Source organism: Buceros rhinoceros, unplaced genomic scaffold (assembly GCF_000710305.1).
Source record: "Buceros rhinoceros silvestris isolate BGI_N320 unplaced genomic scaffold, ASM71030v1 scaffold6362, whole genome shotgun sequence".
Taxonomy (NCBI): Eukaryota; Metazoa; Chordata; class Aves; order Bucerotiformes; family Bucerotidae; genus Buceros; species Buceros rhinoceros.
Window position 1 is genome coordinate 1 of NW_010398217.1, and position 64,331 is coordinate 64,331.

Below are 64,331 nucleotides of genomic sequence, written 5' to 3' on the forward strand. Positions count from 1 at the left end.
CCGGGAGGTGACGACACAGCCCCTCGGCGCGGGGCGCTCACGGGGCCTGCGGGACGCCCCACGGAGCAGCCCGTGGCGGCGAAAACGTGTGCCATGAGGAGCGTGGAAAAGAAAGGGAGGAAAGCCCAAACGCCGTCGTAATTCGGAGAGGCAGGGGGCTTTACACATGCCGTCTCAGGTCGCTTGCTGACGGGGGGTGGGGGAGCTCGGCCTGTGTCCTCGCAGGTCGGGTCGTGACATCGGAGCCCTTGCACACGCAGATGAGGCCGGGTAACAAGAAAGAGGCATTCCGGAGCACGCAAAGGGGTGAAATGAGTTGGACGTTTTCTGTGTGACTGAAATAATACCTAACGTGGGTTAAAAAAAAAAAATCAATCAAACAAAAACCCTGTAAAATTTTGTAGCTGTCAGTGTGTCCTTGCAAGATGAAAAAACTGCAGAAAGTACACAATCTTTTTGGTACAATTTTCAAAAGACATGTTACATTTCTCCCATTTTCTAAATAGAGGCAAAAAACGTATTAGATACTTGATCTGTCATGATACCACATTGTTGATAATATTCATAGCTTTTACAAATCAAAAAATATAACCTCTAATACTGGTCCCTTGTTCGCTTATTGTTTCAGAATGTTTTATTCTGGTTTCGGGTGGTATTTTTGAATGGTGTTTGTTTTTATTGGTGCTAGTAAATAAGGACAAGCAAACAAAACCAAATGGCAGATTGTCATTTGAATAATCTGTGGTGATGCACGGGGAAAACAACAATTCTCGTTCCAAATCCTGTGATATCTATCCACTAAAGGTGACGTATGCAGCAGTAGTAGTAGCATAATTTTCCTCCTCTACCCTACTGTAGCTGGGAATGCTGGTTAAGAAGCCTTGTCTTCCCATGAAAATAACTGAGCACTGTGTGAATGGAAATACAAAACAAAGATGTCATCAGCCTTGAGTCAGTTTTCGAATCAGAAACATACATGGAATTGCTGGACTTAGTTGTCCGATCCAGCTCTCTTCCTATAGTGCTGTTTAGCAAGCTGTGTGGAAGGAGATGTGCACTCAAGTCTCTCAGCTACAGGTTAAAGTCTAGGAACAGGGCTTGAGTAACATGATCTGTTTTTTTGTCTAGTTTTTCAAATAAACAGCTGCATAGATTAGAATTAAGTACTTTTTAATGTTGATAATTCTGTGTTCTCTTGCTTGTGTGGTATGATGATGCTTTTTCACTAAGACTGTTGGTTGTGACAGGTTTTGTTTTTTTAAAAAAGCTTATGGGATGTATCTAACAATCTGAGGTTTGCAAGTTGAAGCTAAGGCTTATGATCCACAGTACGCTGACACTAAAAGAGTGTTTTTGCTACCTAAAATATAGATGGTATTATTATTGAGCCCCTTATTATGGGTGTTCTTAATCATATGATCAGATAATATCTTTCCTTCCTGCAGAACTAGTGCTGCAGTGATTGCAGAAGTTGGTTACACAGGAAAAGAGAATTGAAGTGATTGAGCACCTGTAAACCTGGTGGCTTTTCAATTTTCAGGAGCTCAGATCTTCAACAAAAATGGTACTGATGTTCTTAATTTTAGTAGTTTCTTTAATATGTTTTATAAGAACACGATTGAGGTAGGCTTCACACGTTTTATTTCAGTGTGCAGCCAAATATGTAAGGGTTTTCCTGTAATACAGGGGGTGCCAAAGGACACTTCCACTTTCTACTCTTATTATTGGTTCTTATTCTGCACTTTTCGTGGTTCCTCAAAACCAATGCCTGTTTGCCATCTGCAACAAAGCAGGTATTAGTGGCAGGATTAAAATGTGCTGAAAGAAGTCCATATATAATAAAGGAAGAGAGGAAAGAATTATCCTTCCCGGCCCTCCCCCCCCACCCCCCAAAAAATCACAGAATTGCAGAATGTTTGAGATTGGAAGGGCTCTCTGGAGGTTGTCTTGTCCAGCTCCCCCTAATCATCATTGATTTAGTAATACTTGCCATGAAGATTGCTGCAGCACCTGTTGCTCATGTGTTAGCAATTTGCAGCTTTCTTACTATCTAGATATTGCATATGCAAATTTAAAAGCATTTTGTCATTCAGCAGTTTGTGAGTTTAGAGTGGAGTTGTGAAGGAGCCTTATCGTTCTACATTTGTTAGCCAGGGAAAAATTTTACATAGATATGAGTCTTTAAGGTCTGAGAACAACAAGAAGAGGAAAACCCAACTGCGTTTTGCAACTCTTTTGGTATATAAATGACTTCTTATGTTTGCAAAAGATTTTTGTTACTGGTGTATCCTCTGTCTTCAACATGCATTGCTCTTCTCCAAGGCTGTAGAATAAAATTAGAAGGAGGGAATGGGGAAGGAAGATAAATCTTTTATGTTGTTCTTCAGATTACGTGGTGCCTGGTGTAGGATATGAAATGGAATGCTATCTGCTGAGAGATGAGTTTATCATTTGGAGCCTTGAATTTTTGTCAGTTCCATATTGTGGTGTTGTTTTTTGTGACTGCGGATGGTGGAATGTGTTTATTTCATAATATACATGCCCTAAAGTAAAACAAGTTTCTGGATAATAGCATTATCCTTTACAAAGACAGGAATGAGACACTGTGCCTAGGAGTCTGCCACACAGTGTTGGGATCATTTGCTCTTACTGTCAAGGTCTTCCCCAGTGAACTGAAACTTGTGTTGCATCTTCATATGTGCTGTTATGTGTTTTTACAGGTGAGAGGTTTCTTGTTGAACGGCACCTTTTATGGCAAGATTTTTCTGTGCACTGCTCTGCTATGATAATAGCAGGTATCCTTCAGTGTTACTTCGTTTTCCTCAGTTAGACTTGTAGACAAGTGTATAAAACAATGGTTGCGCTATGCAAGTTCCCAATAGTGTTCCTGTCACACTCTCTGTGGTTATAAGGGGATCACCTCCATGACAAGGGTTTGAATCTTGAGGTTTTTTGATGCAATATATTAACAGAGTTTAGATATTACTGACACAGACTTGTATAAGGAGTTTTTCAGGTGTTTTTTGGTTTTGGCTTTTAGTATGATTGACTGAAATGCCTTTAATAATTAATGAGCGGTCTGACTGAGTCTTCTGTCTAAGTATCTGCAATACCCATCCAACAGGTTTGTTTATTAAAATACACCCAAGAAGCATGAAGGAAAGCTTACAAAGTCTATGTTGAGTTTAGTAGCCCCACTGAATATGACGTTCTTCATCTCGCTTCAATATATTAACAGAGTTTAGATATTACTGACACAGACTTGTATAAGGAGTTTTTCAGGTGTTTTTTGGTTTTGGCTTTTAGTATGATTGACTGAAATGCCTTTAATAATTAATGAGCGGTCTGACTGAGTCTTCTGTCTAAGTATCTGCAATACCCATCCAACAGGTTTGTTTATTAAAATACACCCAAGAAGCATGAAGGAAAGCTTACAAAGTCTATGTTGAGTTTAGTAGCCCCACTGAATATGACGTTCTTCATCTCGCTTAGATATTAACTCGTAAGTTTTCCAATGATAACACGTAGTTTAGCTTAAAAATTTTGTTCTTGGTTTGAATCTTATTTGCTGTTTTCACCAAGAAAACGGTAAGAGATTTAGAAGTGTTTGGTATGGCAGAAACCCAAATTGTTTTCAGTTTGTGTCGTTAGTTAATGTTTTAATGTTCTGTTTGAACTTAGACCTTCTTTTCTTTTGCTCACCTGAAGCAATAGATGTAAAAATACAAAGATTTCAATAAAAGAAAATTGCAGTATATTTTATGACAATTTTTTTTCACCTCATAGTTGGGAAATGATTCTAAAACACATACGAAGATCAGCTTTACAGAGAATAGCATACTAATTGTATGGATATCAGGAATCAGCTGATCCTGCCATAAACAGGGCTATCCTACATCAACTGGTACAACTGCTCGTAGCGAAAGAAGTAGAATTTTTTTGGTTGTTTTTGGTTTTGTCTATTCCACTTTTATGTCACTTTAGTTTTGTCAAAGTTACCCAGTTCTTTTAGCCAGCCAAAGAACACAATATGTGTAGTTTTCCTAGAATAAGTATAAACCAGCTTGTCTCTTTGCTTGTACTGAAGATTTTACAGTGCATTCGATGTGACTGACTTTATTGGCCTGTGTAGTATGTGAGAAAATTGCAAACCACAGTGTAGACATAACAATCTACATTGTTCTAAATGGATCTGTGATGAATCTGAAGGCTTACAGGAAATGTTAGCATAATGTCTGTCTTAAAGAAAATGCTGCACCTAGTGAAAGAAGGGGTCTGAAAAAGGACAAGTAGTAAAGCAGAACTGCTTGAGACAGCAGAAGAGAATGAGGAGAGAGCAATTTAGAGTTTCATTATAGTCCTGTATTTCTCAAATTTCCTCATGTTTGAAATTTAATACTTTTTGTATTGAAATGAAGTCTTGAACAGTTTCGTCTGTGTGAATGTGTTGGTAGTGTTCTGATGAGCACAACAGAACCAGTAAATGCCTTTTTCAACAAAAATAAAAAACTTTCTTCTGTTTTTGTTAGTAGCTTCATGTGTCATATTGCGTTTTAAGCTTCTGTAACAGAACATCTTCCAAAAAGCCAAACTGAAGTTGCTGTGGTGCTTTATGATATATAAAGGTATTTTGGAGATAAACCAGCAATAATATATTTACTGGTAAAATTCTAAAGCATTACATTTATTAAGATTTAATATTAAATTTTGCGTAACATCTTAGAAAGATCTCTTAAGCTTTTCAGTAGCATTTGGGTTAAACTCACAGAATTTGACTTCTAGTTTTTGGTTTGTTTTACATTATTTTTATGAAGTTAGTATAAATCTGGATACTGATTCTGCAGACGTTTTATTTGTACAGATAAAGTTCTGCTGAAGCTTTGTTGAAGTCAGACAACTCTATGTATACATTATAAAAATTAATGCATTTGCTGAATCAACAGGAATTAATCAGCATTTTACTTGTATAGTATGTGATAATTTTCTTTAAAATATTCTCAGAATAGTTTTACTGGGAAATAAGTTTCAGAATGAAAATGGTGTTTAAGATTTTTTCACGTTCAAGTAGTTGGTATGCTAGTTTGAGGGATTTTCAGAAAAAAAGGTATTTAAATAAGCCTGTGAGGAATAAAATTGTGTCTTATGTTGAGATGATTATGGAGAGTGTAAGAATCAAAACAAAGGACATAGTTATGCTTTTGTGTTTGGTTTTTTTTTCTTTAATTTGGTATTTTTCCTGCCGAAGCCTTGGTGGGTTTTCTTTATATCAAAGGAGTATAAATGTGGGATTTCTTCAAGAAAATGGGCATATTCTGGGCAATCCAGAATCTTCTTTTGAGTTAGCAAAACTATAATTCTAAAGTTCGCTTAAAGTCTGCTTTTAAAAGTTTGCTTTAGTAGCTAACAGAACCTCGGTTCTCAGGTAGCAAAAGTGCAGTTTTTATAAAGCTCTTTGTTTGAAATTACTTATCAGAGCTCTGCAGCTCAGCTATCAAAACTTTAATTAGCAAGGATCCTTGTTTAAAAAACTGCTGAGAACTAAGAATTCTGAGCCAAGGTCAAATGACTTATTAATTTTGTGCAGGTGTTTTGAACAAGTTTTCTAAGTGAGGTAATTAAAGGGAGGGCTTTGCCTTAACCTAATACATAATTAATGACAAGTAACGAATCGTGCTGCCTAAAAATGACGTAACCGATTACTAATGAATTAACTTTTTTAACCAGTGACAAATCATAATGTTTAGATATGATGTAATGGTGTTTACTAATGAATTAGCTATGGTATAAAAATAGAGGTATCTGGGAATAAATTGGACACCAGTTGATATCATACTGGTTCGTGTGGCTGTATTGTGTCTAAGCCCCCTGCGTAGTTTTTAACATATAGAAGTCTGTACTACATAACTTCTGGAGTGATAGATACTGGTGAAAGTGTATTTTATTTTCTGTTTTCTTCTACAAGCAGATTGGGCAAAGACGATTAGGTAATTTCTGATGAGACATTAATGGCATTATAAAGGCTTACATGAAGTGATTTCTTGCAAATCATGAGAATAATTGATAACAAGTAGTTACACAATGTATCTAGGTCTTGGCTGCTTTTGGGGAAAACCCAAGGTTCTCAGTCTGGTAGCTCCTGCAGAAGTTCTTATGTTCACCTCTGTGGAGCTGGTGCTAACTTGGGTTCAGATCTCTTCATCCTGTCCTCTCTTCATGAGAAGAAACCGGTGAGGAAAGTAAGAAAAGAACCCCAGCTTAGGCAGTGGTTTTTAATGCTTCCAGGCTCCCTGCATGAATGTATGAGCCTTGCTGTGTGCAGAATGTTTGCAGCACAGATTCAGTGGCAGCTCTGCCATGCAGCTTTGCCATGCAGCTTACCATATAGCTCGAAAATACCAGAGCTTTTATTTTCGCTGCTAAAGAAGTAGCCAACTTCTAGTTAGCTGATTCCAAGGAAGCAACCTTGGGATCCAGGTACCCAGAAATCTGGAAGTTATGTGGTTGCTTACTTCTGGAACAATTTTCGCGTTGTAGTTGCTCCCATCGCTGGGGATCTGAGAAAAATAATAATAATTCGTAAGTAGGTACCTGTAATTCACTTTAGTGACAAATCTCTTACATGTTGTTCAAATATCCTAATCAACTGCGTACCAAGGGCACTGTCCAAATGCTTGGATTTTATTGCACCTTGATCATATGCAGGCTGAGGCATGTTTTCAAAGTGAAAACAATTAACAAAAAAATACCTTTTTTTTTAAAATTACCACATGGTTTGCCAAATTAAAAGTTCTAATTTTTAATTTTTGAAAAGCTTAATGTACTAAAATTTCATAGCCTGCAAAATCAGAATGTCAGACATACTCAGGTCTTTGTAGTAACCTTCCCAAATACAAAAACAAATCCAAGAAGTCCTTTCCTTTATGTCTGTAGAGTCATGTTTCTTTACTGTGAATTTTGAATAAGTGAAGTTGACATGCTCTAATAGTCACAAATAATATAGGCTGGGAAATCTCAGACTAGGCAGAACAAAACTGAAAAGCTGTCTTCCGTTTCAAAATAAAATAAAAACCTCTTTTGCAGCATCTCTGGGTAATCTTCCTTCACACATTCCAAATAAACTTACGGGATATCTCTGAAACCACTGTATTATATAGATCTTTTGTGCATGATTAAAATTTTCTCATTTAAACGTGGGTACAGAATTGTAGTATCGGACAGCAAGGGATATTCTTGTGGGAATCTAGCATTTTATACAGGTCTGTTTCCTTTTTAGTTCTATAGTGTCATGATGTGTAACAAACTGTTGAAACTGCAGTTACCTCTAGCTAAAACTCTCTTACATTATTGTATCACTCCTTTTTCCTTTTGAACTTGATCCCTTGTGTGTCCCCTGTGTCCCATTCCCTGCAGCGATCCCAGCTGGCTCTGGTGGAGATTGGTTTGCTGTGAATATCCTTACTCCAAAATGAGTACCAGAAGCTTCTCAGAAGCCGTGGCAACTGACCACTTGCTTTCACCAGGAATAGGGGCCTTTTGTCTGAACTGAATACCTTGCCCTCAGGTAACTTCCCCTCTCCCACCTTTGTAGAGTAAGTGTAAGAGGTGGTATGCATTTATATAGATTTGGGAGAGAAATGAGCTCTATAAAATGTTAATTGGGTCTCCTGTCCTGTTTGTTTTTGTAACTTACAGTTCTGCAAAGAACAAGTGTTTGCTATGCAGCTGTGTGGGTTTGGTGATTTTTTCTTTTTTTTAAGTGCTAAACTAAATTTGCAAAACTGGTTTGTGAAGTAAATCATCAATCCCATTATAAGCATACCTTTAAGTGTATTTTCCAAATGTATTTTTCTAGGTGTTTCTCAATATCTTCAGGCTATTTGACATTTGCTGTTTATCATTTACATCTACTTAATTCCTTTTTGTAACTTGATGTTTATTACCTCTGTATGGATAGCTGTTTGAAGGATTGGTCAGCTTTTTACCTAGCTTACATAAGAGAATAGTTGTGGGATTTTTTTTTTTAATTTAAATACTTCTTGTAGTTAATGTCTTACTGAAAAATTTTGTTTCATTGTGAGATCTGATCAGTTAGTGTTAAAAAGATATCTGCTAATGTCACATAACTGATGTGCTTCCGAAAGGCAGAAGTTGTCAAGTTTTTACACTGCACTGTTATTTCTTGATTTTAAATTTATAAAATTACTTTGCATCAAGTGGCTTTTCTTCGCATTAGGTACTAAATGTTGTATTTTGAGTGGAATTCTCAAAATGTGTGGGGTTATTTTTTGGTGCTTGCAGTGTGGAAGTTGAGTATATCTTGCCACATGGTTTAGTATATTAAGGATTTTATGTTATCTTGTGCTCAACATGTGCATTAAGGTCTGTTGTGTACAGGATTGTAATGCTTGAAACAAGTTTTTGAGGTTTGATGATACTGACTGTTTCTACGCTTGTGTAAGTGATACGTGAAAAGTCTCTTGGAATAGAAAAGCTAATGTTGGTCTGTGTGAGGATTCGTTATAAATGAAAGAAAAATTGCTTGAGCAATATTCTGCTTAGAAGATAATTATCATTCATGTGGTGTAAGCTCCTCATTTATGCACGGTGCTTGGCTATGTCTGAGCAGATCTGCTGCATGACACATAATTAGATTGTAGCCATTGATGACAGCAGCTGTTTCAGTTCTGCCTGTACTCAAAGAACAACAATACAGTCTTTCCAAATAGAGAGAAAATAATTTCCTGTATGTATTATTAGAATTAACTAGGGGAAACTTTGTACAGTGTCAAGAGAGTTAGTGGGGAAAGTATTTGTGAAAGGATGGAACAGGTCTTAGAGTGAGCGGATGAGTGTACTAAGCTGTCTTTAGGAAGTCAGATGGGGTAGAATCCGTGCTGAAGTCCTTCTGTGTTATGGTGAAATGGAAGCAATTATTTGGAAAGCATCAGCAAAGCAGATGTACTGTTCAGAGCTCCGCTCCTTAGGATGGGAGAGGTAAGAGGGGTGGTGTGACACTGCACCAGACGTGTTACACAAGTATGGGCTGGTTGTTGAGTCAGGATCCTAATTAGTGATTTCCCGGGAAAGGAAGATACATCTTTAGACTGTGGTAAGCCAGAAGGCCTGATGAGTGTTTGGTGGTTCAGGTCCTGTATAGGAGCCTGAAAAGTCCCATCTGAACCTGCAGGGTTTTAGATAGTGTTTTGGACTTGTCTAGTGTGCTCTATCTCGTGGCCATCTGTGAGCAGTAGGTCCAGGCTGGGTGTGTAAACAGAGGAGATGCCCTGTCCTGCTCCAGAGGATTAGCTGCCATCTAAATAGATCTAAGCGTCTTGGTACTTCGGATTTAGCTAATGATGGGCTGTCACCCCATGGAAAAGTATACCAGTGCTCCTAAACTCAATATTTGCAGGTCATGTTTTGTTCCTGAGATACTGGTATTTCTTATGGCTACAGGCAAGAAAATATGAGAGGAAGTTCTTATGTTGCCTGTAGCATGCTATTTGCTGTGACTTTTTTTCCCCTTATTATTTAAAGGTGGGAGGAATTTAGCTCTTTTTTTCCATCCAGATCAAACCGGTTATCAAAAATCAGCTTTGATTTGTGGTGTTACAGTGGATGAGAGGAACTTGCTCATAACAGTGTGCTCTGGTGATCCCAATGCTTTGTTTCTGTGGCAGATTTGACAAAGTCAGTTGTTTTTCTTTCATTTAAGCATGAAGTCTTAAAATTTGAAGTGATACAATGAGCATAATGATAGCAGACCTCCTTCTCTCTGTTACTTAGTCATGGGAGGCCAACACCATCCTCAGAAACTCAGCTGAGAAAAGACTGGTTTTCTTGCTTCAGTATAGAGTTTTAGTGATCTAATAGCATGGTTCAGCCAGATGAAACAGGAAAAAATCCAGTTACCACGTTGTTACATTTCTGCCCTTTTATTATTGATACAGTTGCCAGTGCTTGGAACTCCATGCTGCCCTTTGCCAGAGCTTGGTTGTTTTGTACCATGCATCTTTTTAGAGAGTTCCAGTTCATAATGAGGATATAAGCAAAACATGTGGCACATATTATGATTTAATAGTCTGTCATGATTAGAGCATACATGTAGGATGAAGTCGCTGAAGCAATTTTATTTAAAGAGCAGGAGAGGCGTAAGATAGAACCAGGTGGAAGAGATTGTGTATTCAGTAGATGTGGAGAACAGCTGAGAATCCCAGACTTCTGTTATTTCTGTGTTAAATCCAGAGATTGGAGTTTCTGTGAATGAACTTGACAAGGCATCTGGTATTCTGTCCAAACTTTTGTTGAACACTGCTCTAAGCTTCATGTGGTTTGTGGCCATCATTATACAAACCATGAGGATGAATGCTTGTGCTTTCAGAGAAATGTTTTCCCTTGTCTTTTCTACTGGGTTGGTTTTTTTTTTTTGGTTGTTTTTTGTTTCTAGTTTCATTTCTTGGCTACCTTCTCTGAAAGCATGGTGAAATGCTCCATTCAGAGCTCCAAGCCTGCATTGTCACAAACAAAGCTTTAGAAATAAAGTATTTTGGGCAAGGAAATAAGTGCATCTTCTGTGTAGATTTTTAGTTGTTTTAGTGAGAAGAGAGCTGAAAGAATTATTGTGGTCCTGACAAAATAGAATGATTGCAACTTATTGCTTTACATATGATTCTTACTACTGTGCTGTTACTGTGTAGTCTTTTATGATCTTCTCTAAACTCTCAGTCTGTACTCTGTAAATTAAACCATCTATCTAACTGCATGGTAATATTTAGTGCATGTGCGTGTGTGTATATATATACGTGCCCAAGGGAGCTATGTTAGGCTGCTTGTGCTATTGCTAACTTTATATTTGTGGGTTCTTGCTTTTAAGGGGTGAAATATTTCATTATATTAATCTACCATATAGAGTTGAATATTAAAACTGAAATGAAATTCATGCTATCAGATATAGTAATTCAAACCTCAAACTGTATGTTTTGAGAAAGCAAGGGCTTGAAACTTAATCTGTGAAAACAGTTCTGCTGAGAATATCTTGTGATATTAGCAAACCAAGTATGTATTTCCTCAATAACAGTTATGTCTTACTGCCACAGCAAAACAGTGTAATAGAAGGCTTTGGTTAACTCAACCATGTATTTTATTTCCGTTCCTCTTGCCTTTACCTTTTTTCTTTGCAATATTTCCCTTCCCCCATGACACAGCAATGTGCCTTCACAACCCAGAAAGCAAACCATATCCTGGGCTGCATCAGAAGTGTGACCAGCAAGCAGGTTGAGGGAGCTGATTCTCTCCCTCTATTCTGCTCTCATGAGACCCACCAGGAGTACTGTGTTCAACTCTGGGGTCCCCAACACATGAGGGATGTGGACCTGTTTGAGTCAATCCAGAAGACAGCCATGAAGATGATCAGAGGGCTGGAGCACCTTCCTGGTGAGGACAGGCTGACAGAGCTAGGGTTGTTCAGCTTGGAGAAGGCTTTGGGGAGACCTTGTATCAGCCCTTCCGATATCTAAAGAGGGCCTACAAGAAAGCTGGAGGGGCACTTTTTACAAGGGCGTGTAGTGATAGGAGAAGGGGTAATGAATTTAAACTGGAATAGGATAGCTTTAGGTCAGATATTAGGAAGAAATTCTTCACTGTGAAGGTCGTGGGACACCGGAACAGGTTGCCCAGAGGGATTGTGGATGTCTCTCTCCTCCCTGGAAGTGTTCAAGTTCAGCTTGGATGGGACTTTGAGCAGCCTGGTCTAGTGGAAGGTGTCCTTGCCCATGGCAAGGGGTTTGGAACTAGATGATCTTTAAGGTTCCTTCCAACCCAAACCGTTCTATGATTCCCTTTTTCTTTTCTCTTTTTTGCTTTATTCACTTCTTGTCTTGGGTACTAACACTTGGTCTGTTCCCTAGAAAAGGAACATAAATCATGAGTTCATGGGATGTTGTGCAGGGAAATGGCCCTGTTGAGGCTTCTGCTCCCAGTTTGACCCAGTTTTTAAGGAGTAATTAACACGTTCTATGGAATGAACAGCTGGGTGAAAAACAAATGGGGAGCTGTTTGCTTGAGAAGTCAGCAAGAAGAATGTGTGCATACCATTAAGTTGGTAACATTTTTAGTTCTGAGTAGTTATATGAAAAGCTCATAGAGAATTTTTAAATGGTTTTCCTTGATCAAAGATTTCTAACCCCAAAACATCATGACACCAAAGATTTCTAATTGCTACATATTTGAAAATTACATGGCTCTACCCTGACTTTATAGGAAGTACCTCTCTGCTTTACATAAAAATTGTATCATAAATATGTTGGCCTAATAAGTTCTCAATGTTCAAGCAAGTAAGTATTTTAGGTTACGGTACTTACAAAGAGACACAGTAGTTCTTTAGCTGTAGAGATAACTTGCCAGCCTCCAAAGCTGTGCTGTCTACTTGGATTTTGGCTGGCAATAAATATTAGAAAACTGTTCTAACACCAGAATATTTATAATATTAACATTTAATTTAATAATAAAACTAAAAGTTATGAGTATTAAAATTTTAAATGGCAGATTTTATTTGGGTAACAATTTTGTCGATGATTATACCAATTCATGGCAAGTTCATTAGAACTTGCACCAGACACATATCAGCGTGTCTGTGGTACATCTTCTCCTCGAGTCTCTGTTGACTGCATGCAAAGCACAGCAGAAAGAAAAGTCAAAGCACTCCGGCTCAGTGGGCCATGTCCTGGTTTGATGTACCGTGTCCTAGAACAGTACCATTTAGAGAGTTGTGGTTGCCCTAAGGCTTTTTTATGTTTTTAATTCAAAATGCTGTTCTTTTTGTCCTTTGGCTTTTCTTTTATGCATGAAGATCTGGATTCTTGTAAGTTCTGACTAATGGGTATGATGCCATTGTGTTTTGCAGGGCTAGCTGCCCAAATAGTTCAACTTCTGATTTTTTTTTTTTTTTAAGTTAGAGGCAATTGTATAAAACTAAAAGGTTTTCTTCTTATATCAAGTAGTATGATATCAAGGGTTAGGGCTGGGCTGGCCCCTAGACAGATGACAGATGCGGTGCTTGCTGCCCAAATATTTCAACTTCTATTTTTTTTTTTTTTTAAGTTAGAGGCAATTGTATAAAACTAAAAGGTTTTCTTCTTATATCAAGTAGTATGATATCAAGGGTTAGGGCTGGGCTGGCCCCTAGACAGATGACAGATGCTCTCTGTTAACCCCTTTCCTTTCCCAAGGGGGAAGAGAAAGCTAATAAGGGAGACAATAAAGGAGAGAGTCCAGGGAAGTCCCGGACTGGGCTCAGTGGCAGATGGGAGCTGGATTCTGGAACTGGATTCAGGAATGCACGGATTGGGATTAAAGGCAGGACGGACAACGTCCTCCTCAGACACCAGCCACTGAAGAGGAGGAACAGGAGAGAGTGAGACTCTCATGACCCCTCAGCTTTATACCAAATACGACGTCTATGGGATGGAACAACTTGTTGGTCAGTTTAGGTCACCTGTCCTGTCCGCTCCTCCCCACAGGTGCAGCCTCTAACTTACTGCCCCCCACTGTGGCACACAGGATTTAGCAGTGACCTTGGTCTGCACAGGAGCGAGTACAAGCAAGAGCCTTTCTGCAGACCAGTCCCTGGCAGTGACTGTAAACATCCAGCGCTGTCACTTCTCGAAGCAGACGCTGTCTGCAAAAACATGCCGTTAGCTTCAGAAGGTGCAGCTGCTTAGAAGAGGCTGAGCTGGCAAGTAAAATCTCTGAACAGAATGAGTTCTGTCCTAACTCACCCCAGGACATATGAAATGGTTCTGAACAGACAAACAAAAGTGTATTCTGTGGAACAACTGGGTTTGGAGGGAGCAGGAAACTGGCACCGAAATACAAAGCACTGGCATCCTCAGTGGAAAATTTGCTCTGGACAAAACAGATAGACAAAGCAGAGGTGGTGGTTGTATATTATGGAATTACTATTGATTTGAGAGAAACACCACAATCTCAGCATTCACTTGTCAGTCACATTCCACCTATGGAAGTAGAACAAATAGATCCTGCTAGAGGTATCAACACCTGAAATATCTTCTCACAGCTCACCTGTTTCTTTCTGTGACTCTTGAAATTAAGGGTGTAGTCTTATAAGTGGAGATCCTCTGTTGTTGGTCTGTACTGAATGAAGCAGCACTAGGAGCATTTTTCCTTTTGCTGACTGCAGGAGACATAAAATAAAAGCAACACTCTCAGAAGAACTAAAAAAATGTATGTAAAAATGAGGGCTGGGGAATGATGCTCCTTGTTCAGGTTGCTTTCCCTGTTCTGCTTCTCAGGGGAGACTGGCTCCTACTTTGTCTCTTTGAATGGTGTTGGAAGTAACTCAAGATTGGCTCTACTGTCTCTCTTCTCCTTCTTGATGGTATTTTGGTGTCTTTCTCACCGTGAAGTTTGGAAGCCCGTCCTTGTAGATCCTCTGGGTTTCACTGTGATGCATCTGCAGCTGAGACCAAGATGATGGTTAGATCTGTCTCCAAGCTGAGTGGCATTTCTGGTGTGCCATATCAACAGGGAACCCTGAGGGGTCTTCTTCCACAGAGTCTCAGGAGACTCTGCATGTGTGTAATGGCAGAATGTTTTGGCATTCACTGTATAAATGTGACTTTAACACTAATCTGTGATTCTTATGTTGACCCTCATCTGGTGAAGAGTGGGTGATGCTATGATGTGACCGAAAACATTCAATGGCTGCTTTTTTTTTTTTCCTAGGAATTTGAATTAGCTGAGTCAGATGATTTCTGAGGTAGGAGGCTTTATATTGTGCAGTTACTGATGGGATATTTTACTGAAGCAGGTTATTCAGCTCTTCTCATTACTTTTTCTAGTTAAAAGAAACAAAGAAGTGTTACCAAAACTGAAGTAATTATAAGTCCCCTATTCCCCTCATAATGTTTCTAACTGGAGCACTTAGAAGTACATTAGTTGTCATGGGAAATATATTTGTCAATAGCCTTAGCTTAATATATTTTTAGTAGTGAAATTATTGAAGTATATTACTAATGAATCAAAGCTTGTACCTTATGTATAATTTATGCCTTGTAAGCAATACAGAAACAATAGGCTGGGTGAATGCATTTCCAAAGCTTACCGTCACAAGAACGCAGAAAAACAGTTGGACTGAGTAAATGCCTGCCATGTCTCAAGCCAGGCTTGGAAACTTAAGAGGAAGATATTGCTAGCCTTGTCATCTTCCATCATCTCCCCTGAGTAGCTGACTTAATAAGGACCTTGTATTTCTGTTAGACATTGATCTCTTGAATGGGAAGGAAATGTTGGAGTTACACTTCTTGGGGCATTGCTACAGGGTGATGTTCTATGGTTGTGGACAGACAAATCCTTTTGTTTTCTGCCTGCAGAGTATCACCATGGGGAGATTTTGGTGGGAGGAGTTGGAAAGCGTAATGCAAACAGTAGTGTTTTCTGTAGACCCAGTTCATGAGCAGAAACAATTCTGCATGGCAGAATGCAAGTCTGGTTAAGTATAGCCTGTTCTTCAGCTTGTGGCAGATACGATGCTACAGCTGTGGATTTGTCAGTAGAGTACCCATGACTCTTGTCGTGTTATCTCACAAGGGTGTGTTTGTCACAGTCACATAGATTGTTCTGTTGTATCGGTAAATCATAGCGCCTTTGAAGTATAATGAAGTTTATTGCATAGGTACTCTTGTGAATAGTTACATTTTTCAGCCCTTGTGTATCAGATTAACCTTGCAAGTTTTCATCCAGTGTTTTGTATACACCATTCTGCTCTGTGTGTAAATATGTGTACATATATTTATGTTATTAAATTTTATGATTAAACCTCATGAATATTGTAAATAAAACTCTTCAAGATTTTAACTGTAAATATATATAGAAAGGTACTATTTATAAGGAGTAGCTTTTTGTTACTCATCCTGAATGAACTCTAAGCCACTCCTGCTTGCTCTAAGAATGACAGTATAAGTTGCAGAGGGTTTGGATTGTTGTTTTTCTCCTTTTGAAAAACTGAAGAAAAGTGAAATAGATTCACTTCTACCTTATATAGTTTAATATAAGTAGTTAAATACTTTGAATCAAGTATTTGTTCCTCTGTGTGATTGACAAGTTAGATACCACATATTTAATTTTGTTTATGTGTTTGTAAATGGAGTTGATGAGATGAAAGAATGTAGAGGGACGAAGCAGTGCCATGGTACTATTTCTTTTCAGGGTGAAATTGTATCTAGGAACCAAAGATTATTTCCTCACCCCCAGACCACTGCTTTAAGTTAAATTGTCATCTATCTAGCTCGGATTGCTTTATGTGCATTTACTTAAGGTGCGTGTTTGTTTTTAGGTTCACTAAAAATCTATCACCTGACAAGATCAACCTGAGCACTTTAAAGGGAGAAGGTCAGCTGACCAATTTAGAGCTGGATCAAGAGGTGCTTCAGAACATGCTGGATCTTCCAACGTGGCTTGCTATAAACAAGGTCTTTTGCAATAAAGCATCCATTAGGGTGAGTATTTTATTGTGCTGGAATGGTAATTAGCCAAATCTTTCTTTTTTTCCTTCTCTCTCCATAAACTTTCAACTTTTTCTCTAAAAACATTACCAAGTACTCACCGTAATATTCTATTAAAACAGAGATATTATTGGTAGTAATTTCTTACTAATTTTTGTTGCTCATGTGATAACATGAAATACATATGGAAATGATGAAAATAAGCAGTGGTTTTTAATTTTTTTTCTTTCTGAGTAGAACATATTCCTGTGTATTCTGAAATGGGGCTAGAGATAAAAGCTAGTATATGCCCATTTACTAGTAATTCGTCTACTGTAATTATTTATTAATCTCTCTTTTTTACACGTTTTCATATCTTTCTTTTTATTGCTTTCCCTCTTTTTCCTTTCCTATTTAAAAAAATATCTTTTGAGGGATTCTGGTCTTTTGGGGAAATGTGGGAATACTAAATCTGTTAGATTTGGGTGTGGTGGTTGCTAAGAATTGAAGCAATGTATATAATCTCCCCTAGATTATAATAATATGAGAGTAAAAGATGACACTGGCGCTTTTTTTTTTCTTTTTTGGCAGAAGTTAAGATCTGGTCAAACTTTGGCAACTTTTCAGTCTTTTTTTTTTTTCCCCTGATGGGAGATTGTCCGAATTTTTCTGAATGGAGTGAACTTGATGCTTTGCTGCAAGCGTCCAATTACTTATAGACCAGCAGAGCAAATGTGGATTTTCTTTCCTTTTAAAGGAAGGAATGTGGAAGACAGTGTTTCTTTTTCTCATGCTTGACAACTCCCTAATAAAGGAACAGATTCTATTTTGTCCCTCTGTTTTCTGCTCAGTTATAAGTAGATTTCAAAGTTCTGTTTTCAACACCTAAAATAAACGTGTGTGTGCATAAATTTATGATACAGTATTTTCAAATAAACTTGGTATTTTGAAAGTGGTATTTTGAGCTCAGGAGTTAAATAATTTATATACATAAACCACATTCTAAACATGCTTTATTTTACTGTATTTTTAATATTTGCTTTGCTTTAAAATAATATTTTTCTGTGCAGATACCCTGGACAAAATTGAAAACACATCCCATCTCTTTGGTGAGTTCTGAGATCAGCTCCTAAATATACTCTCTGTAACAGAATTTATCTCAAATATTTAGATAGTTTTCTTGACTGGACTCTAGAAATAATCGAAATATTAACGGGCCTCTACGAAGGTCCTTTAGGTAACAGCAGATCAAGACAAAGTGCCTTAATGTTTGGGGTTTTTTTTTGGTAGGTTTATTTTCTTAATCCTTGGTTTTGGGCATCATTACTATAATGGTTGTCTGTTAGTTACTTTCTATCAAGTTCTGCAGTTGTTACTTCTTAATTTGGATTCACCTAAAGGGTAATTATTTGTCCAGATAATCCTTTCAAAAGCTCCTGCCTGTCTTTTGGAGCTATCTTTTCTAAGGACTCTTCTATTTTACACCTGTACTCTACCCAATGATCAGTTACAGCAGGTTTGATAAACATAACATTTATAGGGTTTCCGTAACAGCCTAGGATTCAGCTTGGATATAAATAGGTTGTAAATGTGTGAATAGGACTCAACAACAATTATAAGTAATGCTAATTCTTGTGTTTGTTGCTCTTGCTAATTCTTGCTGTTTATTTTTAAGTATGCTAAGAAATGTGGTGGCACCAGCTTTGCTTGATGATGGCAAAACTTTCTTAATTGTGTTAACTTCGGAATGAATATTCCTTTAATTGTCATGCTTCCCAGTCTTGCAGGGAATTCCTGAATGTGTTTGTAATTCCTTAGTTCTGAATCAGACTTGTTGTTTTAAATACTTGATGCATTTGCTAGTGACCCAGTTGTAATGTACTAATGTCTGCACTGCTGCTTCCTGACACTCAGAGCTTAAAGTGTGGTAATGCTGAGGTGGGATGATGCAACCTCTTAACTGTAAGATGCAACTGCCAAATGAGGAAATCAGTTTAAGCTGTGCTATTCTTAAAGATTACATACCTTGACCTATGGCAGCAAGACTGGATTGTTTGCTTTGCTCCTATTGAACTTACATTAGCAATCTTTAAGATAACTTCCAAGGTCACCTTTTTTACATAAAACTTTGTGATAAGTGCATAACATTGATAACAAAAGTTCAGTCTTTTATTCTAGGCTGTACAACAGCTTTTTTGGCTTCTGAAGGAAGGTGAATTCAATGAGCAACTTCAGCCCTTTATTACATCACTGCTTCCACTAACTTGGTGGGAATATTTTTGCTACTGAGAGCTGGATTAAATTGGAATAGTGTCCTCTGCATAGCTTAGGAAGTAACTTAAACCCACTTGTCTAGCCAAAATACTTTCATTGAGCTGAGTTGCCCTATGTGAAAACCCACCTACAGAGTGGCAAATATTGTTATCTTTGCTTTATAATCAATTTCTGTTTTTATATTATAAACGATGTAATTTAGAGGAGTGCTCTGAGGACCCAAGGATGCTATACAGCAGTTTTTCCTCTATCACAGTACAGTAGTTGCCAGTGAGAAAAGAACAGACAGAGATCTATATCCAGGTGTACTTTGTTAACTGCAATTTATATTATGCAAACTCCTTAACTCACTGCCGTGCTGTTCTTTGCACTAGTCACATAGTGAAAGAAATTGTTCCGAAGGACTTAAGAAATCTTAAAAGAGTGGTCAAACGTCCAAAAATATTAGGATTACCAAGAGAAATCTGGGCCTCTCCCCACCATCCTCAAAATAAGGAATTGGTTTTCCTTCTTGTTTTTTTCCCCTGTTGTTGTTTTGCAAGGCCAGTTATTCATTGAGAAAGCCGAGAAAACAATTTTTAAATGTCCATATTTAGTGTTAACAGCTAACGCTTCCCTTTAAACATCAAAATGTAGTGAAGCATAAATAAATCCAGAGTAGAGAGTTGATGGATTTCTAGGTAGTAGTCGGGCCATTTCATGGATAAGAGTAGCACAGAAAAATGTTTGGTGGAGCAAGTGAATTATGAAGACAGGCACAATTAACACAATATGACAATGAAGTCCAGTGGGTAGGGCAAGTTGAATCCTGAAAAATGTAAAATTGAGGACAAAATTTTTTAGCATGGTTTGTCTGACCTAAGAGAGGGTAAAGGGAGGAATTCAGAAGGGGTGACGTAAAGTCAGAACTAGACAAGGAAGTAGTATTAGCTGTTGTATTTTGAATGAGTTTCCAATGGGACAAGATTTCGGAACTGTGAGCCTTAAATCAAAAGCCTTCCCAGGCTGTGTGATAAAAATAGGTCACAAACATTGTAATGTAAGTTAGGATATTCTTGAATTTATTAAGTTTGCTGGGAATAAGGTTTTACATTTGGGTTGTTACCATTCTGTTCAGCCCCTTGTTAGTATGTATTATTTATGATGTGTCATTCTGCTATTTAAATATAGCCTTCAGTTAAAATAGGATTTAGGTGAATAATTCCCTTAATTCCCAGCTTCTTGTGTAAGGGTCCCACCTCAAGTACAAGGAAACAATAAAAGCATTAAATTTTACTGTAATATGATGCGTTGCAAATTATATTAGAATATATCTTTTTAGAAATTACTTATTTTACTAGACCTACTGAAGAGTCATACATGCACAGAGTGTATACACGCTCATGTATATATCATATATATTCAGATTTTGGTCTAAAGATGCAGTACAAAACTTAATCTACTATCAAGTTTCGTGGAAAAATTTTAGTGAACTAGTTTCAAATATTTTCCATTAAAATTTTCGGAACTTACTGAACCATTTAGAAAACTTAAGAGATATTAAATATTGCACTGAAAGAATGACTATATAGGATGAAATTCCAGATGAGTATGCATTAAATAATGGCCTTTTCAAAATGCAAATTTTGAAAATATGTGTCGTGGATACATAATACTCAGGGATCAAGAATTCTGTAATCCAATATTTGACTGGGAAGATGTGTTAGAACTCACAAAACTTAAAAATGTATATGAACAAATTTTAAAATATTCTGTTTGGTACATTACAAAATTGATATAGTAAGAAATGTTTTATGTATATTTCAGAAAAAGTTCTCAGGTTATTTTTTTTGTTGCTTTTTTGTTCTTCATATGTCATCTATTTACTTTGTTACCTCATGACTCAAATTTTTGTTTTGTTTTGTTTTTCAAGTCCTTGGATAAAGTTGTTATGGAAATGAGCACATGTGAAGAACCACGTGCCCCTAATGGACCCTCTCCTATAGCAACTGCATCTGGACAGAGGTCAGTGATGACATTTGATAATTGATCTAAAAAAGTTTTAATTACTCATTTTAAATTACTATGAAACAGTTTGATCCCCTGCAAATTTCCAGAAGTATATAGGGTTGCAGTTTGCCATTTCCATCTCTGAATTTTTATTGTTTGTTGGTGGAGTTATGTATTTATAAGTGATAATGGAACTATCCAGACCCGAGCCTGGAAAGAACATCTGAACTATGTATGGAGCTTCCTAGACATGTTTCATGTGTGTGCATCTACTGAATAAAAAGATTACGAAGTTTAATTGATACTAAGTTTTTTGAAAATTAAAGATATCTTGCCTTCAACCTATAGAGTGTTGGGCTGGGCTTTTAAAGATTTTTATTTTTCCTTTGAGCTAAAAAACAGCACTAAGGCCTATTTGTTAGTGTGGTGTGTTTAAGTTCTGTTTCCTTTGTTTTATTGGCCAAATCTCGCTGAAAGATTGCATGCACACTGTACAGCACAAAAGTCAAGTAATTTGATGGAACAATAGAGCAATACATCAGAGATTTCTGCCTCCCAATCCCAATCATTTCCTTTTTATGGACCCAAAGCATTTTTTAGTGAGCATAGGGATTCATATACAGAAAAATGAATTTGATGATACGATTGTCTTTCTTACTTTAACTTCTCTGTAATATGTAGAAGTAATCCATGGGCCTCTGTGTCTCCTAGCCTGAAAAGCATTGCCATAGAGATTCTGTGGAGGATGAGAGTTATGAAAAGGAATGACAAACCACATGTACTGTACTTTTAAAACACGCAGTCAGAATCCAAAGGCAAAAAATATTAGATTATAAAAGAATAGTTAAAACACAATTTTCCATTCACTAATCTAAAACATTCAGAACGCATAAGATTTTTATTAAAAAATTAATTGCGATTGCTTTATCTTTTTTAATACTGGAATGAGTGTTGATTTGGTGTAGAAATGTAACCACCATTTAGGCTGCCTTTCTTTTACAGAAGGAAGCAAATCAAATACTTTGTACTATTTTCCGTATAGGAGAGATACTAGTTTTAATGGGTGGAATAACTTAGAGATAAATACTAACCAGACTGGAATTATGAAATAATTCATTTGACATGAAATATCCCTTAGGTATACGTAACAAAGAGTAAGATTTTTATGTAATGCTGAAGACTGTTATTCTTATGTATTTTATATATATACATATGAAAAATTTTATAGGTATGTGTATGTATATATGTTTATATATGGGTATAAAGTATTTACCATGGAAAAATTGCATTAATTATTATACCTAATTGAGATTGAACTTGGTCCAAAATAAGTTCCTTAAGGACTAGTTTGAGATTAGGATTGCAGGATAGAAATTATTGTAAACTAGATCAAGATATTTAACAAAAATTTATAAATGGAGAATACATTAGGAACTTACTTTATGGTCTGTTTCATGTTGTATTTCAGCTGATTAATAAGTTTTAGTTTTGTGCCCTTTCATTAGATGTGTATTTAATATGTTGGCATTTCACTTTTTAGTGAATATGGCTTTGCTGAAAAAGTGGTAGAAGGCATTTCGGTTTCTGTGAACTCCATTATAATAAGGATTGGCGCAAAAGCCTTTAATGCTTCATTCGAACTTTCCCAGCTGAGAATATATAGTGTAAATGCAAACTGGGAACATGCTGACCTCAGATTTACCAGGATACAAGAAACTCAGCGTGGAGAGGTAAATACTATCTTTTGCTAACTTGTTTTTCCCTTGTTTCTGTGGTAAAGGAGGAGGAAGTTGAATTGCAACCTTATGGAGTCTAGGAAACATGCAGTTACTGAAAATGAAGACAGTCTGTGTGCAGTCATTTCAGCTGATCTCTAGGAACACAAGGGTGTGAAAATGGTGGATATGAGTCAGATCAAATGCCATGCCTCTAGCAGTGGCTGAAATGGATGCTTAGGGAAGAGTGAAGACCAGGGCAAGCATATGTACTGTTCCCCTCTTACATTTTCCTTGCAACCATTTAACAATACAAACTAGACCAGAATTGAAGAATACTGAAGGAAAAATGAGTGGTGAAATAAATGTGGAAGGATTTATTACTTTTAAAGCTTTAACTGGATATTTATTTGCTTGTGAAAGTTTGCCTGGTAAGGATCTTTTTTTTTTCTTTAAGCAATTTTAAATGAACTTTAGTAACATTCCTATGCAAGAATTAAATATATTTCTTGGAATAACTAAATCATACATATACAAAAAAGTAATAGGAGTAAAGTGCGTACTTTTCTACTGTCTGGGAGAACCTAGCTTGACAGTCCTAGATTGGTGAACACTTTTCTTTTGCTTTCTCCCACGTAACCGAAGTAAAATGTACACTGAGTGCAAGGTTGATTCTAAGTATTGTATGTTGTATTGAGGAAAATCTTATTTTAGCATGCATCTGGCCTTGCATAAATAGGTGTTTCAAATTTTGCCCATGTTTGCCAATTTAGAGAGGATTGTTCCAGAACAAACAGTTTATTCAGAGTTAAGGAGTCAGGTTAGTTGCTTTTTGTGTAGGTAAAGAAACCCCAGGAGAACTTAGTTAAAAATACCACAAAAATATTAAGTTGAAACCAATTTTTTTGACAGTTTGTCTTTCCTGCAGTGTATCTGTATGCTAATGCTCATTCGTGTGTTAATGAAGTCTAAAGAGGAAGAATTAACATTTGACTAGGTGGGATTATTGTATTGTCATATTTTTTGGTTTTGTGCTTTTTAGGAAGAATTTGATTCTGAGTAGTCACCCCATACCCAACAGAACTTTCTTTAGGGAGCATTCCTTGTAATGCAATGAATTCTGGAAACACAAATTTCTAGAAACTATAGTAAATGATTCGATAGCAGTAAATCACATGAAAAGGTGAAAAAAGCAAAACCAACACTGCACTATAAAGATATCGTGTGCTAAACTATATTTTAAGGGAGTAAGCTTTTGGATTTGCACTGTAGCTACACTCTTAACTTCATAAGGAATCTCCTTAAAATTTTTTCAGAAGCTTCCATTCATGCTGCATCCTCCTATGTGAGAAGGGTATGGGCTCCGCAAATAGCATTTGCAAATATTTCCGCAAATAGCATTTTTCAGGCTACTTTGCACTGTGCCTTTCCATCTTGCTCATTTCATTGTGTGTGCCTCCTGCCCAAATGCACTGGGTATGCTTTACATAAGTCTCTGCTTGTATTCACAGGACATAGGCTGTACAGTTGTCAAATGGACAAGAGGAGAATGGCAGCTGAAAAATTAGACACACACCAAACAAAATCTTCCCTCTTCCACTTTTCCCATGACTGATCTTTTTTTCTTCAGAGAGTAACATGCAAAGGAGTTTTAGGGAAACTAGAATTAATGTTTTTTTCCTCTTGATGTCCTATTCATTTAATGTTTTCCATGATGGTGCTAGACAATAACTCATTTTTCCATATTTGATTTTCCGTATCCAGCTTTACTTGCTCTTGTTCTAACATTTTCTTGCTGTGTTTTCTAGAAATCCACACAATGGCTTCAAAGCATACAAAGTGCTCAGTGTCTAGGTTTCTCTCTTCCATTGAAATTGAACAGTTCAAAAACCTCTCCCATCCTGTAGCTTTTGTTCCCTCCCTGGTCTTTTCCTATATACCAGGATTTAGCATTTTGAAGCTAGATTACACAGGGATTTTTTGTTGGTTTTTTTTTTCTCTGCCAAAAGCAACCTTGTATGCAATAATTGTGAACTTTATTTTCTTCTCAATGTTTTAAATGCTACTTGTTATGTCTGCCTGCTTAAAACTAGCTTAACATTTTTGTGATATTCTGGAGGTACAGAGAAGATCAGGGCTTTATTTCCTGACACCTGTAAGTGGAACACAAGTGACTTGTGTTTGTTCTGTTCATATGGCTCTGCAGGAAGGATACGTGTGGAAGTGTGTGTGTATATATATGTACAGATGTATACATGCACATGCTTAGGTGCAGGTAAACTGTCATATTGCATGAATGTCTTTTTTTTCTTTCTGTTTAAAGGTTTTGACTTTTAAGGAAATCAACTGGCAGATGATCAGAATAGAAGCAGATGCAATCCAGAGTTCTAAGCATGAAATCATGAGTGCTCCAGTTAGACTGATTACTAACCAATCAAAAATTAGAGTCACGCTGAAAAGAAGGGTAAACTTTAAAAGTTTGAAATCTTTTATTATTTTATGAATCCGTTTTTAACTCTTGCTCTTAATGCAGACATGCACATAGTAAAGGTTTTAAATTTAGGCTATATAAAATGTAGAATTCCCTGAACTAAATTTTAAACGACATATAACCAGTAAGACTGTAGAGTTTAAAGAAATATTACAGGCAGGAATTTGAAGATTAAGACCTTGCACAGGTCCTACTAATAAAATCATCTGATCTGCAGAGCTTTGTTTATGATGATGCATGTTGTTTTACCTCTGTAGATTCAGGCAATATTTGCATTACTTACATTTGGAGAAACACATCAGTTTAATATCCAATGCATGCCAAAAAAATTAAAAGTGAGGCACAAATATAATATAGCTTAAGTATTTTTTAGGTGATGAGAGGAATACATTTTAAAATAACAGAATTATCTGTTATTTATATGGAAGATACCTGCTTTTTGGGAAGTGCGGGTTTGCGTTAAACTTTTTTTTTTCCCGTGTATTTGATATAAGAAATCTAAGTATTTAATGCACCCATTTAACTTGTTTAAATTCTTGTTCTACAGTTAAAGGATTGTAATGTAGTGGCATCAAAACTGGTTCTGATTCTGGATGATTTGCTATGGGTTTTGACCGATTCCCAGTTAAAAGCCATGGTGCAATATGCCAAATCTCTTAGTGAAGCCATAGAGAAATCAACAGAACAGAGGAAGAGTTTGGCTTCTGAAACAGCACAGGTATAATTGTTTGTCTCACTATATCATTATCAGGTGTTCTAAAATGCAACACAGTGTGGTTAATTGTGTTAACGTATTCTAGGTTATGTTCAATTACACGTTTTCATTCAGCTGTCTGTCTTAAATTACATTGGGAATGAAGCACTTCGTTTTACAGGATTTCGTATATTGATGTTAATTGCAGGGAATAAGAAAGTTGTGTTTCTTTATCCATGTACAGAGTATTTAGACTTCTGTATTTACTTAACAATTGATTAACTGTTTGGTAAATTTAGTCTCTAAATGTTTTCTGGTTATCAGTTAAAAGTAATAAACTAAGGCACACTGAGGTAACCTTGATGTATGGATAGATAAGCTTACTAAAATGATTTAAAGTGCTTGTCCAGTTTGTTTTCATGGCACTGAAAAATTAGCTTTTAGTAAGAGCTTTCCTTCATGCAGCTATCTTGTTGGAATATATAATGAAAAATAATTCTACTTTTAGCATATCTGTGCTGGCTTAGATGTGATATTGATGCTGCATGTAAGATAGTCTTCAGTAAATCTTGGTTGTCTTCCAGCACATACAGGAGCAGACTAGACCAACTGGGCTTTGTCAGTGTTGACACAGGGACAGGAACCTCTTCTTCTATGTGAAGAAGCAGCACATACACTGACAAAAGATAGTCCTATAAAAATAAAACATAATTTATTACTAAGACTGATTGAGTAAAGTCATTTGTGTAGAATCTCTTACAATAAAACTAGTGTATGGTAATGGAGAGTTCAGTTCTTGTGGTGGTCCTGATGACTTCTGATGTGATTTGATGGTTTAACTACAGCAATCTAACAGTTTGCAGTTACTGAGCAGGAAGGTGCTGATTCTTCCATTTCCTGTACTTGCATCTCGCCGATTCCCTGGTACTGGCAGTGGCTTGTGTTTGACCCTATTGTGATGTAGTTTGGGGAAACTAAACCAGCAGAAATGAGCCCAACAAAAAGCTGGCAGTTTTTTGCTTGTTTAGTTCCCTGAACAACTTGCAACAAAAATTAGGAAAATACCAGTGCTGCAAGTGACAGGTGTGTAAAGCAGCATGGTGGAAGGGGAGAATGGGGGATTGCACTGGCATTGCCTCTTTGACACCTAGCCATTAGCTCAACTTAGCTTTATTCTAAAACAGCACACTTAAATCTCGGTAATGATCCAAGGTGAATGAGCATGGTGCAGATCTTTCCTCATTTCAAAGAGATGTTTTGAGTAAGTGAAAGGATATGTGTCTTAAAAAGAAGGATAAACTTTATGACTACGTATTTTTTCAGAGCTCTGCCCCTGCCCCCAGCTCTCAGCAGGTGAAAGCGCATCAGACAACAGCAGCACCTGATCAAAATGATGCAATAGTAAAATTATTTAATGATTTTGATGTTAAGGAAACTTCTCATCACTTAGTAATTTCGCATTTGGATCTACATATATGTGATGATATCCATGCTAAAGAAAAAGGTAACTTCTTTTTTTTAAAGTAACATGACTGTGAACCATATCATCTTTAGAAGATATTTTGAGGAATACAGTGATGTTAATCAACAGTTTTTCTTTTAGAGGACTATTCAGAATTGTCTTCAGTGTCTGTAGACACGTTTAAAATTAGGTAAATGCCTCTATCAGGACAATATTTCCTTATTAAATGTAATTATTTTAGAATAAATGCAATAAAACCTGCTAAGAGTGCTAGTAGCTTTGGTGTGTTTCCTGTCTTCTGGAAACTGATTCTGCCCAGTCTAATTGTTACTGCTGTTTTTTCTTTTATAAGTTAACTGGATTATGAAGAGTGCAGTGGCAACATTACTGTGGCTTGAAGGGGTCACTATACAGTCTGCTTCTGTGGTACTCATACAAAACAGACTAATAACAGAGCAAGGAATAAAAGACAAGATTTATGTAACTAATTTAGAGAGTTTAGTGTGCACATAGAAAGAATGGAACAAGTGTACTTGGTATTACAATTTTGTGTGTAATACTTCAGGTTTGGGGTTTTTTTTAAACGAAAAGCTATTTCATATAGCCAGAAAATCAGAATGAGAAAAAAAGATGACAAATGACACTTCTTTAATGCCTTTTAAAAGTGATCAGAAGAGAATGACATATCACTGTATATCCAAGGAGCTGGCTACTCAGTGAAAAATTTATAGAGGGATACAAGGTCTGCAAAAAGAGTATGAAAAATTTAGGTCTTAGTGAATGTATTTTCTTGAGTAGGAAAGACACTCGCAGACCATAAGGTTCCCTGCCTAGGGATGTATTTCCTTACATGCAGTGTATCTACTGCAGTTGGGATTCTCAGTAAGATGACTTTATTCGTCCTTTATTTTTCGGCTGTGAAGTGTAAATTTAATAGTGGAAAAATCAGGACAAAGGACTTTCAGAAGACCTCTTCACTGCAAGAATATTTGTTGAATAAATGAAATTGTATTTATGATAGTCTTGAAAGTAGATGTTGACTTCAAATGATTGATCATAATCCTACTTCACACTGATCCTATATTTATTGTGAAAACTTTTGTTTCAGAAAAACTAGTCATATGTGTTTAAAGAGTTGTTCTAAATGCTATTAAAAACTAAAGACAACATGCAATTTGTTAGTAGTGACCCAGTACTGAGCATGGAGTTCTACAAGCTGATCTTTAGAAACCTGTGAAGACTACTTGAATGAAAATTTTGAGACAAGATAATGAGGTTGTAATGACAGCCAGTAGAGGGGAAAAGAAAGAACTGATAGATGTTAAAAGAAATGCAGCAGCATGAGAACTAATGTGCTAAAAACAGTGTCTGCAGAGCTGAGCTTTGTTTTATTTTACAGACTCAAATAGACGAGTTACAGGAGGAGCCATGCAGCTTTCCTTCAGCTATTTAACAGTGGACTATTATCCATTTCACAAAGCAGGTATGGAAGTGAGCATTTTGTGAATTACCTGTGAAGGTAACTATCTTGCTTCAATACTAAAACAACTGTTTGTGTCTGTGTATATGTATTCAGCTTGGATAATCATGTTCTAAGCATTTGAAATACACACCTTTTTATTTCCTTCTGTATACAAAAACAGACGACAAAAGCAGCAACCTGGAAAACAGTTTAATTTCTGTGAATGAGCTATTTTAGGCCAAACACTTGTCACTGTTGTTTGACCAAAAATGGTGTTTACAAACTTCTGACCTGAAAAGAATTGTGTGTTGACAGAGGAAGGCAGTATGGCAGATTGAGAATTCACTAACTGGATATTCAAAGAGTTCAATCTTCTAGATTCTCTCCATATAGAAATCTATCATTTTATGTCCTTTTCCAAGCAATGTTTTGGCTTTTGTTTTATTTTGCTAAACAAGAATCCTAATGCATAGTGGTTCAGTTATAGAGCCTTTTGTTAAAGAATTGTTATTAAACAGGTGTTAGCAATCTCCAGTGAAGCATTTCTTACAAGTCATGTGTAGGAAATCTGTTTTTCAGAAATCTAAGTAATTTAGAAGAGACAAAATAAATTTGCGGTTGAATTTGAGATCAAAGGCAATCCATTACAGTGGAGGGGCTTTTAGTTGGGGTGGGAAGCATTGGCTGAGCTTTGTTTTGCTTTTTACCAGACCATTTACAGACCAGTCATTTTGGAGTGATTATCCACATACTTGAAAGATGTGAATTGCCTCACATTTTTCTTGTTACTCATGGTTGCAGATGGAATCCTATAATGTCAATCTATTTCATTTGTAAGTAGCAAGTACAGTTTTTGCGTTTAAAATGTAATTTAGTGTAGGTCAAATAAACATACGCAGCCACAGAAAAGAATATGCTTAAGAAAACCAGGTTTCTTTCTTTGCTATAAATTGTCCTAACATGGTTTGAAATTTCTGATATTGGTTTCCTGCCCTATAAAAGTGGGAAATCAAGTTACAGAGGTTTAACATGTGCCTGCCTAGTCACCCAGCTATGTTTTTAATTTACTGTCACTTCTGATTCCTACTATGCTTAAGCAAGAGTCTGATCTGTCTGGTTTCTGTGGGCTCTTCTCAGAGACTATGCAGAGAACCAGGGTAATAGATTTGTTTCTTTTGGAAGGATTCTTAGCCAGATAGAACCATGCACTGTAGGCTCTCAGACAGGCATATTAGAACCTCACTGAGAAAGAATGCTTTTAGGTAATGGTGTCCTGCAATATTGCATACTGAAGGACAACACAGTATTGGTACTCTGTAACAGTGGGCAAGGAGGAAACAGCTATATACTTCTGTGACTGTTACCGGACCATTTTCTAGTTTTGTTTGTCTCTGGCCTATGGAATATTTAGAAATTACTCTTTTGGGTATAGTCTTCTTGGAAATTGCCATTTATCCTTCAGGAAAAAGCCCTCAGTAATTGACTGTTTTGAAGATTGGGTTCTTGTTGAGGTGGGTTTTTTTTTTTTCATTTGTTTGTTTGGTTTTGTAACAGACCCCACCCAGAAAGACTAAAGGGAGTCTGAGGCATAACTGATATAGGGAAATTTCTAACCCATTGAAAAATCAAGCTTTCCAGCACAGTAGTACTTACCAAAAATGAAGCAGGTTTTGTGTCCGTTGACAGTGATAACCCTAGCATAAGCCAGATTTACTGGATATTGTAAAACTGTCTGTACAGCAATCCGTCGCTTCACTAGTACTCCCAGACCTGCTTTAACAGAAGCTTTCATCCAGATCCGTTATCTGTGCAGCTGATGTGTTGCTGGATGATGATCAGAGAATGCTGCTGCTTTGCCTCCCGCAGGGCATTTTGCAGTGCAGAAAATTCTTGATCAGGCTGATATATTGAGACAATATGAGAAATGGGAAAGCATTTTCTTCCTGGGCAACCAGCAATAAATTCAGATGGTAGCAACTTCAGTGCCAGCTCCACTAAAATGTTTTCTTGTTACAATCTGGACCGCCTTTCACTTGTCACAGATTAATGTGGCAATGACATCTTCTTATATAGGATTGTAGAATAGTTGAAGATGGAATGTACTTCTGGAGATTGTCTAGTACAACCCCTCTGATTAAAATGGTATCAATTAAAGTTAGCTTCCCGGGATTATGTCCAGCTAGGCCTAAACAGCTTCAAGGGTAGAGACTCTTTACAGCCTCTCTGAGTGTTTAACCACCCTCACAGTGGAAAAGCTTTTTTTTTTTTTTGCACGTGGACGTGGAATTTCTTGTATTTCACTTTGTGCTTATTTTCTCTTGTCCTCTCACTGGGCACCAGCCTTCTCATCGTAGAAGGCTGTAAAGTTCATCAGGTGTGATTTCTCCACTGTAAATCCATGCATGTGTACTCCCAATCTCCTTCCTGTCCTTCATGTATTTTGAAATGGTTTCCAGGATTATTTCCTTTGCCTTTTATTACCTTCTTTGAGGAGAGGCTGACTGGCCTGTTCTTTTCATCCTAATTCTTGAAGATAAGAGTGACATTTGCTTTCTTCCAGTCCTCAGGAACTTTTTCTGATCACTGTGCAACGACAACCTTTCAAACATAATTCAGCGTGGCCTCCCCATGACAGTGGTCATCTCTCTCAGCACTTGTTTGCCATTACATCAGTATCTTATGGACTGGCGCATGACTGATTGTACAAATGTTTCCTAAGTTAATGCTTCTCTGCTGTGGTGAAAGCTTCCTTGCTTCAGACTTTCCCAAAGGTCTTAAGAACCTGGGAATTCTGAAGGCAAGTGTTACCAGTGATAGAAGATTGAGGCAAAGGCAGCACTGAGTACTTCAGCCTTCTCCATGACGTTTGTCACTAGGTCCTCTGTCCCATTCAGTGGCAAGCCCAAGCTTTCCCTATTCTTCCTTTTGCTGGTGATATACCTGAAGAAGCCTTTCTTGTCCTTAATGCTCCTCATTAGATTCAACTCCAAATAGGTTTTGACATTTCTAACCATCCTCCATATTCATTTGGGATAACCTCGTGCTGTTTCCACATCTTGTGCACTTCCTTTTCATCTTTGAATTTAGTCAGCAGCTCCTGATTCACCCACACAGACCTCCTACCACATTTACTACATTTCCTGCTTTTCAGAGTGGACCATTCTTTGGCTTGGAGGTGATTCTTGAACATCAGCCAACTCTCTTGGACCCCTCTTTTGGCCAGGGTTATATCCCAGAGATTCTTTCAAGCAGGTCAGAGGTTGCTTTCCTGAAGTTCTGGGTTGTCACTCAGCATTTTGCCTTGTTCCTTCGCATTGGAATCCTGCACTCGAACATGTCATAGTCACTGCAGCCAAGGCTGCCCCTGACCTTCGCATTCTTCCTTTTTCATAAAATTCAGGTCCAGCAAAGCATGTGCTTTCTTTGGCTCCTTGATTACCTGTGTTAGGAGGTGGTCATTGATGCACTTTCAGAAATCTCATGGATTGCTTGTGTCTTGCTGTGTTGTCCCTCCAGTAGATGTAGGGTGGCTACAGTTCCTAATGAGGACTAGAATCTGTTGACATGATACTTCCTCCAGTTGTATGAAGAGGGCGTCATCGTCTTCTTAATCAGATAGTCCATACTGGAGATCCATTACAACATCATCCTTGTTGGTCTGCCCTCTAATCCCAACCTGTAAGTGCTCAGATGGCTGATCATCCATCCCAAGGCAGAGCAACATGTGTTCCCATTGATCTCACTGAAGGGGCGACTCACCCTTCCTGGCCTATGTTACCAAAAAAGACTATGTCCATACTTTGCATCTGTAGCAATCCCCGCTATATTCTTGCGGGGAGCCTTCGAGCTCTCGGCTGGAGCGGGACGAATCACTCATATGCCAATATGGTGTGTAGTGAGACCCGTTTATTGTTTACAATACATCCCAATTTATAGACTCTTGTCCACTCGACTAGCTACATGGTGATTGGATAGTGTCTCTGTTACACAGACAGCACACATCTCTTAAAGCACTGTAATTGGATAAAAGGGGTTAGTCCCCACGTGGTTAGTGTTTTGGTTAGAGTTAATCAAACAAGGCTAGTTAGAGATTTAATTTCCCACACGATAATACTGCAGCTGGGTTTCGGCTGCTAAGTTTCCCAGAGAGAGCAGCATATTTTTCATAGTTCTAATTTCTGCCAGAAAGATACAGCAACAGCATCATTTCAGTTGTGTGTGCTATCTCACTATGTCTCTGTGATCCCAATGAGATTGTAGCCCTGCAACTGCGTGCAGATTTCTAATTCCTCCTGCTCTCACGTGTTCCTCATGCTGCGTGTGTTAGTGTGCAAGCACTTCATAGAGGCACCTGCTCATCCTGACTTACCAGAATGGCTATGACAGCTTTCCCTATAATGCTGCTGTCCTGTAGGTACTTCAGAATTTATGTGTGTGTGCTTGGAGTGACCCCACTTTTGCCCTGTTTTGGAGAATCCCAGCTTTGTGGACTGGAATGTCATGTATCTTTGTCCTCTTGATCTCTTCCTGTTTTCTTCCCTGATCCTTACTCTTCTTCCTTAGCTAGAAAGACGTGAGTAACCATCAAAAGTCTGTGAGACAGGATGGTGGAGAAAGATGTCATCTCTTGTGGCAGGATCCTTCCTTAAAGATTTTTCCATGCCAAAATCTTTGCATTTAGACTTTAAATCACAATTTTTTCCCAAAGCGTTTTCCTATTTTAATAGCAACCATATCTACTCAACCTCAGTATAAGTATCTCGAATCTCTTTAAATCCCAAGTAAGGTAAGTCTTCACATGTTGGTATTTCAAGAGTGATGTACCACGTGATAGAAGTTATTAGTATTGCATCCTTTTTATCGAACAGGTTTGTGGACTGTCTTTACAGGGACTGTTTGAAGAGATCTCGATTTCTTTCAGAGATTTAAATGCTTGACCAACAGAAACATATTAGAAATAAAAGAATTTCCACAGAGCCTGATTTTTAAGGCTGTGTGTGCTACAGCACTGATTGGATTTACCTTATTTGTGTGTCATGAAGATGCTAGAGAGACAGTATAAAAAGAATACATTTCTGGAAAGGGACCAGAAACTTCTTAGGACACAGTTCTGGCAGGAAATCTAACCTTGAAAAAAAGTTAGCATGAGAACATTGTTCTGTTACTTGTTCTCACTTTATTTTCTTTCAATGAAACTTTTTTTTTGCATGTTCTCACATATGACAACACGTCATCAAATTTCTCTGAACGGGAAATATGCAGTGATGTTCTGAGCATTCTATAGTGGTATTAAAAGGCAGGTGGCAATATTGTATTGTTTTCTGAGTGATTTTGTGAAGCAATGAGACTTGTTTTTATGTAATATATAACTTCTGTTTTAATGTCTGTTCTAACTTTTGTTATTCTGTAATTAACAGCATGCATTGAGATTATATTTTGAAGAATTGTGAAATCAAGGCCGGGTTGGATGGGGCTGGTCTAGTGGAAGGGATCCCTGCCCGTGGCAGAGGGGTTGAAGCTCGATGATCTTTAAGGTCCCTTCCAACCCAGATAATTATATGATTATGTGAAATAGTGGAACTTGTTATTCAGTTAGAAACAAACTTTCAAATGAATTAGTATCTCACCCGTTCCTCTTACTTGCAGGAGACAGCTGTGATCACTGGATGCATTATAGTGATGCCACTAAAACCAGAAGTGGATGGGCCAAAGAATTGTTAAATGAATTTAAAAGCAATGTGGAACTGCTTAAGCAGGCTGTGAAGGACCAGGTCATAGATTCTCCTCCCAAATCACCCCCTGCTTTATCTCCTCAAAACCTACAAACAGGTACTTTGTTTGCATCACTAATGCTCTAATTCCATGAAATGTTAAAACTATTCTAAAAAAGACTGTTCTTTTCAATGATTCCATCACTATTCTTTCCTACAGGCAAGGAACAGATACCGAAAGGAACATCTAGGGCTTCCTCTGTATCTTCCCAACAACCAAAGGGCAAACTGATGTCTAGTCCTATTGTGGTTAGACTTGCAGATTTCAATATATATCAGGTACATTTCTTCAAGTTAGTAAAACCGGGGCTACTTTGCCCTTGACTGTTGTATGACTATGGTTTTTAAGGGACAATTCCAAAGCCCATTGAAATTAATAGAGGTCTTTGCATTCATTATTGGATTAGACCTTTATGGGCCTGCTTCTGCTTTTTTAAAATTGGTGGATGTTTTATTACTGAATTTATATTAGATGATACCCTATCACAATTACGTTTTGGATCCTATTATTCCCAAAATACTGATAGTTGGAGTTTTGTCTTTTCATTGTACTAGGTCAGGTACCTAATATTGTAATATGTCGTTTTGTATTTCATGCTTTTCTTATTCTCTTTTTCAAAGTACGTGGATTTTTTTAAGTTCAATTAAGAGTTTTCTAAGTTTTCCTCCAGCCTCTCTCTCCCCCCATGATATTTTGAGTAGATACTTCAATCATTCTTTTTCTTCCCCCACCCCCTCCATTTGTTTGAGCGAGTAGTTTTAGCTGCTGATTGTGGTCCAGATTCACTCTTTGGTGCAGGTAGGAGGCAATGGGAATAAAGAAGGAGCATCTCCCTAAGGCAGAATGGTAGTGATATAGGAGGATCTACTCTAAATTTTAGGTCCTAAATTTAAAAATGCTTAGTCATTGTGACCTCTATTTGCTAATTGTTCCAATTTTCAATATTTTTATTGCCATATCGCTTCTGGTAGAGTGGGAGGTTGCAGCTTGCTGCCAGGAGCCTTCATCTGCATTTGAAGTGATTTTATAATATTATTTTGTACTGTTTGTGATTTCATTTGCTTTCTGCTATTCAGATGCTTGTGTCCTACTCCTCCTCCCTAAAGAAATAAATTTTCAAATTTTTTAATTGTCATTATTATATACAATTTACAGAGTTATTTTCCCAAATAGATCTATAATTGCTTGAATTTTTGTATATGGTAATACAGAGATATTGGCAGCTTGAAAACTGCTACACAAAGTGAAGCAGGCTTATAAAGGTTATATACTCAGTATTTCCAGTGAAACTAATACAAGTAGACATCATCATATATTCAATATTAATACATTGACTAATTTCAAGCTAGCAGTCTCACCTACTAAGTGTTGGATGAGCTTTATTTTGACAACATACTTTTTAAACTAGGATACATTCCAAGAAATTTAAGGTCAGATGTATGTCAAACAGTGATCTTTTTCTTGTTTCTTAATGTACGTTGGAAGGAAACAAAAATGGAGGATTATTGTTCTGTAGTGTCTTGATCCTCCTGTGAAGTAGACCTTTGGGCATAGCCAGGCATTTGGGCATAGCAGTCATACAGATCTCTGCCAGGTGCGGGATGAACACCTTGGTTAGCAGTATACAGTCGAGAATTGGCCCATGTACTGGAATCTGTCCTTATGACAGTACAAGGACTTCTACCAATTGTCTAAATAAACTTAGCTAGCTTATCTATCCCTTATTATCTAGATATGGGATCCTTTCGGACAAACAGTATGCAATTATACCACGTCCTAGCACAGCTGCTTGTACAGGAGCCGTAATGTTTGCCATAAAGATACCAGATAATTCCAGGCTTCTACTGAACGCCTTTGAAGGTGACCTGCTGCTTTCTGCCTTGCATGAAGGAAGGTGGATCTGGTACCATTGATACTATATAGGTTTCTTGTGAAACTATGTAGATTGCTTCTCCTACAAGGTAACAAGGTGTTTCTTATTGTGAGCACTTTGTGTAGTTGAGCATCTACATCTGAGGGCAGTGGAGTGTTACCCTACTAGGGACAGTGCTTTGCAACTACAAATGTTTAATGATTCATAAAAATCAGAGGTATTAATGAAATTAATCTTTTATCTCTTACAGGTGTCAACAGCAGACCAGTGTCGTTCTTCCCCTAAAGCTCTGATCTCTTGCAATAAAAAGTCACTGTATCTTCCACCAGAAATGCCAGCTATTCATATTGAATTCACTGAATATTACTACCCAGATGGAAAGGACTTTCCTAGTAAGACTTTTTTTTTTGTACCAAACCATAAATTTTGTGTGTTACTTTCACCTTTGTGAAGCTTAATAATACTGACTCTGGGATGGCAATTCAGAATAGGCTTCTTAAAAAGGAAAGAACACAACAGTGCTCCATTTCCACTGTACTTGCTCCTGCAGGCTTCTATAAATACTGTTTTGTATAAATATGGTTTTTAAGTCTGAGAACACTCACAGCATTTTACTTGACGTATAAATTATTCATTCTCCAACATACTTGTCTTGTTTCTGCAGCTCCACTGTCTGGCTACATAAGAGAACTCAATGGTACATGCTACTGCACTAGGATCTAAGATGCAACAACAATCTGCTAGAGTTATTTTTATTAATGTGTTATGGAGCTGACCCTGTTTCATATACAGAAATGTCAGAGAATTTCTTGAGAATGAGGCTTGAGGATAGCAAATCTCCTTGGTCCTGCCCTTCCTCTGCAACACAGACATTCTCCCCTTCTCCTCAGATGTCATTCTATTCTCATATTAGCTTTTATGTTAAAAAAAATCAGTTACTTGCTTAGTATGAGCCTAAGAAGCATCATTTTAGGTACCCCCTAACAGTTTATTCTTCCTTGGGACTAAAGGAGTGGGTTTCCCTTCTTTCTGTGATGTAAAATACTAGTGAAGATGTAAGTCTGCACTCATTTTAAAAAAAGAAACAAACACTAACCAACTCCAAAACATTTTTCTTATTCTCATTATTTTGTTTTGTTTTCTCTTTTAGTTCCATGTCCAAATTTGTATGGCCAGTTGAATGCTTTACAGCTCACCCTGGATGAGAGAAGTATTCTTTGGCTAAATCAGTTTGTGTTGGATTTGAAACAGAGTCTTATTCAGTTCATGGCCATGTACAAGTTAAATGACAATTCAAAATCAGATGAACATGTCGATGTTAGAATTGATGGACTAATGTTAAAGGTATGCTGTCACGGAGGAGGGGTTTTCTGGTTCTTTGGAAGAGAATACTTTTATTCTGAAAAGCTGTTAGCAAAGCAGCTTAAGGAATAAATGGAAAAATAACTGAACAAACAACCCGACAATAAGCAATGCTGTTCTGGAAAACTGCACAGAATATGATGGTTTGAAGACAGCCATCTGTCTTTCATGCTACTTCATCTATGTCCTAGGGGTATTTTGATTTTGTATTGAAGACCTGGATGGGAGCATAACAAATTACTGTTCAATGAAGCTGACAGAGCAGAGGAAAAAAATTGAGCACGGAAGTAAAAATAATTAGCAAAAAATACATATTTGCACTCTGTATTAATGCAAGGGCCCTCCCTTGTTTTTCTGGCTGTAGTATATCAAAACTCATCTTGTTAGTGAATGCCTGGAGTAAAGAAAGCAGTTCACCTGAAGGTTTATTTCCTTCTACAAAATCCATTCTCATTCATTTCTGTTTTACACTGGCCCTTGGCTGTAGTTCAGGGATACAAGTTCTCAATATGTTTATTCCAGAGGAGTGGCGCTTGTTAATGCAGCTGAACAACAGATTTTTGCTTTCCTTGTCTCCTCCTTCTTTGGAGGAGGAGAATTACTGAGCAGACAAATTCTAAAGCCTCCACCCCGACTTTCATTGGGCATTGATTTCCAAGGTTCAGAGATGAACAAAGCAAAGAGTCTTCTCGATGGTGCCCACAAGGAGCAATTTCAAGCTTTCTAAAAAGTCAGGTATGAAAGATGATTATCTTCCTAAGGCTCCTTGTGCATATTTAATGGAACTTTAAAAGGACTTGGTTTGTACTGAATGAAAACAATTACTGAGAACTAATAATTGGGCAACCACCAACACAGACTGATCTAATATGGAATTACTATATTTGAATAGCCCACTAAACTAAGAGAATATAAAATAGAAGTATTCTTCAATCTCTCAAACCTTGATTTATGTTAATTATTTCATCCCTTATTTAAATGCATTGTTTTTATTGTAGTTTCTTATTGGTGTGTTTGATGTTCACATAGCACGTAGTTAATTATTATATAGTTACATATTTGGTTATTTTGGTTTGAGTCCTTTTATTTACCTGAAGAAGCTTCATCACTCTCATATTTTAAATGTCTTCTAGGATGATTTTTATACTATGATCTTTCTAGATTCAGCATGGAAATATTGTGATAGAATGTAGTGTCACTGGTACTAGCAAAGCTAGTGTGACCAAGGTCCATGTTAACATCAGAAACAGGATCTGGCATAAAAATATATATTTTCTTTAAAACTTGCATTAAAGATATGCAAGTTAAATTAAATCCAGAATACGGAACTGTTTTGTTGTTTTTTAGAAGTTGGAGTATATTTTTATTTTTATTGTGAAAAACATTTATTGTGATTATCAGATACTGGTCACAAAATACTTCTGCAATGTTAAGAATATTAGCTGTGTTAGCACATTTAATGGTGTCCTTGTATCTTAACATAGAAATAAAATACTGTAGTATTCAGTGCAATGAAAAACCCTATTTCACAAATCAGAGAATTATAATTTGGAGTTCAAATTTGTAAATACTGAACACTGGAAGAAACTTTCTGCCAACATGTTTCTGAGTTAAAGAAATCAGATGCTTCAGCTTAATATAGCTGATTTAAATCCTTCAGTTAAGAAAGGCCTGAGATCCTTGCGATTTTGTGCGAACACTGAATTTTGGATGCCACAGCATCCTTCTTAAAAATGAGAGGAAACACAAATCTGTGAGCCTGACTTACCCTTATTCCATGTTAGTAGTCATAAAATTAAAATTATGTTTCTTTGTTTTAGCTGTCATGGCTACTTTTTTTTAAATTCTATACCTCCTTAATTTACTTATTTCTAACTAGAAAAAATTACATTTCTCTCTTGCAGTTCATCATCCCATCTGAAAACAAACCTGAAATTCATAAAGATCAACCTCATGCGCTTTCCATTCAAAGTTCAGAGATGATTGCTACAAATACAAGATATTCGCCAAACTGCAGACACTCTGATCTAGAAGCTTTGTTTCAGAACTTCAAAGACTGTGAATTTTTCAGTAGAACTTTCACCACTTTCCCTAAGTCCCAGAAGAATTTTAATCTTTTGCATCCAATCTTCCAGAGACACGCTCATGAACAAGATACAAAAATGCATGATGTTTATAAAGGTTATGTCATCCCAAAATTGAATAAATATGCATTAAAGACATCTGCAGCTACTGATGTTTGGGCCATGCATTTTTCCCAGTTTTGGATGGATTATGAAGGAACCAAAAGTGGGAAAGGCCGACCAATAAGCTTTGTGGACTCATTCCCACTTTCACTTTGGATTTGCCAGCCAATAAGATTTGCGAAGTCACAAAAAGAGCTTTTATTGAATAATCACACAGCTTTGAACATTCCAAAAAGTGAATCTAGTGATCTTGCTAATAGACTGCAACGTAAAAAACTTCTGAAGGAATATTATAGCAGTGAGACAGAGCCCTTGACCAATGGCATTCAAATGTCATGTGACACTTCAAGAGTGGTTTCTGAAGGCTCATCCTCTGATGCAGATGTACATGTTCTTGTCCACGTTCAAAAACATGTAAGCATGCAGATCAGTCATTACCAGTATCTTTTTTTGCTGCTTCTCCATGAATCTCTTGTGTTGCTCCTGGAAAACTTGAGGAATGATGTAGAAGCAGTAACAGGAAAACCTGCAAAGCAAACAGATGTCTGCATTGGGATCCTACTGAAAAGTGCAGAAATAGCCTTACTACTCCATCCAGTGACTCAGGGAAACCCTTGCAAGTCTCCAGTTGTGGAAGAAGGAAGTCCCATGGCATCAGAACTCTCCCCTTTGGGAAATGGGGAAGCTGTTACTTTAGAGAGTAAATTAGTTGGCGGTAAGATAGTGCAAACTGGTATTACTAATTTTGATTATGTAAATGACTGCAAGCCTCTGAATGCTGAAGTTAATAAAGGAGTTTTAATTGATCCTCTTTTGTTTAAATCGGACAGTAATATGGATTTGCAGAAAGGAATGTCATTTTCAGATGATGCATCAGATAAAGGTTTGGGAGATACAAGTGAAGGAGGAAGCAGCGGACTTTTTAGTAGAAGTGATTCAGAGGAGGTCTATGGGCCTCTAAGTGAGAAAAGTAGCTTGCATCCCAGGGATTCAACATCTATTTTAAATAAGAGAGAAGATTCTACTGAATTTTTCATTGATAAGGAGGATGACAAAAACATATTCTCAAATAAGTCAAATGAACAGGAAGGCACAACCGAAGGCTGTCCTAACCAAATCACTGACTTGGAAACAGAAACTGCCTTAGAATCTGAAGAGCTTGAAATCAACAAAGTGGCTTCATTTAGAATGTCTGCATCCCAATCTTCATCAAGGTATAGAAGATTTAATACTAATTTAATTTTCCTACTATTTGAAAATATTTATTGGTCTTGTTGGCCGCATACTTGTAGTCATGGTCAACAGAAGTGAATATCTAGTAGATGAAAATTTTAAAAGTATCTAAAGATATAAGATAGGCAGTATCCAGCATTCAAAGCTAAAATGAACTGTTAATTAATTGATTGAAACTATTTACTTTTGGTTTAAATGTTATGAAATATGTATTGAGAAAAATATTGACACAAATATAGAGGAATGCATGTTTCTGTACGTATCTCTTTTTCTTGCCAAAGGATTATTCAATAATCAGATTTTTTCTTTTATATCTTGTCTGGTGTAGTGGAATTTTTAAAAGTAACTTTTACTACGGAATTCCCTTAATTTGAAATAATAATTTCCCAATATCTTTATATTTAAAAAGTGCAAAGCCTAAGGAACGCTGCCCGTCCAACCTCCCTGCATTCTCTGTTTCTTACAAGAATATGAAGAGAAGTCCATCACAAGTCTCTTTGGATACCATCTCTATTGACAGTATGATGCTAGAGGATCATTTGGTAGAGAGTGATGGAAGTGACAGCCAAAGCTTTTTGGAGAAAGGTAAGAATGTTTAACAAAATATTTTTTAAGCCATACTTGAAAATGTTGGTTGTTACTAAAATACTACTCAAAAGGTTTGTAGTGCAGCAAATCCTGGGTACCTTACAGCACTGTTTCTGCTAGCTTCTTCAGTCAGTAAAAAATGTTTGCAGCATATCATTTCAAGGGTTAGCAATAAGGTGTGCTACTCACATAGTGCTACTTAATTAAACACTATTTAATTTTCCTCTCTTGAGGAGAGTAAAAGCGTTGCAGTGCTATGCCACAACTCTGAATGAAGCAGAACTGTTCCCTGCTTTTGCTAAAAGCTGTTGCTTTGGCTATGTGTGTTTGCAGCTTTGTACCCTGAATCAGTGTTATTCTTAAAATGGTAAAGAAACTTTAATTTTAAAAGCAGATAAAAAAGAAATGAATTTTCACTAGCACTTCCCATGCTAATTACCAACAGATAGATTTGGTAGTCTCTTTGCAGCTTGTTCCTTACGAGGCAGTTCCTAGCTGTTAACTGTCTAACAGCAGACACTTGTCCAACTTTGCTTGTGTGTATGAACGCTTGCTTCTGATCTGAGGGAGGAGTCCAGGCGTGTGGTAATTATGTCCTTATAGTTTGTAGTTTTGTGGACTTAAGAACTTGTAATGATCTAGCAGCTTTCTGGCAAAACCGCTTAAAATTTTCCAATGTCAGAAAATATGATAAAAAGACTTTATTGGTACCTCATTTCTGATAAATTCCGCTTTGAATAAAGAATGAGTATTTTTTTTCTGTAGGATTTATTTTCAGTCTAGAGCAATGATAAGAATGGTTCACTTGCAAATGTGTTACATATTTGGTTTATAGGAGTATTCCTGCATATGCTTATGTGGGAGTATGCCTTAAAATACATTTTCATTTTAAATAACCCTTATATGCCTTTTTAGCTTTTTAAACAATATTTAACTGGAGATTAAGTCTGAATGCTTTCTAGTTGTCAAGGAAACACTATCATCATCACTAACAAAAATATATATAGCTTATTTCTCTAAACGTTAAACCAGAAACATTTGTTTTAAAGGCAATGTGCAGTGTTTTAGATGCATGGCTTGGAATCTTTAAACTTCTTTTCTGCTGGATCGGTTCTATATTTGATTTAGAAGACTAAAAAAGGCCCTTCACAGCTTTTTTTTTAAACAATGCATGTAGAGTGCCATTTTCATTTTGTCAGAATATCCTGCCTTACTTGCATAGCATCTAGAACTTTGAACTCTGTAAGAGGAATGGATTTGGCAGTTCAGTTGTAAATATTTGTTCAATAAGGTGGTCAACTCATCTTAAAATATGGGCTATTGTATGCATACAGTAACAGATCTTGACTTTATTCTTAATGCAGGAGTGATTCAGGTTATGCTGTGCTAACTTTGAATTTTTTCTGGTGTATACATGGAAGGTATTACAGCCACAAACTATCAAAGCCCATCAGAAAATGCCCATGAAGGAGGCACAGTGATTGAAAATTGTGATGGGTCATCTCCAGATGCTATGAGTGCTGCTTCAGAGAATGCCCATGAGACTAGCGAAGAAATGGTAATATTATTGAATTCCATTAAAATACAAGCTTCAGTAAATTAAACCTTAAAATGAATGCTTTTAGAGGTCATTTTTTCAATTAGTTTTGGGAGCTTTTGTTAGTGCATTGTGTAAGCCTATAGATCTCGTGCACTTATATTAAGTACAAATGAAGATTATAATCCAGGTTACACTGAGCATTCTCTGTCTTTAGCCACTGTTGATAAATGACAGTAGCCGCTTAAAAATGTCAGAAAATATTTCTGCTTTAGTACATAGCAATATTTTAAAATATCATAATGTTATTTTCTAATTTGTTGACTATGATATTTAAAACTTTTTAACATGATCAAGTATGAACAAAAGAGAGCCCCATAATAACAACTGTCCTATAGGACTGGACCAGAGATGTCTTTTGTCCAGGATTGTCAGGACAATGCACAGTATTTAGAAAAGACAGTAAAAATGTAGAAAGCTATTTCCTCCCTGAAACACCATACAAGGCCCAGCTAATTCTATCTGTCTCTCTACTTATTCCTTGCTGATCCTTGCCCGAATCAATGCTGCTCGAATTATTTTTTTTGTATCAGTTAAGGTAATGAACTGGAAACCTTAGAGTATATGGGCCCGAAGAAAGACAGTGTATGTACTGAAATCTGTGATGTGTTGGCTGATGTATTTTCCTTTTTAGTAGTGGCAGTCATGTAATCCTACCTTAAAATATTTGTGGAACTGAATTAAATTAAAAAAAAGAGAGAGAAAAAAGCAGCTCACTTAAGTGATTGCTTCCTTTTAAATAAATATTCAATCATCTGTGCATCTAGGTAGTATGGATAAAAGAGAATTCATTCAAATTGTTATGAAAATGCATGTTAGCATATAACTAAAATGCCAGTAGAAAATTGAGCCCAAAATAGTAGTAATGATGATGGACATATATCTTCTGAAACGAAAGCTGACTTTTGAAACTGGCTGCTACTTTTTTTTGAAAGATAATGCAATCCAATAGAGAAAAAGGGCTGACTGCTATGGAGATACCCGAAGTCTAGTAGCTTATCCTGATGGTTTAACATGGTCTGATTCAGCACCGCTAATGCTTGGTTGTGCATGTATGTATGAAGTTGAATGTAGTCTTGGAAAATCTCAGGTGTGACATAGGGCACGTGCTTCATTGCAGAGTGGGGAAAATCTGTCTCATTTTCCTGGCTTTTCTGGCCAATTCTGAATTTGTATATCAATATATGAATATATGGATTATAAATATAAGTGTTGGACAGACAATTGAGCAACCCATTGTCAAGCCAATGGGTATAAACAGAAGAGAAGAAATGAGAAAACTTTGTGCTTTTCTGTGAGCAAGGCTTATGGATACTAAGATTCCTTTCCTTTTGTGGGGGAAAAGGTTTAGACAGAACTTAAAAAAACAATAACCACTGTAAATTAAATTTATAATCTTATGTTATTTTATTTTGATTTTGTTGACAGATGTCTGTTGTAGTTTTCCAAATATTTGGTGTTAATGGTGAAATTGACATCAGAGGTGAAGACACTGAAATATGCCTACAGGTCAACCAAGTGACACCAAATCAGTTGGGAAATATCAGTGTTCGACACTATTTTTGCAACAGAACTGTCGGTAAGAACTAACCATGAGTCCTCAGTGTTGTGAAATCAGAGTTGGAAACATTGTTCAAAGTAAATAAAAGCACTGTATTAGCCTTAAAGCACAAAACCAGTTTTGTTAGTACAATAGCATCCTTTTTACGTTCCTTTACAATATCTACTCTAATTTCTTTCCTAATTGCCATACATTAAAAGAGAAGGAAATAAAATTTTAATAATTTCCGATAGTGCGGTTAAAAAAAAATGCATTGTGTGGAATTCTGGTCATTAGTTTGCTTTTTAAAAATCCACGCAGTTGCATTACATTATGTTATTGTTTTATGAAGACAGAACACTCTTACTGCTTTAACAGTACTATACTTAAACATATCTTGGTTTGAAGGTCTGTTTCTTTTCTTCAAGATTCATTTCTCTAGATTAACACCCACAGTTTAAACAGATTTATAAACTCTAGTTTAAGAAAAGTTAAAAATTGACTCTGTGTCAGGAAAGGTGAGCTGCAAGGGCAGCCTTTTTTGCTTTTTTTCTTTGGTTGTTTTTGGTTTGTTTGTGTTTGTGTTTTTTTTTTCCTAAAGCTTGATAGGAATGCAGGGTGTAGTTCCATGCCCAGATATTTACACAACTATATCAACCAGTGTATTGTTAGAGCTGTTCTTGGGCATGAGGACATATACATTATCTACCAGAAAACCTAGTCCACATACTGTGAGGTTTTTTCTTGGCGTGATGTATTGGCGTGCCACTTCATGTAACAGTTTGCTTTGCTCCACTCTGCCAGCCTTCCACATGGATTGCTGGTTGCCAGCTCTGTTGTGCTGTAGGGTTTTGGGGGCAGATCCCTGATGCACCTGCTTCCTGCTTGTGGTTCATCTCCTTTCCCAGGAAACAGCTATAGCAGCTGTTGGCTGCCATTTATTTCCAGCTTTCCAGCAGCGTGGATTTTTTTCAGGAAGTTGTGCTTAGTTGCCGGCAGCTGCTGTGTGAGCAGCTGTTGCATGATGTTGCAGTTGCATTCAGGCATCTGAAGGCAAGAGGGAGGTCCAGCAGGGAGGACTCGTGGCAAACTGATTTCTTGTTACCTGTTATGTCCTCTGTAAAAGCAAGAGGGAGTAAATAGTAAGGACATACCACCTTCCTGCTCTCGTGGATATCTTAAACTAGAACCTGCTTCCTCTGGTTCAGGTGATTATGAGAGGTTTGTGCACTGGCTGATTATTGTATGGACAAAAGGTTAAATGTGATTTGAATCTCCAAATACTTCCACTTCATATCTCTTTCTTTCTCTTTCTGGTGGGTATCTGGTTGGGTGGGGAAACAACACTTATTTTATACATTGCTGGTCACTCCTATTCTGTAATGTACATCTTTTCTCCACTCTAGGGCTGTGCTTTTTGTACTGAGTCAGGAATCTTCTGCAGCTACTGCAGCTCCCCATCTCCCACATTTATTCTAATAGAAACACTAAGGGAGAAGACAGTTTAAAAAAAAAATAAAATTCTGGAGGGTCAAGTTTAGGAATAAGCTTGAGAATTATATCAAAAGAAAAAATGAAAATGAATTAATGATAATAAAATACAGCTAAACCAGTATGCAAAAGCATAAGAAAATATCCCAATAAGAGTAACCCACCCAAGACATTTAATAACTTACTCAATTGCTGAATTAACAATTGTAACAAGTAAACTGAGGAACCATGCAAAGCAATGAATAATCAAGTCATAATGACAGTCTACAAAGGTGTTCTGGGTAAAAATAACCATTTAAAACCTACTATACTGTTAGTACAACAGGTGTAGAAAGGGAAAACTGTGCCTAATAGCTGGAATAAGTTTGAGGGCCATGTGGCAGCTGTGCAGTTCCCTGCAGGGGTGGCTGCTGGGCGATGCTATCAGATTTTGTCTGTCAGCAATAACAAAAGAAGGGGAGATGGAGTATGGCAGAGATGCTGTGGGAAGGACAGTGCTTTTACAGAGACCTTGCTGTCCTTGGAGGAGAAGGGAACAGCAGTTCATTGCTGCTTCTGAAGTATTAATACAATTTTTTCTCCATCCTATCTTGACTGTGTGCCCCTCTCAGATGTCTGCAAGATAACCAAGATTGACTTCATGGCTGAGTCTGAATATAGGGTCTTTTCTTCTGCAGTTTTTCTAAGCTTTGCTGGATTCTTCCAGTGATGATGCAGACACTTTTCTGGCCAGGAAATACTTAAGATGCACACTGCTTATTTCTTTCTCTGTATTTGTGGGGAGAATATAGATCCTTGAGAGAAACAAAGTTTCATAAACCAATTGCAAAGACTCATTGTACAGAGTGGTCATTGTTCTCCCACCTGAAGACTTGCCCTTCCTCTCGCAAGGACTGTTGGTAGCTAATTCTCTTCTGTCTGGACTAGAGTCACAAACAGTACCTGATACTTGCATGTGCTTTTTTGTTTGTCTTGGTTTGGGATGGATTTTTTTGGTGGGGGAAATGTGAGGTCTAGCACTTAAACATTGGAAGGATTGAAGGATGGAGTCACAGCTGTTAGTGTTGCAGAAACCTCTATCCACAGCAGTAGCAAAGGGAGATTCTGGTTCGCAGCAGAGGCTGAAGATTCTCGTGTTCATTTAGAGGTCTTGCTTTTGGTCTTTGTCAACCCAAACTGATGATAATGTTCATCCGCCCTGGCTCTAGTGCCAATAGATATGTGCATATACCCTGATTCCACTGCTGTGCTAGGTCATCCATGAGAATTGGGCACCATACAGAAAGTGTCACCTGATTGATCTACAGTTAGGAAAGCAAATTAGTTACTCTGGGCTGATGTAGCTCTAGGCAATATCTTTTGCATGCTGTACTGAAACTTGAAGTTACAGTTTTCAGTTGTATACTATGTTCAGGCTGAGGCCTATTACCTGAATAAAGTTGCTGCCTCTTGCTGTATGTCTGTCTGATTGCACTTGATCTAGAACGGTTGACTAGCCTGCACATTTTCTGAGATGAATATGGAAAGTTAATTATCCTTCTTCTCACCCCTTCTCTTACCCCACTTTTTTTTTTTTCTTTTTAAAATAGGCATATACAAACCAGACACTGATGCAGTTCCTCCTGACTGCTTAAAACCTTCTCGGTACTCTCCTGGAGATGGCATGTTTAGTTATAGTTGGTATCCTTGAGCATTGCATGCATCTGCTTTGCTTAGTCTGGCTCCCTCTCAGAGGAAACACATTGTCCAGGAATACAAGAGGTGTTTAATTTTCTAAGCACCATACCAGCATCCCCACTGGGGATGTGATCCACTTCTCCAGTTGGTAGGAACCTGAACCAAAGCCAGGTTTGCCCCAATGTCCTTTATGTTTTTGTAGGTTCTCATTAGGCCTTTTATAGGCCACGGCTGAAGGTTCCAGAGGCATCTTGGAGCAATCTGGTTTGTAGTTTTGAAAAATAATACATCATATATTGCTTAAAAGGACTGAACAGGTAACATTTCCCCACTACTATTTCCCATTTCTAGACACACAGGAATTCCTCCTAGGTCCAGTTAACTTGCTGTGACTGGTAACGAGCCATCACTTGACTCTGTGTCTGTCTCTGGCCAGTGACTAGGCTACGTGCATGTGGTAGTTCTGCAGCTTCGCAACCACGAAAAATCTGTATCTATCCATAAAGAAAGCTTATGCCCTATGATCCTACCTTGAAAAGGCTTTGAGGATCTAGAGATATTAATCTTGGGGACAAGAATTGAGGAGAATGAAAAAGGGATTATTGCAAAGATCTGTGGGATACCAATGGGAGGCTGCTGTAACTTCGGCATGCACACGTTACCTAATCTGCATAACAAAGCTAAATTTTTTAAATTAATCTGGCCCAGTAGTGTCAGTGAGACTCAGTGAGTTGTCATCTGGTTTCCACAGATTTGATCTGTGCTTCATATGGTTTACCATATCAAGAACCTGAATCCTTAAATACTAATACTATGAACAGTTGTCATAGCATTGCAGCAACCATTAACAAGTTATTAAAAATACCTTTAAACATCTTCACATGCTGCATTTGTCTTTGCTTTAACAGGATATTTGAGTATATCTATAGAGACTTGATATATCAAAAAGCTTGTGTTGTAAATGTAATGTGATCAGCAGTGATGCCATGGACTTTTAACCAAGTGCCTTGTGTACCAGATGCATAATTTCAGAAGGACCACTAATTCTGCGGAGTATGGTTTTCCTTCACATAACGGCATCCAAGATAAGCTTTATTGAAGAGAAGCAATGTAACTTCTGTTCCACCAGCGTACTCTTTCTTTTGCAGTACTTGTCAGATTATTCAGAGTAGGTTATCTCTAAAATGGGGGGGAGGAAGGGGATGAAGGGGAGGTAAAAGCATGCTGCAATCATTACAGTATGTATTTTATTAGTTAATGGTAGACAGCACACAGCAAAGAAGCCACCACAGAGGAAACTTGCACTTCATGGGATCACAGGATAATTGAGGGTAGAGGAGTGGAGGTGATGTCAAGATGTCTCTAGTCCAAACCTGTTCTCAAAACAGGGTCAGCTCTGACATCAGGCCAGGTTGCTCAGGGCTTTATCGCATCAGGTCTTGGAAGGGACCTCCAAGGGCAGAGACTGTTCAACTTCTGAAGGAAGTCTGCACCACTACTTAATTTTCCTCATTCCTTACATTCAATTTGAACTTCTCTTGTTGCAGTTTGAGCTGTTGTCTCTCAACCTTCTGACGAGCACCACTGTGAAGAGGCTTTCTCTGTCTTTATAACCTCATTGTAGGTATTGGAAGGCTGCTAGTAGATTTCCCGTGCACCTTCTCTTCATCTTTCTGGTAATTGCTCATATATGCACAAGCAGAAATCAAGAAGGGGAGATCACAGTAAACTCCATGTCAGTAATATGGGGCGAGCAGAAAGACTAGTACTAAAAATATAGAAAAAGGAAGTCTTAAGTCATCTTTAGATTTAACTCCTAGATTTATCCACTTTTTTCCAATTTTTAAGCTTGTAAACGTTGGACTTTCCTGAAGGAACCAGAGTTTAAGCTTTTTTTGTTGTTGTTTTAATTCTCTCAAATTTATTTAACAGTTAGATGCTCTACTAATATAAACTTACATAATTCAGTTGATTTTACTTGAGTTACTTTGATTTCAGCTATCTTCTATGTTTAAATGTTTGCTTCTTAATATAATTACTGTGCCTTAGTGTGAATATGCCTTTTGTCATACAGATCATTTCTGTAGATCAGCCGTTGTAGTGACCAAATGACTTGAGAATCCCACGGGGTAATTACTTCTGGTTGGTGAACCCTCTTCTTTGTACAACAAATGGATACTGGCCATCGCCCCCTGCTCCCAATATCTGGTTATCTTAAATGTTTTATTTCATTTATTTTATTTTCAGAACTTTAGTTGTCCTTACTGGTTAAAGATACTGAAACTAACAAGAAACTGATAGAGGTATTCTAAAGTTCAAATCTACTGCTGCCCAAATAATGGAAGCACCATGTGGTCATGTTCTCCATCTTACTGCATTACTGTTCATGTTCCTGTGTATTAGCAAGTAACTTTGAGTCAGGAAATTCCGCCTTTCTAAGAGAATGCCCGCTCTCCTGGAAGAGTGAACTGACTTAAATGTTTTTCTGAATTAAAATTGAAGGAGTTAGTGGGAAAGTATGCAAAATAATTGTTTTTCCATCGTCAAGACATTGAGGAAACACAGATTTTTTTTTTTTTTTTTTTTTGGTGCATGGTGATATTTCTCTGTAGTCCTTTTCTGTTGTATTGTTTATCGCTCTTTAGTACTTTGAAGTGATATACTTAGAAATTTGCTCTGAAGTTCAGTATTTGCAACACTGTAATTCGTGGATAATACTTCTAAAGTAAAATCAGTTGGACAATAGAGGGAGAAGTAATTGCATCGTAATTGCTTTTTTGTATATTGCAAAGTTTTCATGCATATTTGTTTTCCTTTTGCAGCAGGTTCTGCTGACTGTAAATCTGTGGCTGGACCAATTAATTCATCACCTGAGATTAGTTTGAGATGGGAAAGTGGGCCTAGTGCTGTCATACATTCTCTGCTGGCTGTAAAAAACGGTTTTCTTCAGTGTCACATAGAGAACTTCAGTGCTGAATTTCTAACGTCTTCCCTCACCAACATTCAACATTTTCTAGAAGATGAAACTGTTGCAGAAGTGATGCCTATGAAGATAAAAGTTTCTAATGCCAGGATTAATTTGAAAGTATGTTAACACTGAGCTATTCGGCAGCTCTAAAGAAATTGTGGTTTTATTTCTTTGATAATAAACTACTAATCTGGATACAGTTAACTTCAAAGAAGCTGCTATCATACACTGGAAGGTCTTTAGATAACACTAAAACAATTTAAAAATCCATAGATTTGCTTAGCTCTCTGGTATGCCTACAAAGGAATTTTTGCATGACCAAGCTATTTATATGAATTAGTATTTTATACTACTTTCATCCTCTCCCAGTCTCTATTGTAGAGTGACAGTGTCTGGGAGTTTTATAGGTAAGGTATAGTATACCAAGTTCCTAGAGGCACAATGTGGTATTTTTCTGGTTGGAATTTTTTTGCTTAGCATAGTAATGGTTTTCTAATCGCAAAACACAGATTTTAGAGGTTAATTCTCTCTCCTACTTAGAGGATAGTTCTTGCAATGAAAGTTCAGTACAAAAGAATGAAAAAGGTTATAGCAATTCCAGTTCAAACCACTTCTTAGAATCCAGTGTTCATGTTCTGCCCTACCTAGAAACAGATACTAAATAATGCAAGCTTTTTTTACCACCATAGCTTAAAATAGTAACATTAAGAGGACACTCCTGCTCAAGTCTCCTGGGGCATTTTCTTTCAGGCGTTTAAAGGAGATGGTGAATTCTGTGCTGCATAGAGATAAGGATGCTTTTTTGTATTGGGGGACACACACACACGAACACCCAAACAAATGTAAAGATAAAATGGTTATAACGTTGCTTTGGACATTAATAATCACTTATATAAACTTTGAACAAATTGAGCTCCAGTTCTGGATCTAGGGGTAAGGCCTTGATTCTGCTAAGAGCTTTTCTGAATGCAAGGGCAGTTGTAATCTCCAGAGTTCTTCTCGCAGTGCATCAGTATTGCCTCCCTCCATGATGCAGCTTTTCCATCCCCTGAGGATCCTTAGGCACCCCTTTAGGGGTGTTTCTGCTAGAGGAGTAGCACAAGCACTTTCTGTAAGAACTATGGATCTGTTCCTTGGATTTCAATGTATCACAAATGTGAATGCCCAAATGGAAAAAGGAGAGTCTTAACATATAGTCATTTGAATTTAAAGGCAGGATTGTGCTGGTTTATTGGCAAGAAGCAAAATGTTCTGGAGAAAGCAGCTGTTAGAGGTGGGGAATATACATTAATAAACTGGCAGTAAGAGTCTGCTTGGCAGCGAAAGCACTGAAGTGCTCACGCAGCAGTGCAGACAAGTCACAGCGATGTCACGTTGATGGTTGACAAACTGCAAATTTGATATACAGGTGATTTGTTTCTATAGAGTTGTTGGGTAACAAAGAGTGAGAGGATATTGTTCAAGTTTATGCTGCAGTGCCTGTTCAATGTAGTATATTCTGTTTCTTCTAAATAAGATGTGTGTGTCATGGGGGTGGTGGGGGGCAGAATTTAGGAAAGATTATATTATTTTTTGCTCTGTCTACTGCAATCTTAGTGCTGTTTCAGTCAACTTTGGCAGTTAGATCTCAGCAGCTTTCTTGCAACGTGTTTAACGCTGATATGTATAGTTTGTGATTATACTGGCTGCGTTATTCTGCTTGACAGGGGTAATGAACTATAAAGACTTGCTGGGGAAGTAGTTTATGAAGTTTATTTTCTGTTGAGTACAGGAATATAACTAAAATGCAGGTGGTGTCATCCCAAACTAAAGTCTAAAAAAACAAAATCTGAGCTCAAGAATGATAGCTGTATCCAGTCTTTAAATAGTTTAAGGGAAAATAAGGTACTGTATAGTGCAGACTTCTTATCTCTGACTCTGAGAGCTCCTGAGCTAAAGAATGTCTTGAGTTGGGATATAATCTTATTGAGATGTCTGTAAAAATACTTTGAAGTATTTTAGTCGGACTGTATATATTGAGTTCAGCAGACTTATTCCAGAGATAAATTTGAGCCTTTAATATGATCCCTGGGGGGGGAAACAAAAAAATAGAGCGAAAGTTCAGCAGAGATCCCATCAGAAAATGCTAGTCTGAAATGTTCCATTTCAAGTTTCATTAAATCCACTTACGTGTAATTGAACATCATAATTACCTATTTCTATTTCCTGGTAAACTAATTTGCAAATACTTGTATTTTTTAGGATGACAGTCCACGTGAAAATCTCAAGGCATCTGAGCTGGAACCCATAAAACTACATATTGACATACTCTGGATAGAAAGAAATGATGATGGCTCTTTTCTCATTAGAGGTTTGTATGTTCCTGCACCTTGATATCTCAATATTATTGTTGGTAATCTAATTATTGTTAATACTGTTTTTTTCCTTTGGATAATAATGAAAAGATAACTGATGATAATTTGTGTAAGTTGTGTTGTCATATACCTTAATTCTAAGTGTAGTCACATAGAGGAATATTATGTTTTGGATAGTGTATTGGTTGTGGTATCCACAGCTGAATCAATATGAGAGAAATAAAAATAGCCATATAACTTCATCAGGATATGCTTCATCAGTGCACATCAATTTGTCCTGATAAGACTGAAGTTCCTTTGACTAACTACAAATGAAACAACAAAAAAAAAATTACCTTTCTTTACAGATTACCAAGGTCATTACCTGTTGTCTTTGTGGTTTTCTCTTACAAGTACTAAAAGAGAATATTGTAAAACGAAAGACTATTTGAGAAGTACAAGTAGCAGTTTTCAGTTCTGTATGTTATTATGGTGTCCTGGCAGCTCATGGCTAAGACTCTACCAAGACTTGTACTTCAAACAGCGATTTAACTTCATACTTTTCATGAAATGTGTGTACACTTAAAATTCGTTTTTCTACGCGGATGGGCAAATACTCATAACAAGGCAATACATTTAGAACTTAATTCTTGTCTTTCACAGACATGTCAGGGAATCATAGAGTAATCTAGGTTGGAAGAAGCCTCTAGAGGTCACCTAGTTCTACTCCTTGCTCAAAGCAGGGTCAGATTAGATGAAATTGCTCAGTGCCCTGTCTAGTCAAGTTTTGAGCATCAAAAAGGTGATACCTGCCCTAAATAATCTGTCCCAGTGTTTGACCACCGTCATGGTTAATTTTTTTGGTAATGTCGAATTGGAATTTTCTTTGTTGCAGCTTGTGTCTGTTGGCTCCTGTCCTGCCACCTCAAGACAGAGGTGCTTGAGGACTTGCCAAGCACCTCAGGGAAATCTGATCCATCTCCTCTATACCCTTCCACTAGGTAGGCAAAGGCAGTGTTAAGATCACCCCATAGCCTTCTCATCTTCAGATTTGACAAGTACGTCTCTCTGAGCCCCTCATTTATACATCATGTGCTCCTGGCCACAGTTATCTTGGTGGTCCTCTGCTGTCAGTATCTTTACCACACTAGGGAATCCAAAACTGGATCCAGTATTCCAGATGTGGTCTTACTGGTGCTGAGTACAGGGGGATAATAACTGCCCTCATCTTGCTAGCCATATCCTTGCTAGTACACCTGTGCTTGCCTGACCGTTGCTGTCAGAGCTCATACTGACTTATGATAAATCTTGTTGACCAAGGCCTTCACATCATTTCCTACAATGTTGCTTTCTGTCCAGTTGCTCTCCAACCTGTAGTGGAGCAAGAGGTTGTTTACTCCCAGCTGCAGGACTTCACATTGGCTTCAGCTGAGCTTCATTAGGATCCAGTCAGCCCTTTTTTCCAGCCTCTCCAGATTACTCTGAAAAATAGCCTTGCCCCTTGGTGCATCAGTCACCCTTCTGTTTGGTATTGTTCACAAAATTACAGAGGGTGCACCCACCCTTTCATCCAGGTCCTGAATATGTTAATCCAACAGTATGTGCATGTACTTGAGGAAGAGGAGGTTGCAGGGCAATCTTAACACTCCCTTCATCTTCCTAATGGGAAGGTATAGCAAAGATGGACCGGACTTCTCAGAGCTATTCTGTGGCATGATTTTAATTTCTTCACGTTATCTAATACATTGTTTGAGTGTTTAAAGATGTTCAATGCATTTTGGTCATCTTTTTATACTAAACATTGGAAGAAATAGTAATTTTGTAAGAAAATATAGTTTTAAGGTTTCTTTCAGCTCACATTTTTTCCCCCTTTTTGCTGAAGTGCTTTGATTCCTATACTTGTCATGGGCCGCTCAGGTACAGTAACTTCAAAGGCATAAACACTATCTGTGCTGCAGTGATTTATGTATCAGCAGAGATACATGTTTGAGTCTTCACATGTGTGCGTGGTGGGAGGAGGGAGAAAAGAAAAAAAAAAAAACAACCCAGAGTATTTTTTTTAGAATACTAAGAACCATGACCCTTATTTTTTCCCTTGGTATACAGCAGTATATTTTAAAGGCTATTACAGTGCACTTCAGCTATAAATGCTAGAAAATTTCTTCAATACCAAGTCATTTAAGTTAATTTCTAATTTAAAACTTCTGATCCTTCAGGTTTATCTCACTGTGTGTTCAAATGTAAATGCAGTCTTCAGATCTGATTTGGACCTGAAGACAGTATATTAATAGCAATATTAATAGTTCTTAAACTTCTAATTATTCAGAATGCGTTTTCTGTGGTGATGATACTGCTTTGTATAAAAACGTAATAATTTTCTTCAAGGCAGTAGCTACACAGTGCTTCTTCTCATGTCTCTTTTCCTCCAAAAAGGTGTATGACTTTTAATTAATTTTTTAATTACTAAATTTTATTTTGGGTGATAAGTATAGTTGTATTTCATACTACAAGTATGTTTGTTTATGTGTTTTAAATTTTGTGCCAATGAGAATCAAACTTTAAAAAGATGAAAAAACCCCGTCAATACTACTCTTAAGTATCTTTCTGTGATACAGACAATCAAAGAGTAAATGATGTGTCAAAGATGAAGAATTCAAGTAGTGCATTGCAGCAAGCAACTGGACCTGTTGGATATAAAACACAGGACCAAGCCACGCAGACTACGTTTGAAATTCCCAGCCCTTCTAAATTGAGCAGGGATTCACCTGATTTCCTTAAAAATGAGGTATTAAGAATTCCTATTGACTTCCCCCGTCCCCCACTCAGAATTATGTTACAACGATAATTGTTAGTTTATCTGGTAGTGGGTTTGGGGGTTACTTCTGTTTAGGAATCTGTTTGAGGTGGAAAATAAGGATTATGGGTATTATGGTTCAGTACTGTAATAATACTTTCTAAATAGGATAATAATATATTGCAGACTTTCTTCTCTTTTATGTCAAGGGAATTTTATGAGGTAGCAAGTCCCTTCTTCTCCCCATCTACCTCATCCCTGTACAACCTAACTGCAAAAGACAAAGGTCTAGTTAATCTAGATTTAACGAATCTGTTAATCATACCTGGATTTTGATTGACAATGACAGAACCTGCACATCAATTTGGTTGGGTTTTTTTTCACTGGGTAAGAATCCATTCCTAAAGCTCAGAAGCTGGCATAGCTAAAACATTGGGTATCTTGCTTTTCGAGCTAACTGCATCAACTCCCTCCATGTTCTACACGTTGACTGAGAATCAGTCGCAATCGACTTGGCCCCAACAAACCTGCATTCAGCAATGAGTGTGAGCATATGGTATTTTAAAAGTTACTGAAATGGAAAAAGTTGTCAGCATGCGGGAATACTAATAATGCTCTTTTCTAACCCAATCATTTCAGCTTATTGAAGAAAATGAATGTCTCAAACAGGAACTAGCCAAAGCCAAAATGGCTCTTGCTGAGGTCCAAATGGAAAAAGATGCCCTGCTTCATTGTATAAAGAAAATGAATGTTGATCATCAGTAGGACAGTGTTCTGTTGATACAAGGCACCATCAAGAGCACTTCAGGTGATGGTGGCATTGTAAATCACTAGAAGACATGGTTATTTTATTTTGTCACAGACAAAGTTTTCTCATTGCAAAAATGATGTTTGTGAACTAGTTACTATTACAATGTTTAATAATAATTTCAGAACTTTTTTCAGCCCACTTTAAAATGAAATGACTTTGGAAAAATCAGTTGATACTGTACTTCACTAATTTACTGAAGAAAAAAACCTGTATCGTCTACTTTTAATATTATCAAAGAAGGTGTTCTTTCAAAAATGTTTTCTGAAAAGTGGATGGCTCAGCACTGAGAGAAGGTGCCTAGCTGCATAGCTGACTAAAATACCATGCCTCAGTAACAAACTGTACCTCCGTTTGTTAAGGTTGTTTTATTATTACCAGAAGGTGTCTAGACAGGAGGTCGCAGTTGCACTATGATGATATGGACTAGATCCTCTAGAATAGTATAGCTACTGAAAATTAAAATACCAGTCCTGAACTGGCCCTAAATTTAGTGTAATTTGCCCAGCGAGGATTTTAAGAGTAATCCTCTGGTGCTATAGAGTTGAAATACCCTTTCCATATGCACTCTTAAAATACCACAGTAAATGCTGGAGAATTTAAGTAAGAGGGCATACTACTGGGCTTTCCTTTTGTGTGAAGGTCCACTGTATCTGTACAGCTGATGTAATTTAGACATTCACACTTTTTTTTTTTCTCTCTCTCTGTGATGAGGATATAGCCCCGAAATAGGATCCAGCCCTTGGTGAAAGGTGAGCTTTGAGCCATTTTCCATGCATGTCTGATTTTGCACAACTCATCAGACATGCCCAAGGATTTGGTCCACTGTATTTAATTATGTAATGTCAGTGGTTGGGGGGAGGGGGGGAATCCTACAGGGATTCATTAATTGTATATTGCTTTTTTTGATAAAAAAGCTGTAGAGAATCATTTAATTACCCAATGAAATTGTGAGATTACATGAAATGTAATTATACAGTTTAAGTCATGGGTGATTTGTACAAATTGAACAATAATTTTCAGCTAAAAACTGGTACAGATGAATAAATAAAAAAGCACAACACTGTAAAATAGAGAATATTAGAGTGTGCTTATAAAGAATTTAGGAAACAACATATAAAACCCTCCATGTCTGTAAGAGATTGTTTTAGCTAGAGGTAAAAATGACTGAATAATTTAACTAGTGACCTTGAATCTGACCACTGAAAATCTTTTAATTGCTACCACAATTGTTTCTGCTCCATGGGATGTTTGAGGGAAGTTTTGTCTGTAGATATGCAGACAAATCTAAGAAAGTATTTAGTATCCTGTGGTTTGACTTTGCATATTCAGGCTGTCAAACTAGTCTTAATTAAAATGGTTTTCATTAAAACTTTTTGGAGGACACACAATTTACACTGCTGAAAATAGTTATTGGAAGTATGTACATTTTAATGAAGAATTCTGTGGAAGAACTGGTTCGGGCACTATTTAGAGCCTGTGTTATGAAGCCCTAGGTGAAACTCCCTTTAATGCCCATGGAAATTTTTATCTTACTATTCTGAATAAGATGAAAAAAATATACACACAATTGTTTCTAATAGAGAGACTAAATATTTATATTTCAAAAAGTATCTAAGAGAACACAGTATTAAGTATGAGTAGTCCGATTTCACACAAAGATCATGTCAGATTCAGGAGAGGAGTTCTCAACCGATTTAATTCTGATTGGTACTATTAAAGTCAATAATTGTTACTCGGGTTATACCTCCCAAGATCTAGTCAGAATTATTCTGAAGAAAGGAATGTATAGAATGCTTAGTAGCATGTTGCTGGAATAATACATTGAGAATTGTCTAATTTTTAAAAAGAAATAAACAGCAATATCAAATGCCTGTCCTTATTACTGCATAAGCCAGTACCTGCTTCTTTTGACGGAATACCCAAAACAGCTACCCAAACCAGCTCTTCCCAGTACAGATGCTGAAATTCAGGTTATCACTTTCTTGCGCTTCATTATAGCTGAATACATTGCTACTTCATGGCAGTTTTGCAGTAATGAGCATCATCTGTAGACAGTTCAGAAGAGATGGGTTTGCTTGGTTGTGGATTTGACATTACTGAGAGTAATGGTACTGTGTGACTCTGAAAAGAGTTTTTGCTATTGAAAAAATGCAGAGGCAAAGTTTGTTTATTCATGTTTGAAGGTACAAAGTTAATCTAAGCCTTAATAGGTTGTGCTAAAAATAACAACTAAAAGCCTTAGTTAAATAAAAGGCTTAATTCATTCTTGGGGCTCTGCTGCTGTTCATAACCTCCTTAAATCCTGCATATGAAATGTGCACCATCAGTTGAGCCTCTTGAATGAATCACTGCCTTTACTCTGCAAAGAAGGAAATGGAACAGGGTTTGAGGAACTTCAATGTATACAGAAAACTAACTCCAGAAGTCTTGCAGCCAAATTGTTACCAAGTTGTATTGTACATTTTCTGTTGAAATTTAGGCTGGTCTACAGATTAGCTTAACACTCATTCAGCTTGTTAAGAAATACTGTTTCAATGTTTAATAAAGCTTTCAAGTTAGCTCACCTTGAAGAGGATGTGCCCTTTCCCAGTCTAGGTCATTGAATCATTATGGCATGGACTGTTGCAGTTCTCACAGTAACTCTTAATGTTGCTGATAAGCACCAACTTTAAATCAAAATTATGTGACCATACAGAATTACTTACAAAAGGCCTGTTGCAGAGGCAACTTCATAGAGGTCATTCCTGTTCTCTGATGTGCCTGCTCCAGCTTCAATACAGTAGCTATTCGAGTGCCTAGATTAAACCCACCATGGCTGTTAATGCAGGCGACCATGGTACTGGTTGGGAGGGAACTGTTTTTGCTTCGGGCTTGGTGGTTCTTTTTTCTTTTTTTTTCTTTTTTTTTTTTTGTCCTGTTTCTGCCTCAGACTTTTATTTCCTGGTCCCTTTAGCCATGTCTGTACACTGTCTCCCCGGGAAATTGACTTGGAGTCTTAAACTGGGATACTAATTGATTTTTAAAGGATAATTGCTAGGTGCAGAACACTTGGAAGTCTGACATGACCATGGTTACCTTTTTTAATAGTATGTGTCAGGGGAGTGTGATGATAAAGGTAAAGACTTTACCAGGCAACTGCAATTCCAAGAGTACAAAATGTGCAAAGGTATTGCAGAAGCAAACTCCTTGCAGTGACTAGATTTTGGGTAAGTAACAACAAAGAAAATGTATTCTTTATAAAAAATGTTTGTATTGGTCTGTTTCTTAAAACATTCATCACAAAATGCTTAAAGTAGATTTTCAGCTAACTGTTGCTATCTTCAAATTTTAGAGAGTTCTTATTCACAGCTGCTCATAAAAATCAATGTCTCTTTATCTGTTGGAACAGAAAATGACCTTGCTAATATGTTAACCAGCAATGAAGTTGTAGGTACTTGCTGTGAAATCCATGAATTCATCCCTCCTAGTAGGGAAATGAGTTTGTTGACAGCCCTGCAACCCATGCCACTTGCCTTTTGCTGACCGTCTTTTGAATAGCAGCCCCATTTCCTCTGCCTGGGTGGAGGTACCTGTCATTGTGAACCTAGTGGTAGGCTTTGTAGTGCTGAAACACATCTGATGTATTAGAGGTAAAGACGTAGCTTCGAATAGTGCGGGCAGTCTGCACTAAGATGAACTCTGTTTAGTTCTGTGGTAGTGTACCACGCAATCTTGTATCACTAACGACATGAAATCTGAAAGCATGAGTGGAACAAAGATTGTGTTAACCAGTATTAAGGGATGCAAAAAATGTATAGTGAAATGCCAGGAATAGTGGTCTTGAGCTGGAGGATCAAATCTCAATAGTAAGTAGAAGCTGCATAGTTACGGTTCTATGTATCTTTTATTTAAAAACTTAATCTTTAAATCCTCACATTTCTAAAATTATTTTCTCTTTGAAATTTGTTATAGTGAATTATTTAAATTTGTTGGTCTCCTCATTGTGTGTAGAGGGCCAAAGCTGCTGCTACTTTGGTGAAGTAGTTATGGATTTATACAAGTTTCAAGCAGCTTAAACCGCTTCATAAGTGCGAGCAGGGTTGGACATTATATCTTTGAATAGTCTGGTTACTAATCAAAATCTGCTTATTGACTATTGTGTATTTTGGATATAAAATCAGAACAATTTTAGTTATTGAAGGTATTTTTTGAACATTTTAAAATAAAAACAAAATTTGCAACTTCCAGCTTCTCAAGTACTATAGAACATCTTGCAAGTATGTGTCACATTACTTGATAGGTGAAACAAATCATAGGAAGTGAGTCTTCAAAAATCATGTTAACTCTTTATAGCTCATGTTCCCTCTCACAGTAAGTGGGAAACTTCTGCATCCCAAAAAGATGAATCTCTCGTATTGTTAGCTACTTAAATGGGTGAATATTAGCTTTGTTAAAAGGTCATTTTGGTTTTGTCTGTCATTGCCCGAGCCATACCTAATCAGTTGCATTGAAGTATCTGTATTCTGTTAATTCTTTGCTATGTCCTGCTTTCCTTTTTGTTGCCATCACTCATTTTAAAATGGGCAGAAGTAGAGTGTATGTATGTAGGTTGCTCCGAAAAGTAATGCCTCCTATTTACGACGTATTTCTATGGAAACTACAACAGATACAATAGTAAGACTATTTGATAGAGCAAATTCTCAGCTACAAAGCGCTGTTTTTCGACACAGTCCCCTCCTCTGGCTGTGCATTTCCACCAGTGATGAACAAGAGCCTGCGTGCTGCACTCCTTTAAAAATCTGCACCAGTGGAGGGGACCCAACATCGCTGTCACCACTGCTGGAATGCACCACCCACCGCCTCGCTGTGCTGACACCCACTGTTTGGTCTCCATAAATGTTCAGCAGCATCAATGAATGTCAGTGGGTGCAATTTTTTCCGCATGGAAGAATTCCATTGCACACTTCTGCTTCACACGCACTTCCATGTCAGACGCCATTTCATCAGGCTGCCCCTCGGCTGCCGTCTGTCACAGGGCAACAAAATTTAACAGAATATTGGTGGGAAGGTTCAGCCTCTACTGCCAGATCACCAACATCCACCTCTGACATTGTGGGCCAACATAGTAAAATAGGAAGCATTGCTTTAAGACAGGGCTTCATACTTCCTAAAGCTTTCCCCATGTAATATCAGTCTTAGTCTAGGAATTTGAGAGCATTATTTTGGAAGTAAAAACAAGATGCATCACAACTAGGTAAGAAAACACTGAAAATGCTGATTGCTTTATAAGGTGTATGAGATAAGGACTAATGCTGTATCTTCTGTGAGAAAAGCTGGTAGTGTGTGGAGCATAAGCATCAACTGGTTAATGCACTTCTAGGTCAGAATATGTTTGAAACCATCATGAGTTAGATAATCGGTCAGTATTTTAAAAGTTTGATGTGACAAATGAGCTCTTCAGAAGTAGCAATCTGAGCCAAATAAAGTGCCAAATAAAGAAAAGGCCTCTAAACAACTTAGCTGTGGAACAAATCTGGATGTCTTCACATTTTCTGCAAACCTCAATACACCATTACCATGGAAGGTGCAATGTGCAACTGTTGGAAATACTTTTAGAACAGTGTAATTACATTGTTCTAGTAACTGTTAAGGTTTTTGAGCACTAGAAAATACTTTTGCAGTGAGAATTACCATATTAAATCTATGATGTTTAATGTTTTACTAATGACAAAAGTAGTGCTTAACCACTTCGCAGAATTGTGAATTTTTCAGTCATTCTCCTTTTAAAGACGGATGGTGAGCAGAACTCTCCTCACCTAGCTACCACTAGATGGCAGTCCAGGAAGTCACTTTTGGCTTCTTTTCCTTGTGGGTACCCGTACAACTCCACTCATGGACGGTCTCATTAAACGAGAAAATGTCAAGATACAATTTGGAGGGTTTTATAAACTTTTGATGATTAATTTCATAATGATTTCAAGTCAGGCTTTTTACATTTTTAATTTAGATAGCTTATATTTGTTTCTACTGCCTTCTCTATGGCTTATTCATTTTTCCTCTTTAAATAAATCATATGAACTGCCCAAACGTTGTTAGAAGAAAGACCTTCTTCTCCATTTGAAGGTTTAAAAGAATTCTAAAAACAATTTTTGTACATATTGACCCTTTTATAGTAAAATGTTCATCTTATTTGTTGCACTTCATCATTATCTGTTCAAATAAAAAGTTTAGGAAATCTTTGTGGTTTTCCTATCATTGCATGGATGAACCACTCCAGCCACCTTGGTATCATCAATTCATTTGTTAAATTTTCTTGCTAACCAGAAAAAACTCTGATTTTATTCTACTAATTTTTATTAAAAGGAGCGTATATGAAGGTTTCCTATGTTTCTTTGGGAATAAACTAATGTAGTCTTTTACAAATTCTTACCTTAGCCACCTTCAACAGATGGTAATCTAACCAAGTATTTTATATTAACACTGTAGTGAGTGGTAAGTGATCTGGAGTCATTACTTTTTATATCCTGTTTGGTTATTAAAAAAACTTACAGGCAGAATGACTAAGCAGGGAGAAAAGCAGTCTATATAAAATTTACTGTAGGAATGGGGTTGCTTTATTTTTGTCAAACAGTTAGAGAAAATAGCATAGAAAGCAGATGTCTTTTCATTCCTCTGGCATTTTAATGTGGCTTGTTTCTTCCACTTATTTTAAAATTTTATTTCTAATAAGAGACTGGAACTTGGGATACATATGGTAGAGTTTTTTAAGGTGTCATCATGCAATGCAACATACTAGAACATTTTGCAGAATTTTACAATGCACTTGACACCAAGACAATCACATCCACTTTCCTGAACTGAATTTATTGTAGAAATGAGGCATCTCTGGTCAAACTTACCAGGAAGAGTCCTGAAAAATCGTTTGCATCTAAAACATATAATTCAATATTTCTGCCATATTGACCAACCCCCCCAAATCTATTTACAGACTTCTTGAGTATTTGAAAATATTTATACAACAGCTTTCTTTAAAATTATTTTAAAAAAACCCTTCTCTAGCATTTTTTTCCTATCCATGAGTAATGTAGGAAACACAGTAAGTTGCAAACAGTCATTGAGAAATTCTTTAAAGCAGTATCACAGCTATTTGCTTTAACTGGATCCTAAATCCTTCGAAATAACTAACAGCTGGCTTCTAACTCTCACGGAAAACTGCAAGTTAAGTTTCCAACTCGTACTCATCTGAAGATATATCTGAGAGTGGTCATGACCTGAACGGTGAGGTTCCTAAACCTTCCTTTGCAATTATCAGAAACGTTTTCAGCTTATGCAGCAGGAAAGTACTCCTTCAAAGTCATAACAACATGAAGATTTAACAAGACTCTTTGAAATGGCACTTGACAAAATATTTCAACGGGAAAGGACAGCATAGAGTTAATCTTTTTTGCCTTTCCATTATGCTAAACATGTCCCTTATTTAGCTACTGTAAGTCACTGCTGTCAGGAAAGGAAAAAGGGAGAGAATTTGAAATAAATGTAGG

General features: G+C 37.2%; 1 protein-coding gene across 1 annotated transcript; it reads left to right on the top strand.

The window, feature by feature from the left end:
- The first annotated feature begins 8,920 nt into the window (after positions 1–8,920).
- UHRF1BP1L (UHRF1 binding protein 1-like) lies at positions 8,921–56,894 on the top strand. The gene is made up of 21 exons (XM_010131006.1): positions 8,921–8,994; positions 16,352–16,514; positions 17,570–17,608; positions 20,686–20,777; positions 22,303–22,492; positions 24,801–24,941; positions 25,516–25,686; positions 26,986–27,166; positions 28,524–28,607; positions 34,233–34,415; positions 34,518–34,636; positions 36,482–36,623; positions 37,382–37,575; positions 39,498–40,993; positions 41,422–41,597; positions 43,022–43,158; positions 44,626–44,776; positions 50,731–50,990; positions 53,115–53,223; positions 55,822–55,991; positions 56,640–56,894. Exons 1-21 carry the CDS (start codon positions 8,921–8,923, stop codon positions 56,763–56,765), a joined length of 4,398 nt encoding a protein of 1,465 aa, XP_010129308.1. The 3' UTR covers positions 56,766–56,894.
- The last annotated feature ends 7,437 nt before the right edge of the window (positions 56,895–64,331 follow it).

What these genes read in the sequence shown, in the direction of transcription:
- UHRF1BP1L (XM_010131006.1), top strand. Translation starts at nt 8,921, where the DNA reads ATGGAAGCAATTATTTGGAAAGCATCAGCAAAGCAGATGTACTGTTCA. An exon ending in CGCTCCTTAGGATGGGAGAG is followed by an intron (nt 8,995 to 16,351) that starts GTAAGAGGGGTG and finishes GTTTGTTTTTAG; the next exon opens with GTTCACTAAAAATCTATCAC. An exon ending in ATGAGACTAGCGAAGAAATG is followed by an intron (nt 43,159 to 44,625) that starts GTAATATTATTG and finishes TTTTGTTGACAG; the next exon opens with ATGTCTGTTGTAGTTTTCCA.